Source organism: Pyrus communis, chromosome 12 (genome assembly GCF_963583255.1).
Source record: "Pyrus communis chromosome 12, drPyrComm1.1, whole genome shotgun sequence".
Lineage (NCBI taxonomy): Eukaryota > Viridiplantae > Streptophyta > Magnoliopsida > Rosales > Rosaceae > Pyrus > Pyrus communis.
Genome location: NC_084814.1, coordinates 3,478,081 through 3,536,656, shown reverse-complemented (window position 1 = coordinate 3,536,656; position 58,576 = coordinate 3,478,081). Strand labels below are relative to the sequence as shown.

The window sequence follows — 58,576 nt, the reverse complement described above, 5'->3', positions numbered from 1 at the left end:
TTATATTTCTCCATGATTCAAAGTTCTAAATTCTTTTTTTAACTAATTAATTAGTTTAGCACCCTTGACAAATGTTAAATGTATGACATGTTTACTAACATGTAATGAACATTGAAATTATTTCATTTTTTACTAAATTGATATTAAATGTACAACAAGGGATTTCTAACCTTCAACCGTAGAACGAGAATACTCTATGATATGATTTAAAAAGCTCAAGCCATAGCACGTGAATGTTATTTAGGAAGTACGTTCCAAATCACACTCACAACAATAACGATGAGTGAATCACATGGGATAATAGACATGAATAAAATGAAAAGAAAAAACAATGTGATCAAGAGTATTGAATTAGAAAAATTATCATGTTGCATTGTAATTCCAATTGAATAAGTTTTCCACTGCTTTTGGTTACCTTAGGTCCCATATTGTTAGACGCCAATCACGGGTTTTTCGAAGCCCTAAAGATTAGTAAACACTAATTATCAATAAAAGGAGAATTAAAAGAAGTTTTAATTCAAAATGAATTAGTAAGAGTTCTAATCATCCACTTTCTTGCTAGTTAGAATCTAATGAATCATATGCCGAGTAAGGTAGAGATTGAAGAAACTTAACTGAGATGGTTAACTATAGTTTAAATAATTTAATTGTTTAAGTTTGAGATAATCAATAATTTAATTAATTAAACGAATGAGTTCGAATTACGTTTCAAGGAAGATTTGGGCTTCATTAAGCTCAGTAAACCAAAGTGTATGACAACATGAACCCAAAAGGCCTAAAAACCCAATAACTATGGGGAGGCTGACCATATAGAAAGAATTCTCGTGTTTATTCTTTAAATCACTAAAATAGAAGGGAGTTATATAAGGGGAGTCATAACACTAGCCTTCTTTAAGGCTTTGTTAAGAGAACAGGAAAAACATCACTCTCCTTTTCAAATGACATACGACCGACCATCAAGAGGAAGTTCACTATCATCAACTTCTTTCTAGATCAATCATCTCTCATTCATATCTCAACTTGATATGGAGAAATTAGATGCCTCGTTTCTTTGGGGCTTTCGAGATTTCTACACTAAAGGAGAAAGTAGCAAGGAGTAAAGGCCCTCACTTAAATGAATACTTTGCAAATGCAAGTGCATTTGCAAAGAGTGTTCTTCAAATGTATAACAACATCTTCTTTCCTTTCTACTTCTTTTGTTTGAGTCTTAGTTCACCAAACAATAGGCTTTGAAATGAAAACTATCAAGCTCAACCCATTTTATTTGAATTAAGCCACAACATATGTGGGCTAAAATATTTATAACTATAGGGACATCTACACTTTTACCCCCATTGCAAATGACCCATATATAAACTACTGGTGCGAAGCCACCATCATTACAACACCAACAATAACAAAGCAGTATCTCACTAAGTGGGTCGGTTGTATGAATCCTAATACATCACCCTGCTCGGTTTTGCCCCAAGTCTTCTGTTAGTTTCAAGTAATCCATGTCTTTTCTTAGATTCCTAGGTCTTCCTCACTCCTTTTTCCCTGAGCCTCCATCTCATAATCGCATCTTCTAATCAGAGCATATGTAGGTCTTCGGTTCACATGTCCAAACCACCTTAACTAGTTTTCTTTCATCTTATCTTCAATTACGACCACTCCTACTTTACCTCAGATATCATCGCTTTTAATTTTGTATTTTCTTGTGTGCCCACACATTCGATGAAACATTCACATCCCTATTACACTCATTTTTTGCATGTAGTGATACTTAGCCGCCCAATATTCTGTGTCATAAAGCGTTGATGGCCTTATTGTCATCCTATAATGTCACGCTCCGATCTCCCAAGATACGTCCAAGGTCGACACGTGATGTCGTCACGTACTTGTTCCTGTATTATGTCTCGCCTCTGAGACATGAATAATACACAAATCATTAGTCCAATAGCGTAGTAACTTTTCTTTTATCACATGACTACATCTAACCTTCCTGTTAAACTGCCTATGTACCCCGAAACTGGGTCAATCCATTCTTAGTTCACCCTTCTTTTAAGCTTTAAAATTTTTGAATATATTAATTGGCAAGGACATAAAGTTCCAAAATTACTCAATGAAAACAAACGAGTATGTCTCACTAGATTTTAGTCTACATAATGAGATCACATGAGAACTTGGGTCATCCGCAAGTCGAGAGGGGTTTCAAGTCAACTGTCAAATGGCAGGTATTCTCCTACCTTCTTGGAGCCCTCCACATAAATAAATCCCAATTGATGAAAATGCCCCTGACTTTGTTCGCTAATTCCTCCTTCTGTACAATTCTATTTTGTGAACAATTTCGCCTATGCACTCTTGGGGTCGAGTTCTATTAAAAAAAAAAATGGTGACCTCGAAAGGTCTACGAGGTTTTAATGAATATATACAAAAATTCTAAATTTAATGAAAATAAAATAAATTCCCATAATTGTAAAATACGAAACATTGAATTGTGAAATCCGGGTACGGGGTTTCACATATAAAATTTTTCCCTCGAGCGTTTTGGTGATATATGTCGGTTGCACAATACTCCCAATGCACTTGTCCACTTCATCCATCCAGCTTGTGTTTTATGGTTGAGATCTTCATCCAATTCTTTGCTCTTTTGCAAGATATATCCAAGATAACAAAAACGCTCACTTTTTGGTACTTCATGTCTGCAATCCTCACCCTTATCTCATTTGAACCCACATTCTCACCGAACTTGCACTCCATATACTCTGTCTTTAACCTACTTAGGCAAATATCTTTAGATTCCAACACTTCCCGCCAAAGGTTTAACTTCTCATTTACTCCCCCATGCGTTTATTTATCAACACTATATCATCTGCAAAAAGTATAAAACAAGGGATATCATATTGAATATGTCTAGTTAACTCATCCATTACTAATGCAAAAAGGTAATGACTTTAAGTCATTTTTTTAATAGTGACATAAAAAATAGCAATAACTGTAACTTATGTTTGTTATGTGATTTTATTATTATTTTTACATATATACAGAATAAAATTTCAGAACTTATAAAAAAATTCTTATGTTAACATGTTTTTTGAAAGTAACTGTTAGTGACCTTGAGATCGAAAAAATTTGATCGGTTGGTCGCCAGATAAATTGATCATCTAATCGCTTAAAAACTTGGTTGGTTGGAAAACGTGACAGGATTGAGCAACCATGTAATTATTTTTAAAGGAACTTTAATGAAAAGCTATCGGTACTGTTCACTTTAACGAAAAATCATATTTTTACACTAAAAAGTCAATCCTGGTACTAGGGGTGGTTCGGTATGGGATCCCATACCGAAACCCTTGTCCCGATTCCCAAACCGAAATTTTTGGGAATCCCAAATTCAATACCAATCCCAAACCAAATTTTCGGGAATCCCAATTTTCGGGAATCCCGAAATAATTTCGGGATTTCGGGACAAATCGGGAATCCCGAAATGTTTTTGGGCTTTTGGACTAAAATTTGACATATTATGTTTTTGGGCTAAAATTTGACATATTATGTTTTTGGGCTAAAATTAAGTTTCAATCTACCCACTACCAAACCCAAAACCAAAAATAATAGTTACAAGCCAAGGTTTTAAAATAAATAAAGTAACAAACTCAAAAGCAAAAATAATAGTTACAAGCCAAGGTTTTAAAATAAATAAAGTAACAAACCCAAAAGCTTAAAGTCTATAAATATTGTTGGCCTCTTCGGCCCCTTGATCTTGTTGATGCTTGTGGTTGCTCCCTTCTTGTTGGTACTTGTACTCTTCCCCTTGATGTTGATGGTTGAGCCCTTCCTCTTGCAATGGGTGGTCGTGGAGGTAGTGATTGATTTTGACGTTGTTGAACTTCAACTTGGAGTGGTCGAGGAGGTGGAGGTGGCATTTCATTTTCTTGTGTTGTATTCTCCTCACCTCCCAAATTAGCCGTGCCTAAAACAATAAACCACAAATCATTTACATTGAATTATAGTCTAATAGATAATAAATACTAAGAAAATAAAAGAGGAAATTAAATTGTTTACTTACTTCTTTCTAAGCGTTCAAGCTCCTTGTAGAAATGGAATTCGTCAAGTGTAGGCTCCTTATAGAAACAAAATTCTTTTCCTCTAAGCCAATCACTAGTACACACTAAAGCCTCAACCGTTTTAGGTGTTAAGGAAGTTCTAAAAGGATCAACAACTCTCCCACCAAGACTAAAGGCATTCTCACTAGCAACGGTGCTACTAGGAAGGGCCAAAACATCCTTAGCAACTTTACTAAGAGTTGGATATTGAGCACAATTTCCTTTCCACCACTCCAAAAGATTGAAACCCTCATATGTTAGGCTTTGATGTGGATCATTGAAATACATATCCATTTCATTGGCTATCTCATTTTGTTGTGCCTCCGCTCTCTTTCGTTGGATCTTCTTTGTCATCCTTGAAGCAACATCAATATCTACAATCACACCCCCCACATCATCTAGTACAACACTTGATCTTTGCTCCACATTTGAGGTAGCACTACTACTAGTACTACTAGTACTACTAGTACTAAGGACCACTCCCTCCTTGTATGCATTATACAACTCGGTTACATGGCCTTTAACCCTTACTTTCTCCTCCCTTATTTTGTCCCATCCATAGCCGAGCTCTTCTAAATTTGTCTCCAACATATCAAATTTGTACCTAGGGTCGAGTACTTGGGCTACAAAGAGAATAGGATTCACCTTTTCAATGTGACCCCAATATTTGTCAAACTTGAGCTTCATTGAGGTAGCCACACTTTGCAAAGTGGCATTAGAGGCGTTTAAAATTTGTTCTTGTATCTCCACTTGCAAGGCAATCACTGTGCTAAGTATTAAGTGTGACGTTGGAGTAAGGGTTGCACTCAATGTCAAGGTGGCATCATAAAACTTTTTAAGAAAGTGAGCAAAACTCATCGACCTTTCCCAATCATCCACCTCCGGAGGACCCACCCGCTTGGTCTTTCTTGTCACCCCATCAACCTCTTTCGAGACCTCCTCTTTAAAGTAAGCAATAAAAGAGTCACACTCAAAGGACATCTTAGAGAACACTTCTTTAAACTTGAAAGCACTATTAAGCATCTCATATGTGGCATTCCACCTTGTGACAACATCAAAAGGGATACTTGACATCCTATCAAATCTCAACAAGACACAATATTCCCTAAAAGACTCCAACCTTGCCGGGGATGAGTGTATAAACTTCACACAATTTCTTATGGCATCAATTTCACAACTAAGCTCCGTCATTCCATCCTTAACTATCAAATTGAGGATGTGACAAGCGCACCTCATGTGTAAGTGAGCCCCGTCAAGTAAAAGAGTACCATTTGACTTGAGTCTTCTTTTCATGTATGCAATGGCGGTGTCATTTGCACTAGCATTGTCAACGGTAATGCTAAACACCTTGTCAATGCCCCAATCATTCAAGCAAACCTCTAGACATCTTCCAATATCATCACCCTTATGAGAAGTAACTTGGACAAAGTTTAGGATCCTCTTATGCAACCCCCAATTAGTGTCCAAAAAATGGGCCGTGATGACCATGTAGTTTATCATTTGAATTGAGGTCCAAGTGTCGGTTGTAATGCTCACTCTCAACCCCTCAATCACACTTTTTATTTTAGCCTTCTCTTCAACATACAACTCCAAAACCGCCGCCGCCACCTTATGCCTATTAGGAAGTTTGTATTTTGGATTCAAATCACGAATAAAATCTTGAAAGTCTTCTTGATCAACCACCCTAAAAGGCATATCCGCTATTATAATCCACCTCACACATCTCCTATCAAGTCTTTTTTGATTGAAAGTGTGAGTGACAACCGGACCTCCCATCCTCGCTTGTGTCAATGAAGGTTGCTTCGGATCCACATTCTCAAAGAGACTAGAACCCGGGCATTTCCTCAAATGCTTAAGAATTCCCGTCGTCCCATGAATTATAGGGTGTGCCGGTACTAAGAGTTTGCAATGCTTGCATTCGGCCATGAAAGATTTCTCCCCATTATTATCGGTGATCGTTACCCTCTTAGCATCATTCCACGCCGGACTTGGACCCTTTCTCCTATTGCCCTTTTTCCGAGGAGGACTCTCCCATTGTCTCACTACTTCTTCTTCTTCTTCTACTTCCTCTTCCCCCTCTTCCCCCTCTTCCCCCTCTTCTTCTATTTGTTCTAATGCAATATCCTCCTCCATATCCAGATCATCATCCCAACAATCTTCATAATAATCATTATGCAAATAATCTTTGAGGTGAGGGAGTGCCTAGTTGAAGGGTACCACTAGGTTGGGTTTGTTTTCGTTTTCCTAATACCGAGACCATAGGTGTACTAGATTGGCTACTAGACCCGTCCATCCTAACAAATAAAATAACAATGCACATTAATATATCACAACCACAGTTCAACATATATCCAAATTCCAATCAATAAATAAAATAAATGGTTCAAAAATCAAGAAAATATCCAAACCCCAGAGGAAAAAATACAAATTCTTTCAGAAAAAATCAAAGAAATTCAAGCAGGTAATCAATCAATTAAGTACCTAATTCCTTGGATGCCTTGAATAAATATAACACTCCCAAGATAAATAATTAACCGTCCAATATTATATTTTTCCTGTTTCTTTCTTCTTATTCTCGGGAAAGAAACAAACCCAAAAACAAATAATTGAAGAAAACATACAGAAAATGTTGGGGAGGAGTGACATTCAATCTGCTGAGTTCTTCTTCGCTCAACATTATGTTTTCTTTAACGTTATGGCTTTTATAAGATACAGAAAAAAAAAGAGCAACATTGTGTTTTTGGTTCTTTATTTTAAACAAAGCAAAAAATAGTTGTTAGTCTTGGTACTTTAAAACAGATAACAAAGAGAAAGCATTTGCCACTCTATGCACACCCTTTGCAGAAGAACTGGAACAAAGAGCAAAGAGTTGGACAAAACTTTGTCCAGTTCATACCCTTTGCACACCCTATGCACACCCTTTGCAGAACAACCACAGTTCAGCATTTTACGTTCATTTACTTAAATAATTGGAACATATCACATAAAGAGAGCAATACGAAGTAGTTGAAGGTAGAGTTCTTTTAGCCATGTTTGGACTCAAGCTTTTAGCCATGTTTTCAACCAAAAAAAAGAAAGAGAGGAGTTCCGTGTTAAAAATGATTAATTTGGTAAGGTTTTTGGTGTTGTATAAAAACTCTTGTGATCAAAGTTTGGCCCTCAGAAAGATAATCAGGGATGCATGCCACATTATCAATTTAATGTAAAGATTTAACATAAGGCATTTAACATAAGGCATTTCCACATAAGGCATTTAACATAAGGCATTTCCACATAAGGCATTTCATTTAACATAAGGCATTTCCACATTATCAATTTCAGCAACATAGATGCATGCCACCTCCTAGTGAAAGGTACTTATCTTAAGGTGATTCATAACTCAGGTACCAATTTGATGCACACAAGAGCAATAAGAAGATGTAAAGATTTAATTTTTCTGTGGAGAATAGAAATGATTGGTACAAATTTTACGTCTAACATTTTCAGCTGGACAAAACAGAGTATGTGAAAATTTGAGAAACAAAAAGGTTTGGACTTCGGATTCGAAACTTACCGGTGAAGCTCAACCGTGAGCTTTCGAGTTTCTGGAGATTAATACAAAGCGTCTCCTCGTCAATGGTTCAAAAATCTGAGCATTCAACATAGAAAATATATGGTTGTGAGAAAAATAACTCAAAATATATAACAGACAAAGAAATCATACGTATGAATATGTTGTTGATTATTTAATTACTATTAAGACTGATGTTGACCATTAAGAAATCAAATTAATTAAAAACTTAAGAGATTAAAACAGATTTGTGTAAATTTCTTAATTTGTCCGAGAGAGATCTAGAATCCAGCATAAAACTTGGTCAATTTGGCCGAACCAACACAAAGATAACAAGAATTCACCTAATCCCTACAATTTTAATTTTATCAGTTTCTTGCAATAGAAGTATAACCTGTGTTCACATGCTGATCTGAACATATTGTGATGCTGCATGAAATGGGGGTTTGAGAAACTTGTGTACAGGGATGTGAAGAGAGGAATACATAGGGACTGGAAATACGCGGTGCAGCCGCGCAATGTGTACGCCGCAGGGGTACACAAGTCGCAGAATTTAGCAGGAAAGACGACACACATGACAAGGATCAAGTACTTCCATCACATGAACATGCACTCAGAAGATCAGGCACTTAAACTTTGCTGCTTTTGCATATAGATTGATTTGAAAATAATTTGTGTTTGCTTTTCCTTATAAAAGAACATTTTTTGCATCTAAAACTTGTAAGAAGATTGAATGACTCAGTCGAAAAAAACCAAATCTTACCATTTTCACAACTGAATCATTGAATGACTCAGTCGAAAAAACCAAATCGCTGCAAGAAGATTGAGTTGGAAAAATCGGGTCGATATCAAACTCATCCTTATTGAATTTCCCCCGGCTAAATCTCATATCCCTAGCCCTCTGCCTTGCCAACTCCCCTTCATCATCTTCCTCTTCCTCTTGAACCTCTCTTCAACGCTCGGCAAACCCAGAAGCACATTCAACATCAAAGAATCACCACCACCCAGCGATTCGTGTCGGAGACGATTCGTGAAGGAATCGTGAAGGAATCGTGTCGGAGACGATTCGTGAAGGATGCTTTGGCGTGGCGCCGGTGGCTGGGTGTTGATTTGTGAAGCTGGGTGGTGGTGATTCACTGATTCTGGTGAAGGAAAGCTGGTGGCTCATGGCTGCCTGCGTTTCAACTTCAAGCTACGGAAGTGAAAATTGAAATGGGATCTAACCTAAAAACAAATGAACGGCACATATTAAATCTAAAACAATGAACGGTTGAAATAATTCTCTTATAATTAAAAAATAATATATATATAATATTTATTTCTATTCGGTATGGGAATACCGAAAAAATGGAGATGTAATACCGAATCCCATACCGAAAATTTCGGTTTGGTTCGGGATGACATACCGAAATTTTCGGGAATTTTGGTTTGGGATTTTTTTGGTTTGGGATCGGGATTTTTTCGGTTTGGTTTGGGATTTTTGGGATTTTTTTCCAGCCCTACCTGGTACTATTCACTTTATTCTTTATTTTTTCATTATCATTAAAACTCAAAGTTTTCAAGCCATATTCGTTAGTTTTCCTTATTTTTAATTACAATAGTATTTATACAATTATTTTGGTTGACTTCTTCATTCGTATCTAAACTTTCTTAAAATTGGTATCTAAATTAAAAGAGCCCTTGATTCTATCTATCATGTGAACAAATATGACATTATTATATGCTATTCTCTTTACTCAAAACGTTTATTTTAGCCATCTGCATGCTATCTATGTGTTGTTAAGCTCATTTTTCGATTCATTTTATATGGAAAATTCAACGAATTTCAGTTGATTGTAATTTTAAATAAAGAACATATTTTCTTTTAAAGGAGATAGAATCAAACACGTAAGAAACAACATGACATTGAGCGCTAAATGTTTTTAATCAACTAAGTAGCATGTAAAATAGATGCTTTTGATGGTCAAATCTAAAATTATATAAGCAATAATTGACACACCCCGACCGAGATCAGGGCGTGCTGGCCGTCACACGAAGGTGACGTAGCCATGTGTACGTGCGGAAGCTAGTAAAGTAGTAATATAAAAATACGAATAATTAAAAACTAGCATACAAAGTACTAAGACAAGTGCTAGCATAAGTGAGATACAAATTCAGAGCAAACTATAGCAGTCCAAAAGAAACGTTGCGACATAAGTACACCCGAAGGTGACCCTACGCTGGTGAGTATCTGTCAGAAATGCCGGAAAAGCCCTCTGGGGAAACCACCGAAACTGCTAATCAACTAGAACCTGGAGGGACGCAAAACAAAAGCGTGAGTGGGCAAAAACAAAGCTCTTTGAAAACCATTTAGCAAAATACATTCTAACCCCTCGCCGTAAAACCTGTATACTTCCCAGAAAATAAACATATATACGTATGTATAAATATGCCAAAACATGCTCAAGGGTATACCAATCATGCTCAAGATATGCCATGTCAAAGCCTCATAATGATATGCAAGTGCTCAGGTATGAATCATATCAATAGCATAACATCTGACAGCCGGAGTCACCTAACGTGACCTGTACGGCTGCATATAGAGCTCAAATCTCAAACTCAATAACTGAACATGCCCACGAGTCGGAACCACCTAAAGTGGTCTGTACGATAGGCCTGGGTGTAACATATATATACGCTCTAGTGCTACGATCACGTGAAGGCTGTGCGAATAATCGCGGGTCACCTACGAGTCGGAACCACCTAAAGTGGTCTGTACGACAGGACTGTGCACCTAACTTGGATCCAAGCTGAGCGTGTGGTATGGGAGGTGAACATCACGTAAAGGACTGTGCCCTACTCTAGGCGGGAGCACTAACACCGGGGGTGCAGGTTATGAGCTCTCTAAGCATCTCAAACTACTACTGAATATAAATATGAATATCACTTACCTGGCACTTACCTGTGCGTCCACAACACCCAATATGCATATGTATATGTATGCCACTAGTAATGCATGCAATGATGCATAAACGATAATAATAACATGCATGGCATAAGATAAATAACCCTTTTTACTCAATTTCTGGGAAAATAACTGTATATAGGTATATACGGAAAACAAAAGCCCACTCACTGATAAGTGGAAGGGTCGTAGCCCCCCTGCCTCGAGTGCGAACGCTCGTCCTCGGGGTACGTGTCACCTATATGCGAATTAACTACAAAAACGTTAATTTAAAAGCACATAACCAACTTCTCGTAATAACTTCTCATACATTGCTCAAAATGGACAAATGAATATACCAACGAGCTATACACAACCTCAGGATCACAATCATATTTTTAGAAAAATTTTCCTCCGCCGCACGCGCCCCCACGCGCCGGCCACACGCAGGCACGTGCGGCGCACACGGACGGCGTCAACTGACGCCGTGAGGAATATTCCGTCACCTTCTCCGGCGAGCCTCCGGCGACGTCGCCGGCGCCGGAAAACTGGAAAAATTTCAAACTTAGTTTTCTCACTCGTTTCTCATCCATTTTTCATGATTCAAACGCCAAAATGAAGCTTAGACCTAGGAGAATCACGATAGACTACATTTGAAGGCTAAAAACCACGCGATCATACCTGTCTTCAAACTCGAAAATCGGCCAACTTCGAACCAAGCTATTCCGACGTCCAAATTTGTCCAACGAAGCACTCCGAGGCTCCTTGGGACCTCACTAAGACATCTACGAGCTTCAAAATTCCAAAAACATACTAGATTAAGGTTTGCATGAACAGTACACAAATCGGAGCTCGTGAAATCGACGTGAAAACGTCGGAGTTCTTACCTGAAAATGGTACGATCGTGCTCCTCTCAGCCTCACGAGTTCAATGGTGTAGTTGGTTCCCTTGATTTACTAAGGTTTGGGTGAGTTGTGTGTTGTCCGTACGTTTATGGTGAGTGGGAAGGGAAAGGGAACTCGGGAGAGAGAGACAGGGAAAGACAGAGAAAGGGCAGAGAGAGACAGTGAGTGTGAATGTGTGTGTGTGGCCCAGCACATGCCACAACACACAAAACAACCAATAATGTCAAAGAAACGAACTAGGGGTAAAGTTGACAATTCACACGTGCGTTTCGATATTTCCGGGACGGGATGTCACAATAATGATACCAGAAAAGTTATTGCGCTCCGCCTGTGAGAGTCATTCTCTCTTTTTGTGGGAGCTTTCTCACCGTCATGTGAGTGTTTTTAGTTTTCATCAACCGCGTCGCTGCTAACCCTAGATGTGACCAAGATAGGTGATAGTCATTTCATGTTATTTATCTTATCTTTCTTTTGTCTTTTTGTTTTCTTCTACTTCTTTTTACTTTCGTTTGCCATGCCATCGCGCCCTTGCTATTCAGCGCTAGACCCATTTTCGATTTGCATGTCTCTCATATAAACCCTCAACCCCAATTTTTTCTTTCCTCAAATCCTTGTTGTCCATCCACATCCATGTCTCTCGTCGATCATCCTCAATTTGAATCTTCCATTTTCTCCACTCCCTTTCCGAGTTGGCTCCGACCTTTATCATTTCAACCTCAATTTTGATCTGCAATCATTCTTCTTCACCGTGCTTGGTTGTGACTCTTCCAAAAGGTATGTAGAGGTTCGACACAAGTGTATACACCACCACCTTCTATCTATTTGCATTTATTGACATTGTCACTGAAGGGTTGTCCACTGGCTTCTTTCGATCTGTGGTTGTGTTTGGTGTGGTGTGTAATATAAGATGCTGGAGTCTCCTTTTTCCTCTTCTCTAGGGTTTGGATTCTTGGTAGTGGTCGGGGGCGTTGGATCACACTTGTGGAGATGCTCTGTTTATGCAATGTCGGTGTTTGCAGAACGCTAGGTTTTCGGGCTCCAACTTGTGTGTTTGTGCCCTTTGTTGTGTTGCTTAATTTGGGTTTCATTTCCTTTGATGTGCTTAACTTGTATTTGGACCTCTTGTGTATGGTTGCTTAGTCTGGTAATAAAATTTACCTTTGTCCAAAAGAAAAAAAAAATGTCAAACAAAATTGAAAAATGAGCGGAAATGAGCAAACCAATGTCATCTCATATCTAATAAAATAATGACACGAGTAAGTTTTCATGTGTCCACAATTAATGTGGCATCTTTTTTCAATAAAAAAAATATTTATAAATTTTTAAATACAAAACATTGAATTATTAAATTAAAACGCTTCGTGACGATAAATCCATTTTATATAAATTATTCTGTGTAATCAGCCCAAAAGAAAAGTAAAAATCAGAAAAACCAACTATTTTACATTTTCCTGAAAATCTCCTACAACACAAACGCACGCTCAGGATGTCTTCCGTGGTAAAAGACAAAAAGTTGGAAAAGAAAATAGGAAATGACCGGAAATGGTTAAAAATGGAACAAAAGTAGAGAATCTCGTCCAAGTCTTTCCTCCAGAAATTACAACCCTTAATGTGAAAATTTGGGAAATCTCCTCCTCTTGGGGGCTCTCTGAATCAAATCTATATCTGAATTCTCATTCTTTCTTTCTTCGTTGCCTCATTAATTTCATCGCTCCTATCAATTTCTCTACCACTTTCCCTTTATTTATGCATCAACACTTTCCCATTTTGCTCTGACAATTATCTTTTGGACATTTTGAGGCTGTAGATCCAACTGCAATTCCAACTTGGTAAAGTCTTTCACTTTCCTATTTCTCCTCTTTGTATCTTGCTTTGATCTCTTGTACTTGTTGTTGTTGTTGTAGTAATAGTAGTGGGTACTTGTTATTTTCTGGGGAAGTTTCATAGCTAAAAGCTCTGTAATTTGTGTGTTAGATGTGTTTTTGAAATACCCATTTCCCAATTGTTGTTTTTTTTTTCTTTCGGATTTTCAGAATTTTTTTTATAGAATTTTGGTGAATTCAGCTTGTGGGTATTTTGGTCTTAGGGTTTTTGTAGAGCCGTATTGTTTTGTTTCAAGCATTCTACTTTGTTGTTGAGGAATTGTACTTCCAAATTCCAATGGATTATGGTAGAGAGAGCAATGCGGTCCAGGTAATCACTGGGAATAGTGGTGGTGATATTTGGTCTGGTGACCAAGCAGTTTGGGCTACGGAGGATGAGTACCGAGTTTGGAATAATGGTGACGCGATGGCGGACACCATGTCCAACTCAAGTTATGATCAAAGGCAATCGCAAAGTCGCTCTGGAAGCGAACCTCCAAATAAGAAATCAAGGAACTCCCAAGATGCAACTTCGTCTAACCGGTCGAAAGCCATTGGGAAAATGTTCTTCAAAACCAAACTTTGTTGCAAATTCCGTGCTGGGACGTGCCCCTATGTCACCAATTGTAACTTTGCTCATAGCATTGAGGAGCTTCGGAGACCGCCACCAAATTGGCAAGATATTGTGGCTGCCCATGAGGAAGAAAAGGCTGTATCTTCAGAGCCAAGGGAAGAGTATCAAATTCCAATCGTCTCTACAGGTTTTGGTGTGGAGACTCCAAGATCCTATAAAGGGAGGCATTGCAAGAAGTTTTATACTGAGGAAGGGTGTTCTTATGGGGATAATTGCACTTTTCTTCATGATGAGCAGTCAAAGAATCGAGAGAGTGTGGCAATAAGTTTAGGTCCTGGAGGATATGGCGGTGCTGCTGCTGCTGTGAATGGAGCAAATAACAAGCCATCAAACTGGAAAACAAGGATTTGCAATAAGTGGGAATTGACAGGATATTGCCCATTTGGAAGCAAATGCCATTTTGCTCATGGTGTAGCAGGTATGATTCATTCACTTTTTCCATTTTTGCTTAGACAACGAAAACAATTGATGTTAATTCTTTAGGTAGGCTAGTATTTGTCTTTGTAGCTCCAGTTTTGAAATTCAGCAATTTTCCATGCTCTAATAGGTATCTGTTTTGAGGATGAGAATAATCCAATTTCTATAGTAGTAAATCATTCCTTCTTGTCATTTTTCACTTAAATTTTAATAGAGCTAGTCGTCTTGCTTGGGCTTCCATATATACTGGTTTCAGTTTCTTTACATGGATGCCTGATGTTCTCAATTTCTGCCGTTGTTTTGTTCTTGGTTTTGCGAAGAAACTGCGTATGTTATAGTGATTGAATTATGGCAACTACTATTTAAGTTTATTTTCCAATAGTTTCAAAATTTGTACTCATTTACTTCTTGTTTTGGTGCATCATTGACAAAGAGATAGTTACCTGTGTTCCACCCTCCCCCCACACATCACATCACAAAAACAATCCCCCCCCCCCCCCCCCCCCCCAACACACACACACACACACGCAAAAAGAAACATTGACGCATGAATATTTCTTTTTCGTCATAAAGCTAAGATGCTTGTCAACACCTTTCCGTGTTCTGTCGTCTTTCATAGAGAGCCTGGGAAAGCCCAATTCTGATGTTAGGACAGAAGTTCTGGATTGCAAGATCATGAGGTTTTATTCAAAACCGCTCATCCCATCCTTTATTTGACCCAATCTATAGGGGAATTTAGAGGAAGAGGTTCCTGAGCAGAAATATGCAAGCTAAATTGTTGAATTATTGCTTACTCGTCCACCTATGTTATTGGTTATGACAGGAAAGTGTGAACTTCTCCCCTAATCTCTTCTATTTTTCTTTTTTTCTAAACTATCTATGGCCTTGAACCGTGGTGTTATTGAAGTTGCCTATGCTGATATGGACAACTGAATAGTTTGTCTGTCTCTTAATTATTAATATAATTTTACATGAGTATGATTAGAGAATAGGAAGGAAGAACAGCTGAATAATACCCTCGAACAATCATCAAGTCATCAGGGGTTCTGGAGCTGTTCCCCAACCCACTAAAAAAAAAACCTTAACAGAGAGGCTGGTACAGAACAATCAGTCCAAAAGAGGCTTAAGTCTAACTAAGAAGGCCACTCGTATTATGGGAATTATTAATAAAAGCATCTTTTATTGTAGGCTAGGGAAGTTCCTAGTTGGAAGCTCTATTCCATTTTTTTCATTGCTTGTTTAAAATGTACCACCTGAGCGTCCATAAGTTTAGAAGAAACAAAGCTTCAACATAATTAGCGGTAGAGAATGAGATGGTGTATCGACTCTACACTGCTGACACGGAGATAGTTGTGGAATTCTTATTGTCTGGATCTGCCCCTGAGTATATATATGTGCGCGCTTATAATTTGTTTCTTAGATACTAACAAACTTATGAGAGGAAGACAGATATTCTTAGTAATATTCTTTTTTCTTTTTATTCCTCCTATTTGAGAGGACATTGATGTGGGCTTTATAAACAAACACAAGCTATATAAGTTTCTTACTCCAATCATGTCTTTAACGAGGGAGAAGACAAATCCACTCTCTCTAGTGTCTTCAGTGGAAATTTCTCAGAAGCATGGGGCGTATTCCCACTGTTAATGTTTAAAACAAATATTGGCTTCACATCCTAACAGCTTAAAGTTTTGGGATCTGTTTGTCTAGCAGGTCCTTGGTTCAAAATCTAATCCCCATTCTCAGTTCATTGTAGGATTACAAGGTTCAGAGTGGGGCTGGACCTGTATGCTTCTGTCTCTGAATACCTCTCCCTCCCCATGTGCAGAATGGGCTTGCATGTGAGATGGGTTAGTTTATTGACATTCCTAAGAACTTAAGGTTTTGGGAATAGTGGTAAACCACCAATGTATATCACCTGACCAGGTATACAGATGGGGATAAATTCAAATTAGGGACAAGCTTAAGAGGATGTGGCCAGCCCACACTTTTGAGCTCATCAACTTTTGGTCATTGGTGGTTTGACTTGTGCATCAAAATCTAGGCAAAATCCTGCATCTTCCATGAGAGGAGGCACAGATGGAATTTACCCACAAGATATAAAGCTTAAGCAAGGATCACGTAGATGCATACTATTGTTGTACAACTTGATCTAGTTTGGCTATGCAGTGCTTACTGTTGTATTATGAGTTTGTTTGGTAGTGATAGTAGATAGTGCATTTGTTTGTTTACTTGTTTTCTCTAAATTTTAGTTTATTGGCTACTGACGTATCGGTGCAAGTTCTGGCCAAAAAATGAAAGAAAAGAAAGTGTTCATACAAATTTGCATGGTGATATTTCTGTTAAATTCACGAGTCTTCACGCTTAGTTGACAATAAATGCAAATATGCTCTTATGTGAAAGCACTTGACATCATCTGTTGGACTTAAAACTTTTCTGCCACTGAAGAGTAGCATGCTAATGTATTGTCTGTCTGGAACATGGATGATTTGTCTCCTGCTATCTGAGGATTGTTTTTCTGTTTTGGTTCGAGCGTGTGCAATTTCTCTCATGACTAATCGTATAACGATTTCAGTATCTGACTTTGATATTCTGAAATTCTGACTGCAGAATTACACCGGTATGGTGGTGGGCTTGTGGAGGGAGAAACTAGAGATTCTTCTTCAGTCGCCCCTGACAATAAGCAGGGAGCAATGCCTTCGAAAACTCCAGGAGATGCTGTGGTAGTATCAGTCCCTCTAGTTTCTCATTCTGATGTTTATCACCTTGGAGTCCCGTCACAAAGATCATCCATTGTCATTCAGAGATCAGGGCCGCGAGCCCATCAGAAATGGAAGGGACCAGACAAAATCAGTAGGATATATGGTGACTGGATTGATGACATCGAATAGAATTTGGGATTGCTCGCCTGCAATGCAATGCGGTCGCTTACATTATCCTTCCTGGAATTAGATAGCAAAATAGATACCTAGTCTTTGTAAGAGATTATGGTACCATCATGTAACTGTAACTTTTCTGTAGAAGTTTCTGTATCCTCGCTTCAAGTTCAGGTTGATGCCGGGCGTGTTAATTCACGTCCCATGTGTTTATTTCTTGTGAGAATTTTGTTGTTACAGATGGAACTTGAAGCTTTGTATCACTCTCCTAGTCTTAGTATCGACCGGTTCTTGGTACCATATATAATTATGTGACAGACATTTCGTTGTCCGGAAGAGACGACGGTCCTTAGCTTGTAACACTTTGTTCGAACTATCAGTTAAATAAGTTATTTATCTTGCATTCCCTGTTCTCGAATTAGTCATAATATTTGTATCTGGTCTTCTGCCTTTTGAGGTTCTTTCTTGCTGTTTGAAACTTTATTCTCTCAGATGACTTGCATAATAACATAAGATGACTGAATTTGTCTTATTCAATGAATCGGTAGGGAAGATTCAAATTTGGGACTTTTTGCAAAATTGGAAAGCGAAGTACTGCCACTGCACCAAGAGCCAAAGATGGTGGTGCAACACAGGACAAGGATTGTCTGCCTTTCCATTTCCGGTGCCCTCCTGTTTGTGTGGTCACGGTTAAGCCATGTCAATATTTTATATTACTATTCATTTTTGTCTTATTATTTCTATTAAAAAAACAATATAAAATGTTGACGTGACTTAACCGTGACCACACAAAACAGGAGGGCATGGGAGGGCACCGGAAGTCGGAGGGCGGACAATCCTTGTCCTGCAACATATTGGCGGTTTTTAGTGTATATATAGGGTTACGATTGGGTGGCACAATTTTACTCACATTTTGATACATGATTCTCATTTTGTAACTTTTTTTAAGCATTTGAACTGTTTAAATTTCAATTCATCATTCATAGATCATCTTTGCAAAAATTAGACAAATATCAAATTATTAAGACATTCATTTATAGTGAAGAAAATGGACGAATACGGTTTTACAATTAAACACTAAAATGACGAAATGGGAACTACTAGTCTACAAGAAAGAGTGACAAAATGTGCGTTAGAAAATGTCTCTGAATTCTAGTTCAGACGCGCGTGCGCGTGTGTGTGCATTGGTGGGATTTGGTGATAAATATATTGGTGGTTTGGAATACGAGTGAAGAGAGTAATTAGTTGAGCCCCATCCTTCTCACAAGGACTCGCTCAAATTAAGCTCAGAAGTTTTGGTTCTTCTTATCAGAGACTTCCACATCACCAACATTCCAAATTAAGGCAACAATTTTGTATGCTCACAAAAACATGAGGAGATGCATTGACAACATGCATGCCTCCTTGTTTCTCTCTTGCCAATGACTGACTGGAGGAAGCAATCCAACACACACAAAGTCAGATCCCAACACCAACTCAAACAACATCACATTCTTCTCCTCGTAGCCTCGCCAATATTACTATTACTATTATTGTTGTTTTCCATCGTCTCCGAATATCTATGCACTAGGGCTGGCCGGAAGTGCAAGCCGATCTCCGGCCATAGGGTTAACATCAAGGTATTGCTGCTTAGTCGTAGTTATGCAGGGAATGTCAGCATCGACCACGAATGCGAATTACTCCCCAGTACAACATGTCGTCTCCCCTCCGATTATTGTTGTTCTGACCGTCCTCCTCCTTGTCTTCTTCTTTGTGGGTTTCTTTTCTATTTACTTTTGCAAGTGCTTCATGGATCACATCCTTACCTCCCTTCGGCACACGCCCTCTGGAGACCTTGTGGCCACGGCGGTTGTCCCCAAAGAAGGCCTTGACGTTTCACTCATACAATCATTTCCAACGTTCGAGTACGCAAGTGTCAAAGATTTCCGGATAGAGAAGTACGGCCTAGAATGCGCAATTTGCTTGGTGGAGTTTGAGGACGACAGCATGCTACGCCTCTTGACCGCGTGTTGCCATGTTTTCCACAAAGATTGCATCGACCTTTGGCTCGAGTCTCATAAAACTTGTCCATTTTGCCGTGGAAATCTCGAAGTAGTAGCCCCGAGTTTAGCGGACAAGTCTCCGGTGCTTGCTCATCAGAACGACGCCATGCAAGACATTCATGTTGGGCATGAATCAGTGTTGTTGGATCTGGATGCTGTCCGCATTGACATTAAAGATGAACAAAGCCAAGATCATTGTCATCAAGGAAGTAATGACAGTAGTAATAACATTATGGTTTCACAAGGTGAGCAAAATAGCAGTAGCACTACTCAAGATCGAGATCGATATCAAGATCACGATCAGAATCATGATCCAAATGAAGAGAATGAAACCGAAAGATTTTCACGGTCGCATTCAACGGGGCACTCCATAGTTAGGCCTAGAGCACAAGAGGATAGATATACGCTGAGATTGCCAGAGCATGTGAAGATAAAACTTATAAGAGGACATCATAACTGGACAGGAAGCTGTACTACATTTGGGGAGTTCTCTCACCAAAGAGACAATGCAGGTGCTTCCCGCTTTGGAGAGGCCTCCGGCTCCGCCGGTGGAGGAGATATTAACAAATTAGCTTCTGTGTTTTGACTATTTTTGTTTATTTTATTTAAACTTTTCCATTTTGATTAGTTTTGTTCTTGTATTTCCCAAATATATACATTAGGGTGGGTAGCTAGCCATTTAGATGCTACCGCAAATGCATTTTAGTCTGTTTTTCATAGCTCATTTGCTCTTAATTACCTTAGTTTGCTGCTTAGCATCTTGCTACATCAGGAATTACCAAGATGGTACGAACCCTAAAAACATCTAGTAAATCATCTTTCAAATGGCATCTAATACAAGGGCCACGAAACTCAAGTATGCATCCTACATCAGCAAGGTCTGGCACCATATTACATTCTCTGTCGATATGTTGAATAAGAGATACGCTAAGGAGACTTTCTCAAAAGTAGGACTCTCCATAGGCTCTCTGCCATCTTATGTTTTTGACACAATATTTTATAATGTTAACACAAAAATTAACAGTAAATTGTGAAGTGACAAAGAGTTCATAGAGAGTTCTACTTTGAGAAAGTTTCATTAACATTTCCCGTTGAATAGTGCAGTTCCATACGTGACTAATATAATCTTGACATCCCAATGTGAAAGCTGCTCTTAATTAGATGCACAACTTCCCATACCTTGGCTTCAAGCACTTGTCGAACGTCCAAGTTCAATGGAAAACCAATGACCTAGTCTCAAATATTCTTTTTAAGGACTCAACATGCTGCAATAATCTCATCTTCCGTCTTCTTGCAACCATCAGTAAATTCACGACCAATGTACTAAGCAATTGAGAATAAGTTTTATAGTCTTTAAAAGGAATCATGTCTTTAAAGAGAGATTGCTTACGGGTTTGAAATTACTCACGACACCTTAATTATGTGATTGAGAGTATTGTTAAAAAAAGGTCGTATTTTATTATACGGTTATCTTCACGTTACTACTCTCAAGTATCGTGAAATTCACGCTATCCTTATTTTTTTTCCATCTTAGTTTCATGCCTAAACTTTCATTTTCTGACACTTTAATACTTCCATTTTAGGTTTTCCATCAAATCCTTCGTTAAGTGATAATGTGATATAAGTTTTGCCCATCATATTTGCCAAGAATTAGGACTAGACACGGTGGTTGGGATTTACAAGAGATGGGCCTTTTTGTTGAGTTCGAAAAGAAAATTTAATGGGCCTTTTTCCTAAAAATATAAGGGAACTATTATTTGTACTTTAAAAATTTAATTGTGCTCTTCATAATAATAGTTCTCTTTCTAAATATAAAAAGTTTGGAATGCACAATTAAATTCATTTTTACTTTTTACATTTCTATTAATTTTTGACCGTCGAGTCGGATGAATTGAAGAAGATCGATCACTGTTTGAAAGGTAAAAATAAGGCGGGTAGCGCCATCCTTTTCAAAAATAATATTAATAATAATGAGCCAAAAATGAGCCCAATGGCTATGCATGTAAATTGAAGAATAGCAGTAGGATAATTTGGGACAAAGAAGAATCGTAAAACCAGTTAGTGAGATTCAAACCTCTGCCGCCGGCCACCACAAAATCCTCCGGCGAAGTTCACCTCTATTCTCTTTCATCCATGGATTCTCTTCCCAACACCTTCAATCCAAACAAACGTCTGAAAGAAGAGTTAATATTCTCTCTCTCTCTCTCTCTCTCTCTCTCTCTCTCTCTCTAACATCCTCTGCTTCACTAAACTGTGTTGATTTAATTGCACTTTGTTTTTGGGGAATTTGATGACTTTTCAGGTTTGTGAGCAATTTGAGTGGATCGTCGATGATGGAGATTGCCGCGCTTACCATGATAATCCCTGTAAATATAACCTAATTTCAGACTTCCATTTTTCTCTCCGCCTAGCATTTCTTAAATTTAGAAAAAAATGCTCATGTGTTTATACGTTGTTGTTAGATTCTGATACTTCTCCGGCACTCAGTTGGCTCTCATCGTGCCGTCGGTAAGCCACAAGGACTTTTGCTTTACCAATCTAACTTTCTTTCTTTTTTTTTTCTTTCCTAATTTATTCTCAACTTACCAAAATATGGTCTTGTAATTGTTTGGTTATTGAACTAAACATTGCTTCTGTAAACTTGTTGTTGCTGCATTCCTGTGTGTGCGCGCGTGTTAGCGGACACAGTTTGGCACCAAATGGAGTCATTTAATTTAGCATTTGTACCGGATCCCTTCACTTTACCATAAGCTTCTCATCTCCAAGCTTGTTTGATGTGCATTGCAGCTAATATGTTTGTGTTTCTGATATTAATCATTTTCATGTGATTTTTTGTCTGATGTTAATCTTTTTCATGTGATTGTTTCACCAATAGATGTCGTATCGAAGAAAAATGATGATGCAGTAGTTGGTTCTAAGGGATGGGCAGCTTACATGGCTTCAATGTCTCTTGATTTTCTTCTCATTATAGTTCCAATCGTCTTAGTTTACACTGTAAGTGTTCTTTACTTGACTAATTATAAAAACTTGGAAGGATCCAAATAGTAAACTTTGGAGTGGAGATTGCAATCCTTTTTTCCCCACTACTTTTTAAGCTTCTGAAAGCAGGGCTGTCGCTCATGAATCGTCAAAGTGTCTTAACCTTTATAGTTTCTATCTGTATATTCTGTAGATGGGTCTCCTGTTGTGGTCACATGATTTCTTATATAGGGATACATGTCCTATAATATTCACTATGATCATAACTCATGTCAGGTTTTGGCAGAGTGGATGTATATCTGGGCAACTTTGTTGATATTGTTACTGCTTTTCAGTATTGCAGCCAAAAGGTAGTATGATACCGCTTTTAGTATTCCCCTCGTCACGAGGAGTCATTCATGCCATGTTCACAATGCTAGAAGATGTTTGAATGAGTAGCAGAGCATTTTTATGCTTGGATGTAGTATACTGATTCACAGTTGCATGTTCTTAAATGTAGGTTTGGTTCGTATTCTACTTTGAAGGAAGATCCCTATTCTATAAGGCAAATTATTTCATCTTACAGAGTTGCTACGGTATGCAGTTTCACTTAGGTCTGCGTAGTTTAATTTTTTACTATAGAAACTTTCCTGTAACTTTTACAAATTTTTTCGTGTGAACAAAAGTAATTGCTGCAGATGATCATAACATGCGTCTGTATCTTGGCTGTTGACTTCACAATATTCCCTAGAAGATATGCCAAGACCGAGACTTATGGTACTGGCTGGGTAAGAATTTGCAAGCAATATGGAACACAATTGTAGTCTTCTTAAGCCTATTGTTGTAGTGTTTGAGTTTGACTAGATTTTGTTGATTTTCATTACGGTATATATCTTGTACCACCTTACTCTTCAAATTGAGAAGTCAAATAACATATGTTTAACATCTGTTCCATTACCATCATTTTCTTCTGGGTTGCCATCAACTGATGAGTAGTTTCCAATTTGCAGCGAACTTTTAATTCTGTCTGAATTTTGTTTGATAGCAATACCCTCTTGAATAATTCTTTCAGTATTTATCAATAGCCAATATAGGACAAGACTTAGGGACGCAATCATAAGTTACTTACACTCACTGGTTCTCTGGTGCTAGTTCCAAGTTTTGTGTGAAATGAAGAATAGTGGAATTACTTTGGATCATATTCTTTCTATCACTTCTTTTTCTTCTTTATTCCTGTGCCTTTATATTACTTTCTCTTAATTTATATTTGGTGATTTAGATATTCTGTTTTCTTTGAGACCTACTCAAATGTACCGAACATAAACATCTCTACTTAACGAATATTTGTTGAGGAAATTAAATTGAGAAATGACCTCTATTAATTTTTTTCCATACATGAATATGTCAGATGGATCTTGGGGTTGGCTCATTTGTCATAGCAAATTCATTAGTTTCACGGCAAGCACGAAATATATCATCAAGGTTAGTCATTTATAATTTTGTTGTTTTGGGTGTAACCACTGTTCTAAAAATCCCCACCTAGCGCCGCCTAGGTGCTAGGCAGCCGATCACCGCACCGATTAATGCCTAGGTGTTTGAAAATTAAGAAAGGGTGCCTAGACCTGCTGAGGCGCCTACCTAGGCCCGCCCAGACCCGCCTAGGTTGTGACTCACTTAGACAAAAACTAGATAACTTTCATTTTGCATTTTATTTTTTTTCAATAAATTGTAAGAGACTTGTTGAATACTTAAATGAATACACATTATATGTTTGTTCCCCATGTTTTCATTATGTTCCAATACTTCTAATGTATATGTTATTCTATTTTGTTGTTATTGATGAAATTATATATATTTTAAGTATAAACCCACAATTATTTACACAAAATATAATAAATTTAATTAAATTCGCCTAGGCGCCCACCTAGGTGCTTAGGTGCTAGGCCCCAACCCAACGCCCAACTAGGGCCTAGCGTCTTTTAGAACCTTGGGTGTAACCTCTTAACTCTCTCTCTCTCTCTCTCTCACACACACATGTAGGGGTGTGGGTGTGTATGTGCATGTACCATACATCTATAAAAAAAAGTTTAGACAATCACCAATAAAAAGAGTTCAGAGAATAACGTGATTTTGAATAATGGAAAATATATGGAAGTTCAAGTGTTCCTCCAAGAAATCCTGTGATTATGTATAAATATTTTCATCATTCTTGTTTACTCTTTAATGTTTTTTTTTTTTCCTTTAGTTTTTATATATTTTTGTTTGCATGATAGGATCTTGAATGGTATGAACAGACTGCAGTGTTCTCCTGTTGTTGTGTGAAAATATGATGTTGATGGCATGTTGTTTGTTTATGCTTGTTAAGGTCATGGAAGACTGCTATTCAATCTGCTAGTCCACTAATTATCCTTGGGTTTGCCCGTCTTCTGTCTACCACAGGCGTGGACTATCAGGTAAGTTTATGATGTTATCAGTTCAATTTGGTATGTTCACTGGTGTCATGTCTTGTTTTCAGTTTAAGTCAATTTCACAATGAAGGGTGACCACTCCTTTCAGCTTCTATTGTAACAAGTCAGTCCATCTAAACACTGATGTTTATTGTGGTCATGTCAATACTTTAATGTGTTCAATAGGCTGTTCAATGCTGCATTAATCTCTTTTTGATCCATTAACTGAACACACACACACACACACACACACACACACACACATATATTATATAGTCTTATGCTTTTCCGATTTCCTTATCAGCTCTTATGTTTCTGCTTTGTCATGTTATGTTTACACATTGTAGCTTCATGTGGCGGAATATGGAGTGCACTGGAATTTCTTTTTCACACTTGCTGCGATATCAATTCTTACATCCATAATTAATATTCCCGCGCAGTATTCTGGCATTCTTGGCTCACTAATTCTAGTAGGTATAATCGTACTGTACAATGTTATTTTTGGTGTATGCGTTATATTACTTTTATCCTTCGAGTATATGTAAGTTATAGTCTAATTGGTTTTTTATCCTCCAGGTTACCAAGTTTGCTTGATGCATGGTTTAAACTCGTATCTGCTTTCTAATGAAAGGGGAACTGATTTAATCAGCCAAAATAAGGAGGGGTTTTTTAGCATATTTGGTAAGTGCTTGAGCTTGAATACTTTTCATGCTTATTTGATCTTCTGAATAGTTTGGACTCTCCGTCAAGTTCAAAGGACAGGTTTTCTTGGTACATCAATAAAAAAAAAAAAAAAATATGGGATTCATTTATTTAATCAAGTTGTTAAATGTTCTCTTGACTGAGTTTCTTAACGAAGTATACATTCTTTGGTTTGGTCATAAACTGACATAGGTAGGATGCTGTAAGAGATATGTGCTTCCCTTTTCATAATGCTATATCATAGCAAGTAATTTCACAAAAGAAAAACATCAAATGCGTTCCATTTTAATACATTCTTTGGCCCATGTGAAGTTGCAGTATGAAAACCAAATTGAATGCTGCACCCAGATTACTTTTTAGGAAGAGCCAACACTAAATCGTAATCTCTGCACACACACATATATATATATATAATATAATCAGGGGTGAATCTTATTAAGGGCCAGAGGGGGCATGTGCCCCCCTCAAGTTTTTGGCTTGGGAAAAAAGGTGGTTTGAGCAGGAGCCAGGGCACTGCTTAAATCTCAGCCGCTTTCTGTTGCTCGATATGACGTAGATCCAACGACAAATAATAATCAACTCACCACCACCAACTCTATCACTCGGTCCTTATCCAAAACCACCAAGAGGCGGATATAACACAAAAAGTTTTAGTTGTGTGGTTGATTCTGGCAGTCACAAAGAAGAATTCCCTCCTCCCATATGTCTAATAAATTTGACCTCCCAGCTATGTAACATATATAAGTTATCTACCTATTCACTATAACAATATTGACTCTAAAGATACAATTAAAATGGCACAAAGGGTGGGAATGTACGCTAAGCACACAATGGTTATGGGTTGGCCAATTGCTCAACAAAATGCCTTACTTAAAATTGAGAAACATTTTGGCGCTTCATGCGCTCTTTTTGGAATTCCACGAGGACCTAATCCACTATTGCTTAGTTGTGCCCCCCATAAACGTTTTTCTAGCTCCTCCCCTGAATTAATCATGATGTTTCTCCAAGCTCATACATATATTGAGAGATAAAAGTGTCAGTATCTGAAGATTGATAATTGTCCGAACCAAGATTGAGGTCCCTAGAACACATTCAGTTTATAGTATACTGTAAGTAACCAGGAGAAAGTACTCTAGATTGAGAGTATAGCAGTTCATGGTTAAGTCGGGTTTGTAATTAATGGTATATGGTTCTTGGATCTAAGACTAGTATCTTGCAACTGAGTTGCTGCTTTTAGATTTTCTCATTATTATGAAAATGTAGAGGATATGAAATCTGAATAGAAAAGGAGACGAAAATGAATTAAATCAAAATACTAAATGAAAGTATGTAAATTGCCTCTTTTTAATACAATACACAAATTATATCTTTTATAATGGTATCCCTTTCAAATATCGAAGTTGAAAGTTAATCATCGTTATTATCATCACCATTTCTGCTAAGCTCATTTCATCCCACCTTCCTAGTGTTATCTGTAACTCAAACAACAAAGTCATATGATGTAATTCATTGAATAACCTAATCGTGGGTATTTGGGGGGTGTAAACATCTGTAATATAGCTGGAAAGATTGCCATCTTTCTGCTGTGCATTGGTAGAACAACTATGTTCAAAGTTCTACTATACCTGTCTTTTTATGAGTGCTATTGAATTTGGTTAGCACCGAGAGAAAGCTGAGTTATAATCTTTCAAGCGTGTTGTTTTTGGGTTTTCTTCGTATTGCTTAAAGTAGTTTATTGCTTTCATTCCCAGGATATTGGGGTATGTACCTTGTTGGTGTCCAATTGGGAAACTTTCTTCTATTCAATAACCATTCCTCTGCTACAATGGGAAGCAATAAATGGGCAACAATTAGAGTTTGGATACTTTCACTTCTCCTTTGGTATTTCTCTACTCCAAGTCTTATTGTCAAATTTATTCACTCTCTGGGAGCTATAAGGTGGTTGCCGAAGGTGTTAAATTCTTTTCTGTTTCAGGTTATTAACTGTGATTATAGACCGCCACGTAGAGAGAGTTTCCCGTAGGATGGTATGTGTACTTCTGCTTTTACTCAAATTTTGTACGTGTTTGAATAGTATTTTTAAGGAAACTAATGTATGTTTACATTTTTGCAGTGCAACCTGGCCTATGTTACACTGGTTTTGGCTGTAAATTTACAGGTTAAGCCCATTTCCTCTTTTGACTTGAATTTAATTGGCATGTTCCCTTCTGAAATTATTGATTTGGATGTATAAAATTTAACTGGCATGACCCCTTCGGAAATTGTCGTTGTAATTGAAAATATCCTCACTCGTCTTTAGAAGCATTAATTTTCTGTTTATAAGATTATTAAAATAGAAAATTATTTAGAATATGTTTACGTATCCGTAGAAAGAATCAGTTCAAACAACTTCCCACTTTTTTGTTTAACTCCAACTCAAGTTGTCACTCATTTTTCAGGTGTTGGCAATATTTCTTCTCTCTGATTTTCTCCCCGGAAGCAAAACTTCAGTGCTGGAAGAAGCATATAACCGCAATTTGCTGGGGACATTTCTTCTGGTATACTACAACGAACTTTTTAAAGTTTCTTGTGGTGACCAACAAATGTTTGTCTGGTTTAATCAACATCTGCAAGCTTCAATTCTCTCATGCTGCATGCATAACATAATCTGATTCTTCTTCCCTTGCAGGCGAATTTGCTCACGGGTTTGGTGAACTTGATGGTGGAAACCCTGTTTGCATCGGCAGCCAAAGCCCTTTTTATTTTAATTGCCTATGCATTTTCGACGACCTTCATCATTGGACTGCTAGATTTCTGCGGCATCCGGTTGAAATTTTGGTAGGTTGACCATCAAATTGGAAATCTAATTAGTTAAGGACATGAATTAAATGAAATCACCAGAAATCCTATGAAGTTGTTACTGTTGATGACAATGGTTTTTATGTTCCTTCTCCGAGCCGCCTATGTTTACAACTGAGCCACCCAACCCAACACACATACGCACAAGCGCGCGCACACGCAGAGACAAGAAGGTCCTTTTGCACTTCTGGAATGAGATTGAAAACATTAACGCTTCGTATCCTGAACTACTGTAACGCTTTGTAACATACTAATTGATTAGCGTTGTTGTGGGTTTTAAAAATTAGTCAGTTGGTGTTCATTGTAAGGGGTAAAGAATTTGTAGTTAACGCCACAGTTTAATCTTGCTTTCTCTTCTAGTGCAGTATGATGTATTCGGCATTAAAATCATGTTGTTAGTCACTCAGTGAACGAAGATTTCACGGTCGTTTACCTATGATGTCAAGGCTGGAGAATAAATAGCCGTGTTTTTAATGTCTTAAAATTTAATTTCAACCAATGACGTAAACAAATCTAATGGTAAGTGGTATTGTGCATTCTTCAATCACCTGGTGGCCAAGAGAACGTTTCGATGGTTAGGCAGAATTAGAAAATGGTATGGTAATTTGGGTATATGCATGTTGCATCGGTTGTCGAGTACAATGACAAGTCAAGATTTGGTTTGTGCAATGGAGACGAAGATGTAGCCTTCCAAGCTTCAATTGTACAAAAACAGTACCCTAGAAATCTACAAGAGAAATCAGAAAAGCAAGTTTGACACAATAGCCAAAATGACGTGTTGTTTTTGTGACAAAATATACAGGACATAGATCCTCTCCGGATCCATGGATCCTAATTCTAGGGATCCGCCAATTCGGGTCATTGAAATTTGATTTAACGGCTACAAACAGGGGTCCACTTTAAAAATTATAATAACTTTAGCCGTTGAATCAAATTTTAATGCTCCATATTGGTGGATTCATAGGATTAAGATGCATGGATCCGGAGAGGATCCATGTCCAAGTGAAAGTTAAAAAAATAGAGCAGAAAAGGTTTGAGTAGATCCTTTGAGTGGTGACTTTGGATTATGGGACATGGTAGGAAATATGTAGTTTATCGAGAGGAGCAGAAGCAGATGGTCACATGGATTAAGTTGCAGAGAGGCAACAGTCTGGATCGTGGTCCCAACTCCTAAGGCCACCGTCTTCCTTCTTTCCATATGTCCTCGTTCTGTCACTGGGATAAGGCAACACTTTCCTGTAAGAAAGATTTGCAGACAGTCAAACCACATCGTCTATGCTGATATGCTTCACTCAAATTAAGATTATGTATTGAAATTGAAATGAAGTCTTTCAATATCCATAGTTCTCGTTCATTGTTAGATTTCAGAAAACACTAAGCGTTAGTTGGCGGTAAGTTGGGACCTAGCGCCTGAGTGTCTATATAGGGCCTAAACAGACTAGGCGGTATTAAGTAATAAATCTTATAAATTAAATTAAGTTTACTATATAATATAAATGAACATTCAATAATATGGTATTTTTTAAAATAAATTATATACATGTAAGTATATATGTAAAATTTTAGACTCTATATTGGTTTTGTATCATTTTCATTTTCTAGGCCCATATTGTTGGGTGTTTATTCTTATTAATAAAAAGGAAAACTAATGAAAAAAAGTTTAAATATTTACATTTTAATAAAAAAAACTATCTACTAATTTTATTTAATAATAAGGACAAAAGGATTAAAAAAAAAAAAAAAAAAAAGCACATGCGCCCTGCGCGCATACCCCCAACCCCACCCCTCCCTTTCCACTCTTTTTTCTTCCCGTTGTCTTAAGAGTTTGTTTGTTTGTTTTTTTTTTTTTTGTTGTTTTTGTTTTGTTTTTGTTTTTGTTTTTTTTCTTAGAATAAGAGAAAGACTTCAAATCGAATACATTTTTTAATTTTATTTTTGTGGTGTTGTTTCCCAATAGTACTTAAGACGACGAGAGAATTAATAACATAAAAAATTAAATTTCTCACCACTTATATAATAACACGTGTTGTACCACTTGTGTTACGGGCATAAGGAAAAATTTCTCCAAGATGACACCCAAGCTAAAGAAATTGGATGGAGAGCTACATTTAATTATTGTAGGTATGTAAAAAATGTTAGGGAATTTTAATTTGGTAATTGAAAACAACTTTTTAAATATAATAACTGATGACATAATCTTCTCAAGGTTTTGATACAAAGAATCACTTTTGGGTTCATTGTTTTCGGCGCAATGATGCTTTTACAAGACAAAAAAGGGTCTAAGTTTCAAACCTATGAAACTGAACCAAGAATTAGACACTATTTATAAAACTTGACCAATAAGTAGACACTATTTATGAAACTAGACCAATAAGTAGACACTATTTATTAAACAAAACCAAAGAATTAGGCATTATTTCTAAAACTAAACCAATATATGGAAACTATTTTTGAAACTGGATCAAGAACTAGATACTATTTATGAAATTGGACCAAGAACTAGGGACTATTTATGAAAGTAGACCAGTAACTAGACACTATTTATGAAGCCAGACAAAGAAAGAGACACTATTTATGAAATGTACCAATTACTATACACTATTTATAAAATTGGACCCAATAACTAGACACTATTTATGAAACATGACCAAGAACTACCCACTATTTATGAAACTGGACCAATAAATAGTGTAGTGCCATTCAATTTCGTAAATAGTGTTCAGTTTCATTAATAGTGTTTTAGTTTCATAAACACTGTTCAGTTTCATAAACAGTGTCTGTGATAGATGCATAGGTCCTGCATGTCAGGTCTTTTTTTTATTTTTCATTTTTCATTTTTTTTAACTTTTTAATATTAAAATTGTATCATTTTCATTAAAATTTAAGTTCATTTGTCATTTTTATTAAAATTTAAGGGTTTTTCATGAATATTTAATTAATTTTCATTAAACAAAGTTATAGCATGGTTTTTTGTCAAAATAAATTTAGCCCAAGCCATTTTCATGAAAGTAGAAGGTTGGCCTTGCATTCTTGTTTTAGTAAAATTTTCACCGACTCGCTTAAAGAAAAAAAACCTAACTAAAGCTAGCTAATTGCTTAAAACCCTAACTAAAATTGTCGCACCCATTTATGCAATTGCACACTTACCTTCTACAACGTGCCACTGTTACCCGTCTCTGTAATTGCAGACTTATCTTCTACAATTTTCTCTCTCTCTTCTCGTAGACCATCGTCAACTCCTCTTCTAGCAAACCGAGAGGGAAATAGTAAGAGTCTTGGAGATAAGGCGGTTATCAGTCTTGCGACACATGTTTTTTCTAGGCTGCCAGGAACACCCAGCATCTGTCGAGCCCGGCTAGCCCACCCAGGCCGCCTTACGTCGCCTAATATCCTTGCCGATTTGATAAATGATTTTGGGGTAATTGCGGCAAAGCACCCCTGCCTAACGCCTAGGTAGTTACCTAGACCGCCTTTAAGAACAATAGTTAAACTCAACAATCTAACTTATCCAAGATTTATCCTTAAGTTTGACGAGGGTTTTACAAGACCCAAGGAACTATTGATGTCAAACTATGAAGAAATGGACATAAAATGTAACATGGAGGGAATTAAAGACCTCCATAAGCATAACAAGCATGTGGCACAAACAAACATCATAATCCAACAGAATTACATTCAGACAAAATTAAATTTGAAATGAAGTCGGGGGCTCTTCAAACCAAGAATAGGAAATATTAAAGAAGTTAAAATCACATGTGGGTGATGCTTAAAAAAGAGAGCAAAATTTATTTTTGTAATTACAAAATTGCCTATAATTTTTATTTATGTTGAGTTTTAATTAGAAGATTAGAATAGTAATTTCATAAAACTTCAGTTGATAATTAGAGTTCCATTAATATGTAGTTAAGACTTTGGGTACACACACTCCACGTATGGATTATGGTTTACTTGGATGAGGGATTTGGAAGCAGTGTATATAGGCTAACTTATAGTTCAAAAAGCACTGGAAAACATTAGAACGAGGAATTGAAAATGCACCATGATTAAAAAAAAAGGGAACTTTAACGAAAAGCTCCCGATATTGTTTACTTTAACAAAAAATCACAATTTTATATTTAAAAGTCAATCCTGGTATTATTCACTTTACCCTTTATTTTGTCTTTATCGTTAAAACTCGAAGTTTTCAAGCTATTTTCATTAGTTTTCCTTAAAAAAAAAAAAACATTAAACACACACAAGTTTTTAATGACTCATTTTGAAGTAGTTGTATGCAAAAAACTCTTTTAGTGCATTGCATCTAGTCCTTGCAAAATTCTTTATTTAAGGGCTTGTTTGATAAGTGTTTTTAAATGACTAAAAGTGCTTTTAGATAAAATATTTTTGGAACCAAACTTTAGTTAAAATGCAAATTAATTCTGAAAAAGTACTTAAAGTGCTTATAGCAAGAAGCACATAACTGGTGGTTTTAGCTGAAAACACTTCAATTGTTTTTAGAATCCAAAAATATTTTCTCGGAAAGCTTTCATTCATTTAAAAGCATTTGTCAAATGATCCCTAAGAGTTAGAGTGCATTTCTAACTAGTTTAGTTTAAAATCCTTTTTACATGAAAGCCCCTTAACACCGCATGACACTTTGATCAACTTAGCTCGTGAACTCCTCCCTAAACCCATGAGATTCCCTACCGTACGAGAACGATAAAGGCGCTGGAAATCGCAAGGCTAATGGTGACGGTGGTGCTCGCTACCGTATTCGGCAGAAAGCAACCAAATGTTTTGAGGATTTTCAGTTGTTCCCTATTGAACAGTAACCCAAATTTCGGTGCATGACTACCGATTTCTGAGACTCACGATGATCTCACAAGTTTTTTTAGGTATGTAGAAGACAAAACCAAAATCCCTAACGGACAAGGTGCAAAATTAAGCTGCACAGGCAGATGGACAAGTCTTTTTCTCACCTTTTCTATATATAATTCATAATTGAACAGATGGAGACGGTGGTTTTACTTGATGAATACATCTTTTCTCCTTTTCAAATAAAGTTGCACACTTTCTAATTGTAATTAGCGAATAATAAATCATCTTATTACAATTATTGATGATTGTACTAGCAAGGATAATACAGCCTTTTTCTTTCTGGATGTATAGGGTGATAATTATTCTATAATTCAATTTCAAAGTGACATAAGTAAGGACTAGTGGAAGTTAGGCAAATATCAATTACTAACCACTGAAGCATTAACAATATATAGTAGCCAAGAGGTCTATTCTAGGAGAATAACGTAAATGACAAGAGTACCACCATATGGTGTTTTGTCTCAATGAAACAACGGTACATGGATAAAAATTTATACATGCCATTATTTATTTGTACAAAACATCACTATTATGGTGTACTCGTGTTGTGTAAATCCTATACTCTTTTAAGAGATGGAATTGGCTTTGGATAAGCGTGTAAGGAGGCTGGCCGTGCAATCTGAGTCTGCTTTCTTGGTTTCCCACTTCAAAGGTGTTATGCAGGATTTACATCCTTTGGTGGTATATATGGTTGCCATCACTTGATGTCTCAGCTTGATCAAAGTGAATTTAGTCATATTTGTACTGAATGGAAAATGGTAGCTGATGGGTTGGTAAATTGAGTGTTTCATTCAACCGTGGCATTGTCGTGATTGATCAACCTCGATCTTCCATCGATTGTTCATTTGAAACATTATTTGATGATATTTGTAGGGTGGTTATGGCTGGGGCTATGTTGTTTAAGCCCTTAAATTGAAATTTTCTTGTTTAGAATTTTTCTCACACGTTGGACCCCCGGCCCTTTGTAACAAAAAATAAAATAATAGTAAGAGTGGAAGTGGTTATTCAGAGTATTTCTCGCCTATCCCTAGGTGATACGATTTTGTTACTCTTTAATTACATGACTTTATTACGGGATGAAATAGATAAACGAATAATCATATAAACAGAGGTAGCTCCATTTATATATGTACTTTGTCAAGAAATTTTATGTGTACTTGGAACACTCATCAAGATTTTATTTATTTATTTATTTTGATGTTTCCCACTCCTATTGGATATATTAACAATTTGAATTGATTTGTAATATCATGTGACGGTATTCTAAGTACATTGAAAACCTCTTGTGCTGTCAACTCAAGGGTGATAACGAGGTTGATTTTAGGATTAATCAATGACGTTTTGCCTTTGGTGAGTGATGTTTCATTTTTATTATGAGTGTTCACATATCTTGAATAATATGTCAATTTCACCAACAGGGTTGACAATTGACATTGCAATGACCACCTGGTGTAGTTGCTGCTGGTGTTTGACATGTGAGTGCCAAAGTGATCACCAGTATACATTTTTGTTTTATTACGCACTAAATATGTACACAAAGTAATCAATTAAACAAAATGAATATCTACCAATAGATCGAGGGACCTAATGACAAATGGTCCCAGATGGCAAGACATTGCAATACCAAGCACTTGCATGTTTAGTTTACATATGAAGAGTTTATTAATTAATATACAGAATACCAGTTTCGAAATTTCATGCTCCAAGAGAATTTACTCATCGTTTGATCTTAAATCAACCAAGTGTCATTCAATTTTTGTTGTACCTTTTTCTCTACCATCGGATTAAGATACCGAACAATGGATAACCACAGTTTTCTTAGACCAAGAGGTCTAAAAGAACGGGACTCTATATATATATATATATGTATGTATGTATGTATGTATGTATGTATATATATATGTATATGTATATAAGAAAAGAGAATCTAGCTAGGTTAAGAGTACGTACGCGAGTCAGTCCCTTGCTGCAAAAACACATCACAGATTTGAATGTGATGAGTAGCTTTTGCACAGCTTGTTATGTTGTTTGTATGCATATTTCTATATAGATTTGGGTCCCCCACTACTCTTCCCTTCTCTCTCTCATCTCTTGCAGAAACTGGCATGGCCCAGCTTTTTTTTTAACACCGTCTCTCAAATTGGACAGAAAACCAAACCAAGGATGAGAGAGAGAGAGAGAGAGAAAGAGAGGGGGAGAGAGAGAGGAGAGTCCCTCTCTCTTTTCTTCACTTTCCGAAGCTGAAAAGCACTTCACCTTTTCTGCCTCTCTCACGTGCACCATCTCTCTCTCTCTCTCGCTCTGATATGTGCATGTTAATCTGAAGAGAGGATGAGTTGAGTTTCGTATATAAAATGATTGTGGTATTTGAATAGAAAAAAGAGCTAAAGAATCAAAGTCCGGAGGTAATGCTAAACAAGTGAGGAGAGGAGAAGAGAAGCGAGAAACACACACAAATACATAAGATAATAATGCCATTATTAGAAGATCCTCCTTTCAACTTCATCGTCTATGATACCATCTCTGCCACCCCCTACACCAGCCAAGCTCAACACTACTCTTCAGAAACCGCCAATAATTTCATACCTCCTAAAAAATTCTACTACTGCAATAACGCTGCCGCCAAAAGTAGTAATACTAGTATGATATTGGAAGCAGCAGGTGGTGGTGGCGGTAAGAAGACGAAGCAGATGAGCAGCCATCAGCAGCCGCAAGGGCAAGGGGAAGGGCAAGGGAGGAAGAAGAGAAGGAGAAAGGCAAGGGTTTGCAAGAACAAGGAAGAAGCTGAGACGCAGAGAATGACTCACATTGCTGTCGAAAGAAACCGCAGAAAACAAATGAACGACCATCTTGCAATTCTCCGCTCTCTCATGCCCGACTCTTACGCCCAAAGGGTAAGCCAAGCCTAGCCTACTACTACTTCACTACTGCATGTTCATCCATCAATTTCTTCTCTTCCATTAGCTTAAACTCTAGCTAGGAAGTGTAGTCGAGATGCATAATTTTAATTTATATATTAATTTCCCAATTAGCTTTACAGGGGAAACACAATTTTTTTTCTTTGTTAAAGAACTTCTAATCTATCTTAATATTATATATATATATATGTATGCATGCATGTACATATCTGTTTACCTGTCCACCTTTCAGCATCACATATGCATAATAGTACTTTTAACCTCACTTTTTTCCTTCATTTTTGTATGTTTTGTTTTCTTCTCATTGTTTTTGGTTGTGCAACTGCATCTGCATACAGGGTGACCAGGCCTCTATAGTAGGTGGTGCCATAGAATTCGTGAAGGAACTTGAGCATCTCCTACAGTCCCTTGAAGCTCAAAAGCTCCAACTTTTCCAACATCAACAACAACATAATCCAGAAGATATTGTCACCACCCCCTCCAAAATCGTGCCATCATCCTCTTTTACACAATTACTGGAATACCCTCAGAAGCACTCGTGGTCTCACAGTCATTGCCCTAACAATAAGTACACTTCAAAAACCAAGGGGGCTACCGCTGACATTGAGGTCACGTTAATTGAGACCCATGCAAACCTTAAAATTCTCTCACGCAGAAATATTGCAGCAAGATCACAGCTTCCCAAGTTGGTCGCTGGAATTCATTCACTTCACCTCACAATCCTTCATCTCACTGTTTCAACCATGGATCCATTTGTTCTCTACTGTATTAGTCTCAAGGTACGTATACTACTTATTTACGAAATAATTAACATTAACTTGAACCAAAGTTTAGTTAGTTATTCACATTCTGTAATTGTACTATCTAGAGTCTGAACACATAAAATTGTCACGCTTGCTGTGACACTTTCTAATAGAAAAGGCCTCAAGACTACATAATTTGCAAACATTTGTTGTGGGGGGGGGCAGTTTTGTCATTTGCTTGGAATGGTCTCGTCACCAATAATTGGCTTTACATTTTTGTGTATATGGGTGGTGTTTACCATATTTGCAAATATTTGTTTGCTTATAATTGTAAGAATTCAATGAGTTAAATAAATTGGTCTAAAATATGAACATTCTATATATATGTGTGTGTGTGCAGATTGAAGAAGGGTGCTTACTAAGTTCGGCAGATGACATAGCAGCATCACTTCACCACATGCTTAGAGTAATAGAGGAAGCAGCTGCCAGGTTATTGTGTTAATTATCTGACTAGAATCACCACAACTGCTGTGAATTAAGCTTCTCAATTTCTTTATTGTTGGTTTGTAGTTGTAAGCTAGTAGCTACTGACTTAATACTTGGTTTTCCTTTTCGATTGTTTAGTGCACGGTTTCCACATGTAACCAGAAAAAAAAACCTCAATTACAAAAGCAACTTGCATGAAACGGGGATAATGCCATGGTGGCATACGTACTAATGATACAAAGGCACATGCAAAGAAGTTAAAACATGTCTTTATATCATTAGCACAGAAGGCCACCGTAAGGTTTATAAGAAAAAAAATAATACGACAGTTTAAGAACAACATATTATGTTACTTGAATACTAAGTTAAGCCTAGCTCCAAAATAAAAATAAAACTGAGAATTATAAAAATTGGCCTAGTAAACGTCATTAAAACTTCAAAGGAACCAAAACGGCATAGTAATGAAGTGAGTGTTTAATTACCATCTCGCCGGCCGTTCTCTTAGAAATCATGATGTCTTGTCTGGATGAGGCCTTTATATTTTGCCTCTCGACTTGCATGGCATGTTCGGGTAGCTTTTGTGGGTCAATTTCCTTTCAGTTGCTACACCCGTTTGTTTTCCCATGTCTTTTAACAAATAGAAGGGAGTCCTGCCTGAGAGTATGCCATACATGTGCCTGGAGTAGGGGTGCGCATCGAGTAGTTCAGCTTATGTTGGATTTCAAATTATTGGTCGATCGTATAGGCTTGAATTGGTATTGTTAATCTAAACTACCTATTAACAAAATTTTCTTTGTCAATTAGAAGATGGTGAAAAGTTCAAATTAAACATGTTAACAAAACTAAGAACAATAACCAAAATAAAAGTTATGGTCAATATAGTGAATTAAACACAAAATAGTTTTAATGTTTTTCAAAGCTTCACAGCCAGGTAACCATATGAGTTGCCACCATTTTCTCCTTCATGTTTTTCTCTCAAATAAAATAAACTTTTAGTGATGAAATAGTTATCAAGGAACAACCGCTAAAGATATGAACCCTCTTCAGGGACGAAAAATTATTTGAAGGTCGTTACTCAAAAGCTTTAGCGACCATTTTATATTTTCTCTCTTTGTAAATTTTATTTTCAAAATTTTAATAAGCACATACATATCATGTGTACAATTACTATTATCCATTATCAATCATGTAAATATCTCTCACGTCAAGGGAAACACATTCCTTTAAACTCGATACCTATCCAGATCACATGGATCCAAAAGGTGGTTTCACAAGCTTGCCAGGCAGGTTGAGTGTGAAAGGGTACAAAGGTCCGTAAGACCTGAGAAAATTCTTTGATAATGTATATACTTTAATTTACTTAGGAACATTAAACTCCAAGCCCGTCACTTAGAGCCCGTGAAACTTAATTAAATTTACTAGAAAACAGTAGAATTTACTCCAAAAGCAACAATATACTAATCAGAGAAATATTTGCATACCAGGAGTGTATATCAATCCGTCTAAAAAATCATCACACTTTGTGTAGTAGTTTTATACCCTAAAAATGATGTTCTATACACTCATCATATGCAACAATTTATGGATATAAAAGCTCACGAAGTCTAACAATGGATTGTAAACAGATAATTATAATACCTATTTCAGAGCAAAATCAAAATTTTGCACTTTAATCCAAATACCTAGTTTAACAGAATCTTCCGCTTGAAAATGATCTCTTCATTGCAACTGGACTTATAACACAATGCAGGAGTACTCCTTTTGTATGGCTAGATTTTCCAGCTCCTCCAGTTGACTGTTTCGAAGAACCGGCAACGTCATCTGAGCCTCCCACATGATCAATATCATTGTCCTCCCCATCGTCTTCATCATTCATGCGAAGAATATCTGCAACTAAAACACGGTACCCACTTGAACCATCCATGGAAACCGACCTTCTAACTGCTTGATGATATACCTCATGATCTCCTGCAATCTCAATGATGGTACTATCTCTCCCCTCTGCATTTCCCAAATCACTAAAAGCAAGTCCCGATGATGTCTTCGGAATAGCATGATCTCCATGTATTGCTTCCACGTTTTGAGAAGAATCCCTCTCTGAATCTTGTGCCGTTACCACATTTTCATATGCTCCTTGGCTTTCAGCAAATGATGATGTATCGCGATCGGTTAATGGAGGACTTTCAGACACTGCATTAGGAGGCAACTGCGAAGCATTTGCAGAAACTACGGTAGCGCGACACAAAGGGCAATTGGAGTGAGATTTGAGCCATGTATCAATGCAAGGGAGATGGAAAGCATGATTGCACTTTGGCAACAGCCTCAGGCTCTCATCTTCTTCAAACTCACTCAAACAAACCGAACAATCTGTTCCTTCGACCAATCCATCTCCTTTCTTGTACTTACAAACTGTTAATGACTTAATCAAAGCCTCATCTAAGCCAGCCGTTGTGATATGCCATGGCATATGGATCGACTGGGTGTGATCGTCATCGAACTCCTCATTCTGGCCATGATTTTCTCTTCTTGCTCTCCTCCGGTCCTCGTTACCGCAGTACTTGGAAATTACGGTGTAGTAGCTCACAAGAAGAAAAGCACTTACCAAAATGCCGATAATTGCAATAACAAGAGGAGAGAAAATGGGAGACGACGAATCTTCTTGAGGAAACTCAAAGGCAGGTGGGGGTGGTACTGCCATGTAACACCACTGTGGGCAATTCAAACTACAAAAGCCTTGGGAACAATCTTTGGTGTTCATATATGGTATCCAAGTCTTACGGCTGCCTTGAGACCCCATCACTAATCTAAATTCTAAAACCCGCCCAAGTTTCCGGTCACACTCTGAATCATTTGTTTCATTCGTCAATACAATTTGCCCTAGAGATCAACACAAAGATTAAAAGACAACGATGTTAACAGAAAGAAAAATAATTGAGGTTAAAACAGTTGTTTGACAATTAATATAGCGGAGGTGCTAAGTTTTAAGACTGCAAAGTCGAGGAAAGGGCTGTCGAAATGACCAAAATTTTACCTGAAGATTGCTTCCTGTTTTGATTGGATTTGTTGGGGATTTGTTGGGGATTTTTTTTGCTAGCAATGAGCACACTCGAAGACAGACACCGAGTTTGTAGAGATTCTGCAGAGTTGTCAAGGCAGGAACAGCAAGTACACAATAGGAGAGTTTCTGCTAGTTGAGTTTATTTGAAGGGAGACAAGATTGGTTGGGACTTGTGGGAGAAAAAAGCAGCTTACATGGAGAGCAAAAGCAGATCAAAATTCATAGACTAGAAGATGAGAGTTGTGTTGTTTTCTGCTTTTTCTTTTCATTTCTTTTTCTTCGTTCATTCTCTTCTTTTTTTTTTTTTTTCTTTTTTTTTTTCTTTTTTTTTTTTTTCAATTTGTTTGGGAGATAATATAGTTGTGGACCAACGTGCTGGTGTTGGTTGGGAGTTTCATTAAATTAAAGTAGTAATGCATTTGCAAGTGAGCATATCGCATTCCATTAAATTGGTGAAAGAGGCATTGTACCAAAAACTAAAACTAGAGCCGCCATGATGGGTGTACCAAACTTTCAAGTGCCTTCTTGCAAGAAATCTACACTACTAATTTTCACTATTAAAGTCTACATTAACAAAGCTTAAATTTGGAGAAAAAACTTTCCTATCGCGGTTGCATATCACCATTTTGCTACTTTCTCTGTCCTTCCGTGAATCGGGTGAGGATAGAGTGTTGTGAGAAGAGAGAGAGAGAGAGTGACACAATGGGGGTATGCAGGGAAGGTTTTCTTCATGGTTTGTGACAAACATGGATTAGTCTCTACTTTAGACCAAAGAGAACGTATGAGTCAATGATGACACAGCCTTTCTAGGTTGGATAAATAAAGAAAAGAAAAAGGAAGAACATAATGTTAGAAACAATATCGCAAAGATGACCTTCTCATTTAAACATTCATGTTCCACCTTCTCGGTTCTTCTTTCTCATCTTTTTATGTTGCATGATGATCTGAACCATCTATGTTTCTAGGTCATCCATTAAAAATCAACTCTGCCAAAAATCAACCAAATTCGGTATCTTTTGGTTATTTAACGATTATCCAATAAAGACAATAACCGTATGTTTCAGTCAACACTAGAAAGTCTACGATTTTGATCATGATGCAACATTGTAGAAGAAAAAAAGGAGTTGAGAAGGTAGAACAAACTGAGAAGCATGATTTCTGATTTGATTAATTTTTTGCAGAGTTTATCTTTAAAGAGTGAACTAGAAAGTAACGATTCTCATCATGGTTGAACTTTACAAAATGAGAAGGAAAGCCGAGAATGTAGAATGAGAAATTTCGACTGAGAAGATTAGTCATCATCCCCCAATGGGATATGTAGTGCTGCTCCATTTTCTCTTCAAAATCCACAAACGTGAAAATGTGGGTTTCAAAAAAGGGGGCTTAAAGAGTGTTGTAGGGACCAACGTTTTTTCCCAACAAATTGTTGAACAAATCCCAGTCCCCTAAAAAAAAGAGAAGAAAGCATGACTTTAAAATTGGGTAAAACCCAGCATATTATTGGTCAAGCAAGTCAAAAACTAAAGGAAATGTGATATTGTATTAAAAAATAAGCTGTCTTCTGTCAGGAGCCTTAAGACTTAAGGAAGACTTGTCTCTCTACCAAACTTCTTCCAACCTTCGCCAGACTTTTGCTTTCTCTAAACTGAAGAGTTTCCATGTGAAGGTGGAGTAAAAACCTTAAAAAGAGGTTATACATTAAATTAAGGTATCATGGGACGATTATGAAGCTATTTTTCGTCACGAAGAACGACTTAATTCTCTCTCTGCTAAACAACTTCCTTTAAACTTTGGACAGCCTCTTTTCCAAAGTCACGCCAACCTTAGATTCATCTTAGCCTATAAACAATTTGTACCCTCTTTTACATGGAATCTAAATTTAGTGAACCTAGACAGAGCATGCTTTGAGCACAAAGCGAACTATTGTTTCGCCTTTTACTAAATTTAGAGTACCTAGCAAAATGCAGCGGTACAACAAGCAACATAATGTCAGTCCACCCTAGCTTCCTTTCATGTGGTCCAGTTTCCCAACCCAACACAGATCTGTTTAACTGCTATTAGGCGATTTCCATCATTGTCAACCTCTTCAAACACCACACTTTGTGAGAGGAGGAAGGAGGGGGGATGTGAGAAAGAGTGTTTGGTTCCAATCAACTAATAGAAAGAAATGCTGCTATGAAAAAAAGTTGCAAAAGAAAAAACACCGAATAAAATTTGACATGCTTTTGATCGAATTTTAACGATTCTAAAATGTAAAACAACAAACTAATTGATTGATTTGTGGAACTTTTCAAAATGAACAACATTAAAATGCAATTTAACAAGTAACCTAAAAGTTCGAAAGGCATCCCTTCAGTATATCAATTGTGACTTGAAAAGAAAACATCAACTATTATCCTAAGCTATGCTCCTGCCTTCATACAGCTACGATTGGATTACGCTAGCCCATTTCAGTGCTCATCAACCCTGCAGCCTCCGACTATGTTTTTCATCAATTAAACCCTCAAGAGGGAAACACAACGAACAAAACACTTTCTATTTGTAAAATCTAAAGGTCTACCTCCTGTCCAAACAAAAATAACACAGCATACGGACACCCGTGAGTGCACACTCAAATATTCTAGTATCCAAAGGCATTGAACATACCTATTTTTTAGACGATCCACAAAACTTAGTTACTAATCAAAACCCTGGCTTAGACTCTAAAGAAGCTGTCTCAAGAAAGGGTCAACTTTGTTATGCATACAATTAGCATCCAAAACAATAGTTTTGTCCAGAAAACGTCTGAAAATATATGTTGGAAATTTATCGCTAAACCCTAAAACGTAATATTAAATTGTACTCTGTAAAGAGGCTTTCATTGAGTAATCACAAAGGTTAAATAATTACTCTCTCTATGTGGTACAATCTAGTAGCAAGTATGCCAACATTTTAGAAAGACAGAGAACACAACCATTGTTCCAAGAACTAACGCTAAGATGAAGGGAAATGACAATGAAAAATGTACAGACAACAGGAGGACACTTTCCATCTCTACATGGGGGGTTGAGGTCAAAATTTCTGCTTTCCCAAGATTCCAATTATAATCTGCAATAAAAACGGATTAATTTGGTCAAAGACTGTCTGTCGACTTACGATTCTTCAGGTTGACCCTCAAAACTATCTCCCTCTTCCTTTTGGCTTCCAGAGTCACCAACATTTTGGCTTCCAGAGTCACCAACATTTTGGCTTCCAGAATCACCAACATTCTTCTCACTAAATTTTAGATTAATTGGTCGGCCCATCAATTCCTGCCAAAGATAAACTGTTATGTGCCATTTTGAATGTCAAACATTAAATCTAGGAATTTCACTTAATATTTTTATAGTTAACTGTAAAGTTAATGACATATAAAATATTCCGGTTAGTAATTCCTTCTGTAACATATTTGATGTATACCGCCAAATTATTCACTGTATCTAGCCTATCCTTATATCTTGTATATTGATGACTCTTTCTGCCGATGTAGACTACCGCTGAAATCAGAATCTGTTTATTTAAAGCCTCGCATCCAAATGCACTGTCGTTCTTTCTTCTTGGTCTAAAATGTTTTTGATTAACAGAATCCAAAGTAAAACAAGCGACAATATTGAACGACATATTAATATGGTGCTCTGTGGATAATTAATAAGATTCCAATTCCATATATCATGCCTTCAAGTATTTACCGAGCAGATACTACCAACCCCTTTTTATGTACCAAAAGTAAACTTCTGGCTTACATAAGTGGTACGATTTTCTCTACAATAACTGCAGACACCCAGAGTCCTATAGATGTATGTGTGCAACATAAAAGGAATCCATATTACGGTCTTCTTTTGAAAGTCAAGATACCAAACCAACTTATATCACCTAGGGAAGCAAAATGACACATCCATATGAACTGCTATTATAAAGCTTGAGCAGAGAAATAAAAAAGAATGACAATGACCGACAAAGTAGATATGCATTTCTTACCTTCCCTTGCAAAGAAGAAATTGCAGCCTCTGCTTCCTCCTTTGTAGTAAAAGAAAGAAATCCATAACCACCAGATTTCCCAGAAGGGCCACTAAAGACAACCCTGGCTGAAACTGGAACTTTGAAATTTTGAGAGACAAAATCTCTGAGATGGCTTGATCTTACTTTCCATCCCAAATTAGACACGTAAAGCTTATAGCGTGTCTCTCCAATTTGGGGATTGGAGGGCGGTGGAGAAGGTTTCTTAAATTGCTTTGCAAACTCAATTCTGATAGTCCTACCCAACACCTCCTGTATCAAATAATTCGGAAGTGAAAAATATGCTTACAGATATATGATACCTTGTTTTGATACAATTCTTGTGGACAAGGTATCCACTAAATACTAACAGCCAATGCAGGAAAGCTCTAGCTAACATACAACATAAACGATAAACTCTTTCTAAATAAGAACAGCCAATGCAGAAAGCCTAGTGCATGTCAGTGCAACAAAATAGCTGCTAAATTACCCAACATAGTACCGCCTCTGTAAATAAAACAACCAGTGATTATATTCTTTCAATCTTAATGATCATTTTCATCTCTATAAAGCAAAACATTTGCAATGAAAATATCATACAAGGATACATTGGTACAGTTCGAACCATTACCAGACTCATTTATTTAGACCACTTCAGTGTATCAAAGAAAACTCGAAAAGAACAAAACTTTTAAGTTCTTAAGAAACAATTAATTTCATTGTGTTGGCCATTTGAACAGAAGGAGATAAACTTGTATCTATCGCACGCCACTCCAATGTCGTAAATTACCTTCACTTTCCTTATCAAACCCAAAAGCACAAGCTCTGTAACCCATAATACAATTGATATTGCTTGAGTACATGCTTAACATTCGAAATAATGAAACCCCATTTGAGATTGTGAGTAGAATACCAACAACGAAGGCAATCATAGAATACCTAAATAACTTACATGAGAGTGAAATTTATCAATGACGGCCTGAGCTTCTTCCCCGGAATCCATTGTCACAAACGCAAAGCCTCTGCTCTTCCCATTTTGTTGCTTTATAATCTGAAAAATCCAACATTTACTAATATTATTACCCAACATTTCAGTTTTTCAAATACAAAGTGACCGAAAGTAATTATGCCTATACACTCTGATGCAGTTCGATCCCACCCCCTCACAACCAACTATTTTTAAGCTATTAACTTTATCGTTCTGCTAAAAGAAAATTACAAATCTTAAGGAACAAAACAGGGAGAGAAATGTAAGCACCTCGACGTCTTTGACAGTCCCACATTCGCCAAAGAGGTTCTTGATATCCACCACAGTCAGAGACCATGGCAAATTCACTACGTACAGCTTTCTCTTCTGGTTTTGCTGCTGGCTTTCTTCTACTGCTGCTTTTTCTTCTTCTGCTGTAATCTCCTCCACCGCAGAGCACAGCAGCTCAAAACGGAGCTTTCTTGTGGGGATGCGTCGGGGACCGGAAAGAAGAAAATCGAGGGAATTGAGAGGCGTAGAATTGGGAATATGAAGCTTGAGGGGAGCCAATTGTCTGGGGGACGAGTTGCGTTTGGAGGAATAACAAGGAAAAGAAGAGGAGTAAAGGAAGGAGACAGAGAGTGCAGCCTCATATGCCGCCATTGTTTTGAATGTTGTGCGCAGAAGAGTAGGGAGGGAGTGGATAAGGGGCGGTCCGGGTAGAAACTCGAAGTCGCCACTATTTCATATTCGGATAATACTTGCCTTGCCAAATGACCTCATTCCCTTCAACAAAGTAATAATTGAAATTGTGTAATTTCTTAATTTTTATTTGAAGATTATTTATACAAAAAAAATCTTTTTAATTGAATATTAGTTATTCATTTGAAATGTATAATACAAATCGAGGTGTAGGTACCGAGTAACACATTCATGATGAGCGTTCATTTATTTGTTGATATATATGGATGATTAAATGATCGCTAATTCAAATGTTTTTTTAAGAGTGATCTTCAAATGAAAGTTAATAGATTGAATGATTTCGATCATTGAATTTATTCGATTAAGATACAAACAATGATATGTACTTCTCCACGTATAATTACTTCTTCTCATAGGTGGAAGTAGACCTGGCAAACGGGTCGTGTCTGTCGTGTTCGTGTTGTTTTCGTGTAACACCTGTTATCTTAACGGGTCGTGTCGTGTCACACCCGTTATCTTAACGGGTCCTTAACAGGTCGTGTCACTTTACCCAACGGATAAAGTGACCCGACCCGTTATGACCCGTTAAGAAAAAAAAATATTTTTTTTAAAATTTGCACATACCACACATTGCGACATAAATATTACTTGAAAACATTAAAACATTTCTCGTTCAAGTACTATATCTACACTCGAAAATGAAAGCCTAATAAAAAAAATAATACATACACTACTAATCTATTACAAATATTAAATGTGCAAGGATAAAGAGTTTTTGTTTTTAAGATTGACTAACACTTAGAGTTTATTTATACTTTTATTAAGTATAACATAAGATTTTGTGGTATCCACTTGTGTAAATATTTTAAATTGAAGATCGAATTCATTCATTGTATTCATATAGGGTCAAGGAGTGTAGTTATAAAAAATCATCAAAATCGGAGTTAAAATAACCGTTAAATCGTGATTTTTCGTTTATAACCGTTGAAAAGCTTTGTCCCGTTACTTGATCTCTGAATGTTTTTTTTTTTTTGTGATTTTTTGCTGATGTGATCTCCAAGCATATACAAACAATTTTGACGGTTTGGATCGTTGAAATTAGTTTTGGAGAATTCGTAAAACGATAGATTGACTAACACTTAGAGTTTATTTATACTTTTATTAAGTATAACATAAGATTTTGTGGTATCCACTTGTGTAAATATTTTAAATTGAAGATCGAATTCATTCATTGTATTCATATAGGGTCAAGGAGTGTAATTATAAAAAATCATCAAAATCGGAGTTAAAATAACCGTTAAATCGTGATTTTTCGTTTATAACCGTTGAAAAGCTTTGTCCCGTTACTTGATCTCTGAATGTTTTTTTTTTGTGATTTTTTGCTGATGTGATCTCCAAGCATATACAAACAATTTTGACGGTTTGGATCGTTGAAATTAGTTTTGGAGAATTCGTAAAACGATAGATTGACTAACCCTTAGAGTTTATTTATACTTTTATTAAGTATAACATAAGATTTTGTGGTATCCACTTGTGTAAATATTTTAAATTGAAGATCGAATTCATTCATTGTATTCATATAGGGTCAAGGAGTGTAGTTATAAAAAATCATCAAAATCGGAGTTAAAATAACCGTTAAATCGTGATTTTTCGTTTATAACCGTTGAAAAGCTTTGTCCCGTTACTTGATCTCTGAATGTTTTTTTTTTGTGATTTTTTGTTGATGTGATCTCCAAGCATATACAAACAATTTTGACGGTTTGGATCGTTGAAATTAGTTTTGGAGAATTCGTAAAACGATAGATTGACTAACACTTAGAGTTTATTTATACTTTTATTAAGTATAACATAAGATTTTGTGGTATCCACTTGTGTAAATATTTTAAATTGAAGATCGAATTCATTCATTGTATTTATATAGGGTCAAGGAGTGTAGTTATAAAAAATCATCAAAATCGGAGTTAAAATAACCGTTAAATCGTGATTTTTCATTTATAACCGTTGAAAAGCTTTGTCCCGTTACTTGATCTCTGAATGTTTTTTTTTTGTGATTTTTTGCTGATGTGATCTCCAAGCATATACAAACAATTTTGACGGTTTGGATCGTTGAAATTAGTTTTGGAGAATTCGTAAAACGATAGATTGACTAACGCTTAGAGTTTATTTATACTTTTATTAAGTATAACATAAGATTTTGTGGTATCCACTTGTGTAAATATTTTAAATTGAAGATCGAATTCATTCATTGTATTCATATAGGGTCAAGGAGTGTAGTTATAAAAAATCATCAAAATCGGAGTTAAAATAACCGTTAAATCGTGATTTTTCATTTATAACCGTTGAAAAGTTTTGTCCCATTACTTGATCTCTGAATGTTTTTTTTTTGTGATTTTTTGCTGATGTGATCTCCAAGCATATACAAACAATTTTGACGGTTTGGATCGTTGAAATTAGTTTTGGAGAATTCGTAAAACGATAGATTGACTAACGCTTAGAGTTTATTTATACTTTTATTAAGTATAACATAAGATTTTGTGGTATCCACTTGTGTAAATATTTTAAATTGAAGATCGAATTCATTCATTGTATTCATATAGGGTCAAGGAGTGTAGTTATAAAAAATCATCAAAATCGGAGTTAAAATAACCGTTAAATCGTGATTGTTCGTTTATAACCGTTGAAAAGCTTTGTCCCGTTACTTGATCTCTGAATGTTTTTTTTTTGTGATTTTTTGCTGATGTGATCTCCAAGCATATACAAACAATTTTGACGGTTTGGATCGTTGAAATTAGTTTTGGAGAATTCGTAAAACGATAGATTGACTAACACTTAGAGTTTATTTATACTTTTATTAAGTATAACATAAGATTTTGTGGTATCCACTTGTGTAAATATTTTAAATTGAAGATCGAATTCATTTATTGTATTCATATAGGGTCAAGGAGTGTAGTTATAAAAAATCATCAAAATTGGAGTTAAAATAACCGTTAAATCGTGATTTTTCGTTTATAACCGTTGAAAAGCTTTGTCCCGTTACTTGATCTTTGAATGTTTTTTTTTTGTGATTTTTTGCTGATGTGATCTCCAAGCATATACAAACAATTTTGACGGTTTGGATCGTTGAAATTAGTTTTGGAGAATTCGTAAAACGATAGATTGACTAACACTTAGAGTTTATTTATACTTTTATTAAGAATAACATAAGATTTTGTGGTATCCACTTGTGTAAATATTTTAAATTGAATATCGAATTCATTCATTGTATTCATATAGGGTCAAGGAGTGTAGTTATAAAAAATCATCAAAATCGGAGTTAAAATAACCGTTAAATCGTGATTTTTCATTTATAACCGTTGAAAAGCTTTGTCACGTTTACTTGATCTCTGAATGTTTTTTTTTTGTGATTTTTTACTGATGTGATCTCCAAGCATATACAAACAATTTTGACGGTTTGGATCGTTGAAATTAGTTTTGGAGAATTCGTAAAACGATAGATTGACTAACACTTAGAGTTTATTTATACTTAGATTCACCACTTCTATTAATTTTCATTTTTCCCTCTCTTTTTTGTTTCCTTTTCAACTTTTTCTTATCATTTTCACTTTTCCCTCCAACATCTTTCCCTAATTGAATTCCCTCACTTTTTTGTTTTATTTTCAACTTTTCTTAACATTTTCATTTTCCCTCCATTTTTTTTTTCAAAAAGGGCGGCAAGTTGGCAAATGGCAATGGCAAGAAATTGATTATTGAAATTTGAGAATGGAAACAAATCACATATGAGTCCTGACGCATCAAATTTCAATGGATGCAAAATCATGCAAATATGCAATGCATGATCATGCATATTAAATTATTAATTAATAATTATTATAGTTTTTATAAAATTTAATATATATATATATATATATATATATATAATTAGTATAGATAGACTTAATATTTTGGGGGTATAATTATTATAGTATATATAATTATTATAATTATTATAAATTTTATAGTTAATTTAATATATATATATATATTTATTATAATTTTTAGGGGTATAAAATTGTAAAATTAATGTATATAATTATTACAGTATTTTTTTAGGGTTATAAAATTATAAAAATAATATTCTGCTTATCGTGTATCGTGTTTACCCACGTGTATACCCGACCCAACCCGTTATCTTAACAGGTGCTTATCGGGTTACCCGATAAGACCCGATTCGTTATCGTGTCGACCCAAACACCTGTTAATTTCGTATCGTGTCGTGTTGGGTTATCGGGTCGTGTCATGTTGGGTTATCGGGTCGTGTCAGAAATTGCCAGGTCTAGGTGGAAGCTCAAAGTCGACATTGTAATTACATTTAGGAAAAAAAAAAAAAATTCCATGACTTCTTATGTTGTGAAACTAATTATAAAATTGGGTGAGACAGAGGGGATGACTAAGAGAGAAGAGTTTAAATGTATGAGAATTGTGTCTTCACCTCTTGATCTTGTACCATTATTTATAATAAGAATAATGCTAGGGAAATCAAATTTTAAAACCAAATAATGTGTCATCAATAAGAAATAAGTACTTTAATCAATAATTGAGTAATAATCTAATCATCAACACCCACATTATTTGGTTCACAAAATTTGGTTTAAAACTTTGGTCTCTCTAGCATTACACTCACAATAATCATGATGAGTTTTCTTGCCTTACAAGTACAAACCTATGAGGATTTGATCTCCAAATAATATTGGGATTCTACTTTAAGTTACACATTCACATTCCTAATTAATACTCTCTCTTGAGTGTGTACAACTTAAGAATTAGTCGCATCAGGTCTTCATATGATTAGGAGGTAGCAGTTGTTGTCGTCAGTTCTCTCTAGGTATAGTAACTGCTAACACGTGTCTCATGGTAGGGGCACATATCAAAAGAAAAATCTCACAAAAAGCTTGTTATAGTAATCCAGTAGTCTTAAGGAGAAAAAGTGAGTTAATATAGGATGTCAATGTATCACAACTTTAGGATGATCATTGATGCACACAAAGGTATGACCATCAAAACCTCGTCAGGTTAGTAAAAATGCAATGGGAAAAAGTGCTCCCGTAGGGAAAATAATACATTAAGATCATGCGAGTATACTTTAGAATACTCTTTCTGAGTTCAACAAGACTCCCCATGAGAACTACTAGTGATACAAATCTGAATGTTTACACAATCCAATTTCGTGAACAACCTTATGAAAAGAGATTTTGGTAGTGACTTCATGAATATGTCAGCAAGATTGTTTTGGGATCAAATCTGCTTAACTTCGACCTTGTGATGCCTTTGTTGCTGATGAGTGAAGAAATACTTTAAAGCAATGTGCTTGGTATTTTCGCCTTCAATGCATCTTTTCTTTAATTGGTCGATACATGTAACGTTGTCTTCATAAATCGTTGCTAAAACAACAATGATGGAAGAAAAACCACATGGGTTCTTATGCGATCAATCACACCCCTCAACCAAAAGCATTTACATGATGCTTTATGTAGGGCAAGAATCTCAGCGTGATTTGAAGACATAGCAACAAACTCGTTTTTGGTTGATTTTCAAGATATTGTTATATCTCTAACAGTAAAGACATAACCTATTTGAGAACGTGTCTTGTCGGGTTAGATAAATAACTAGTGCTAGCATAACCAATAAAACGAACATCACTAGGTGGCTCAGGGGTTGGATCCACTCGGTAATGTGTAGGGATAAAATAAGTTCATACCCATTGTACTCTTAAGGTAATGTAGGATGTCTTTAGCACATATCCAGTGTTTGCATGTGAGTGCATTGATGTATCATGCTAAAAGATTCACAGCGAAGAAGATGTATGGTGTATTGCATTGAACCAAGTATAATACAAAGCTAATTGCACTTAGGTAAGGAACTTCAAGTTCCAAGACCTCTCACTAGCAGAAAAAGTTATTTGCACGTCAAAACTGTAGGTGACAAGGCAGTTTCATTGCACAAGTGCTTTTTGTGTGACAAAATCTGAGATTTGTTGCACCAACTGATCTCATCAAAAAAAAAAAAATTGAAAAATTTTGGCGACGAAGAAGTTTGTTGCACAAGAGGACTTCGCACGACGAACTGAATAATTTGTCACACAATCTCTAGAAAAAATGCGAAAATAATGATTTGGTGCCAATTTATTACGCGACAAACTTTTTCTTGTGCAAGAAAACCTTTGTCCCCATTTTATTCTAGCATGACGAACAACAGCCTTTGTTGCAAAGTGTTTGAACTGGTCGGTGAGATAATTATGGTGAAAAATAAATGCAAACCTTAGATGACGAATGTTTCGTCGCCTAAGGTTTGCATTTATCTATTCCATATCCACTATCTTCTTCTCATTCATCTATTCCTCATCATTTTCCCCAAGCCACTCATTTTCTTCTCCTTCAAACTCCAAAATTTTCTATCCTCGAGACTCCAAACTTTCTCTCCCCCCATATCCCAGTTCTCGTTTCCTTTTTCCTATGCTTTCATCGTTGACGATCTTCGATTTCTCAGGTAAGTCTCTATACATCCAAATAAAGAACAAATTTGTTTTAGTAATTAATTTTGTTTTTAAATGGTCTGTCATAAGTTGTGCATTTTCGAATATACGGAAATTATGATGTTGCAGATACTCAATTCTGCTGCTGGTCCAATGGAACATGCATTAGACAGTAAACCAATCATGACATACGAAGGAGAAGGATCTTGGATAGGAAATACTCAATTTTGTATAAATTTTATGGTTGTCTTTTGTTGGAAAAATTTATTGCATTATTATAATAAAAGTTGATGAATGTATCTACAATAGAAGCATCATGCTGACCAAGATGCACAAACACCACAACAACAGTAGCTGTTTTATTTAGCTGTTATGGACAAATAAAATATTTTCTTAGTATGTAACTGTAACATTTGTGGATGCTTTAACCTCGCGAAAGCTATTTACAGTAGTAGTGTCTTCATCCTCATCTTTAGGACGGAATTAATCTCATTTTGCATCTAAAGTTCGAACAACCATAGGAGTACTCAAAGCCTTCATTATATCTTCATTAAAGTGGCACAACACCTTCTGGATGTAGTTTGAGTGGTCGATAGTATACCATCCAAACAATGCTATATCTTCAGGCCATGATAAGTTAATTGTAATTGGTTCATTGTAATTTGGTTTATTGAATCTATGATCCTAATGTCTTATTGTTGTGGTTTTATAATATATCTTAAAGTCAGGATTTTCCACCGGCACGATTGTTATTTACAATGAGTGATTTCACGTGTACGAGAAGAAACATCCGTTGTATGTTTTTTTCAGTAAACACTTCTAACTTTATTTAAAAAAAAAATTAATATGCTTACAGTAGAAAACACTTTTAGTAAGTAAAAGTGCTTTTAAAAATATATTTCCAATATTGTTTAAAAATTTATCATTACTAAGGCACTTTTATTTGAGTAAACGGCTATGTACCCCCTTGAATTAGCACTCGTTTGCCAATTTACCCTGAACTAGCAAGAATTAGCCAGTTTGCCCCCTATTGTCAGTTTTCAACCAAAAAAATCTATTGGGTATTGAAATTAATTCCTTACATTGCAAACGTACATCTTTAGTTGCATGTCAAACAACAAACTTTTTTCTGCTGTTGTTAAAAGTTTTATAGCTATTACAAAGTGTTTATGAATTATGTATGGCGGCTTTACCTTTAGAATAAGAAACAATGAGTGTAAAATGCATACTGAGTTCGTTAGAATCATACAAAGAGTCTATCATGCCATAGACAGAATGTTTAATAGATAGTTTTTATGGTAAAACAAAGAATGTGATCCCTCATATCTAAAGGAATTTGAAAAATTAATCTCTAGTTCTATACCTGGGCCAACTCCAAAGACTTCAAATTTCAAAACCCTGACTTATTTTAGTTGGGGTCTTGTGCAAAAGATGACTTAAATAAAACGAGTTCATTGTTACGTAACGTCTTGTTCTAATAATACAATGTATTTTTTAAGGCCCTACTCATATCATTATTTTATTGGAATGCATGGAAGGCCACGATGACAGTGAACCCATACAAGTTGTTTTCCTTGTGCAATGCAAAATTTCTAGGGCAAAGCCCGATTCATGTGGATGCAGCTGCCAAAAGCATTATTGTACAGAGATAATTGCTTCCTTCTAAATCTTTCCACGATTATGCATAAGTTGGTTGCAACTGGTCTTTTTTCTTTAATTCCTTCATCCTGTTCAAGGTATTCTTTTTCAAAAATGTGATACTCAAAGTATGTGATAAAACCTAATGGGTAGTGCTATCCACATATCAATTGTTACTTTTTACATACATTTATCTTAATTTTAGTAGTCGTATTGAAGAATATCAACAACAAAATTTTACAAGAGTATGTGAGAAATAAAAATAGGTGTATGAATAACAATATTGTCCAACCTAAAGATCAAAACGCGCCTTAAAATAAATCATTCCCACTTGCTTTACTATCTTTGCATGGATCCAAGGGAAGGAACAAAAAGTGTTGGTTTTGATGCCAAAAGGGTTTAAAGGTTAAATCTGAACTCGAGGTTCTGCGCTTGATTTTCCTCTCCCATACTCCCTTGTATAATAAAAGAATCTGGCCCTTCTGGCTTTTGCTACTCCTACCTTAATTTCTTTTCCCTACCCTTTGATATATGGTCTGAGATATATCTTTCCTGCCTTACTAAATTTTGTTTTTAAACAGGAGAGGAACATATCGATCTAGAGACCGAAATGGCACTTAGCAACAATGTCATCGGAGCCATCAACTTCGTTGCGATGCTCCTCTCAATCCCAATCATTGGTACAGGAATTTGGCTCGCAACAGAGCCAGACAATTCTTGTGTAAAACTTTTACAATGGCCTGTCATAATTTTAGGCATCTTGTTCCTGGTTGTGGCCATCGCCGGCTTTGTGGGAGCGTTTTGGAGGATCCCATGGCTCCTTATCTGTTACCTCATTGCCATGCTGGTTCTTATAATCTTGCTTGCTTCTTTGGTGGTTTTCATCTACATGGTCACTATTAGAGGCTCCGGCCACCTCGAACCGAGCCGGTCTTACCTAGAATATCATCTTGATGATTACTCCGGTTGGCTTCGCCGTAGAGTTCGAAGCCCTTTTAAGTGGGAACGCATAAGAACTTGTCTTAGTTCTACAAATATGTGCGCTGAGTTGAATCAGAGTTACAGCATGGCTCAGGATTTTTTTAACGCTCACATTACCCCCTTACAGGTAAACAATTTTGTATCATTTTCTTCCAACATCAATTAATTTAAATTTTTATTCTTTTTCAAGTTTTATTCAATCAATTAATTTAAAGTCAACTTGAATATAATTTCTAATGAAACAATTACGTGTTTGGAGTGCTTAAGGAATTGGGCTTTTTATTTATAAAAAAAGAGATTTTAGAAAAATAGTTTTAATCTTGTAGGTGTGTATATATAAGATCCGGTTAAATGAGAGATAATATAAGATCTTGAACATACTTTCTTTGTTAGCTATTTTTTGTAATTTATTGTACAATTTCTTGAGGCAAGCTAGAAAACTAATTGCGCTAATTTTCTTTTTCTTTCGAGTCCTATTCACGGTTGATAGGGCCAATATTGGATTTCTGTAAATCTAACAGTTGAAAATTCTTTTTCTTTTCCAAATCCCACTATAATTTCCAGGTCTTCAAATTAATTAATTAACGATAATTATTTTCATTTCTGTTTGGTCCAAAAACTCAACTGTTAAGTACTTCAGTTCAGTATGTTTTGGAGATGGCTTTTTATTACAATGGCGGAAAATAATAATATTTATATACTCTAGTGCAAATTCGATCTCCACTGATCATTCTCTTCCTAATACTCAACAACTTAACCCACTAATGCTATCATTTAAAAAAATATATATTAATATGTTTTAAACTGTAAATTTATCAAGATTGTTAGAGATGTTCTAACCTCATACATCTTTATGCTTTATTCCTTGTGTTAGTGCAAGTCCTAATACATCTTTATGCTTTATTCCTTGTGGCGATGATTCTTCTTTTGTCTAATTTAATTTGTTATGTTTATAGTCAGGATGCTGTAAGCCACCCACACAATGTGGTTACACGTTCGTGAATCCAACGTACTGGATAAGTCCCATCAACAACGCAGCCGACATGGATTGCCTGAATTGGAACAACGACCAGACCCAACTTTGCTTCAACTGCGATTCCTGCAAAGCTGGATTACTTGCTAATCTCAAGAAAGAATGGAGAAGAGCCAACATTATATTGATCATCACTCTCATTGCTCTCGTTGCCGTTTATTTGATAGGCTGCTGTGCCTTTCGGAATGCCAAAACCGAAGACCTTTTCCGCAAATACAAGCAAGGCTATACCTAATTATCATATAATCTATATTAATTAGGATGAATAATTCAGTCCTTTTCTTTCTCTAGCTTGTTTAATTAATTTTATTTATCTCGTGACATGAACATTACTAGGTGGTGTTGTCTTATCATATTGGTTAATTTTAAGGTTACTTTTGGTTACGCTTCATGGAATTCGATTTTGATCAAATTTTGTTTATTCTAGTTTAAAAGTCGCAACTTTTTGTTTGAAATTCAAAATTCTTTTTACTTTGATTTGTGGATTTTTTCTTGTTCCAAAACAAAAAGGTCACCCCTAAAACACATATGAGATCCACCTCCCAATAAGACTATGTCGCATGTGCCAATGAATTGGATTATAAATCTCTACTATCCATTAACATTCATCAATAAGAAAATATTAAGTTTAAAAGAAGAAATTAAGAATTGAATTTTTTTTCGAGTTATTGTGCTTGAGTTGCAAAGATAAAATTAAAAAGACATTGATTAGCTTGGTGTACTCAAATCAAGCCAACATAACAGAATTAAAGTAATGTGGAGCGAATTTTAAATTTTATAATGTAAAATGACGATTTTTGAGTTTTAAAAGATAAAATGAGATCAAAATCTAGTTCCATGGGTATAATGCAATAAATTTTAAATTTCAGATAGTAAATTTACGATTTTTTAGTTACATAATAAAATGAATTTCTTTTTAAGAAAATCAAGTTTTAAAGATGGAACTAAAAATAAGCCGAATTTTAATTTTTATGAGATGCCCAACTTCGATTTTTGTGTAAAGTTGACAAAGGTGTACGTGCATGATTTGCGGAGGGAACCGAAAGCTGGTTCTTACTTTTGAAATTGGGATGCTTTTTATGTAAAAATCAACTATGCATGTAATAATTTGTGCAACTGTAGGCCATAGCTGCCAAAAAGACATTTACGTATGAACAGAGAGTCATGATTGTGCTATGTTGTGCACCACATCTTCAGCAGAGCCTTAATTAGTGGGCTCTACGTATGAGAAAGCCAGTACATAATGTTGTAAAATAATGTGGACATAATGTTGTAAAATAATGTGGGGGGTTCTTATCACAAATTTCCATCATGTTTTGTAAATTCATTTGTCGTCCCTTGTCTATTGCGCTACAGATCAAAATTGTTTTTCGTATCTAACTCCGTTAGAGATGATGTGATATAAAATAACATACAAATTAAACTTTTTATTTTGATAGTTGTAATATGTAAAAGTAGGGATCATTCTAGGTCGAAGATTATGAGAGACTGCTAATCTACTCAAATTAGACTCAACTACACTTAACTAAACTCTTATGACTCAAACTACTCAAAACTACACAAAACAAATAAATTGACTCAAAACAATGTGTATGGACGAATTCTAACTTATGTTGACTCAAAACACTAGAAAGAAACCAGTTTGAACAGATTCTAACTAAAAGACACGAAATATAAAGGGGAAGTGGGTTTTGACGAATTTAAAGTAAAAACAAGCAGATTTAAAGACTCTAAACAACTTTGGACGAAATTAGGTGTTTTAATGGGGTGAATGGCTAGCTAGAGTGTTCATCTCCACACATGACACATATGCATACAAATCGATTTCCAATTATTATTCCAATAAATCATGAATGATAATGCCCCAAATCAATTGTGAACTGCACAAATTAACTCTTAGATTTTCTTAATTTTATTAAATTGAACTCAGCGACGCAACCAAATTATTCTTATCAAGTTCCCTACATGAACTGCATAATAGAGATACATATCAAAGATCATTAAGTTATGTGAAAATCATAAGCATGGACATGACATTCGTAACTATGAATTGCATGATACTCCTGCTAGGAATTTACTTAACGCGATCGTGACTAGCAACCTCCACTACTTGTAAATATAAGTTCATAACTATTAGGTGAAATTCCCTTATATTTTAGCATCAAATTCATGCATGCAAACTAAGTATGCATCCTTAATCAACATACAAGAATAAGTTATCAATCAAACAGATAAGTAAATTGCATTCATGATTTATGAAACAATAACTGGATGTAATCAATTCATATCACACATATGTTCATGGTTTTGAATTCACCTCTAGCTAAAACGAAATTAGTTCCACATGTTCATCATAATTGAAAACCAAATTAAAACAAACATTGGACTAAAACTAAGGATAGAATACACCTAGAAATGCTCCAGCAATCCCAAAGGCTTTGGAT

General features: G+C 36.1%; 6 protein-coding genes and 1 pseudogene across 8 annotated transcripts; 5 read left to right on the top strand and 2 right to left on the bottom strand.

Annotated features, from left to right (window-relative positions):
- Window positions 1-13,030: 13,030 nt before the first annotated feature.
- On the top strand, window positions 13,031-17,646 carry LOC137710458 (zinc finger CCCH domain-containing protein 56-like). Of its 2 annotated transcripts, XM_068449479.1 has the most exons (3): window positions 13,031-13,286; window positions 13,544-14,371; window positions 16,978-17,646. In XM_068449479.1, the coding sequence occupies exons 2-3, from the start codon at window positions 13,618-13,620 to the stop codon at window positions 17,256-17,258; spliced, it is 1,035 nt and encodes a 344-aa protein (XP_068305580.1). In that variant the 5' UTR covers window positions 13,031-13,286; window positions 13,544-13,617; the 3' UTR covers window positions 17,259-17,646. The 2 variants fall into 2 exon arrangements, with proteins under 2 accessions (XP_068305580.1, XP_068305579.1); XM_068449478.1 differs by having other exon boundaries at window positions 13,031-14,371.
- Window positions 17,647-18,664: 1,018 nt separating this feature from the next.
- Window positions 18,665-19,871, top strand: LOC137710457 (RING-H2 finger protein ATL29-like; annotated as a pseudogene).
- A 1,430-nt stretch (window positions 19,872-21,301) lies between these two features.
- LOC137710587 (uncharacterized protein At4g17910) lies at window positions 21,302-28,669 on the top strand. Its single transcript, XM_068449654.1, has 16 exons — window positions 21,302-21,468; window positions 21,588-21,651; window positions 21,748-21,793; window positions 22,161-22,279; window positions 22,541-22,614; window positions 22,764-22,839; window positions 22,942-23,031; window positions 23,652-23,725; window positions 24,609-24,696; window positions 25,038-25,164; window positions 25,267-25,371; window positions 27,144-27,273; window positions 27,368-27,419; window positions 27,506-27,550; window positions 27,831-27,929; window positions 28,061-28,669. Exons 1-16 carry the CDS (start codon window positions 21,419-21,421, stop codon window positions 28,211-28,213), a joined length of 1,392 nt encoding a protein of 463 aa, XP_068305755.1. The 5' UTR covers window positions 21,302-21,418; the 3' UTR covers window positions 28,214-28,669.
- A 6,450-nt stretch (window positions 28,670-35,119) lies between these two features.
- On the top strand, window positions 35,120-37,925 carry LOC137710588 (transcription factor bHLH71-like). Its single transcript, XM_068449655.1, has 3 exons — window positions 35,120-35,978; window positions 36,341-36,781; window positions 37,146-37,925. The coding sequence occupies exons 1-3, from the start codon at window positions 35,556-35,558 to the stop codon at window positions 37,245-37,247; spliced, it is 966 nt and encodes a 321-aa protein (XP_068305756.1). The 5' UTR covers window positions 35,120-35,555; the 3' UTR covers window positions 37,248-37,925.
- A 576-nt stretch (window positions 37,926-38,501) lies between these two features.
- Window positions 38,502-40,593, bottom strand: LOC137710586 (RING-H2 finger protein ATL52-like). The gene is made up of 2 exons (XM_068449652.1): window positions 40,263-40,593; window positions 38,502-40,108 (listed from the first exon to the last, which is right to left on the bottom strand). The coding sequence occupies exon 2, from the start codon at window positions 40,026-40,028 to the stop codon at window positions 38,919-38,921; it is 1,110 nt and encodes a 369-aa protein (XP_068305753.1). The 5' UTR covers window positions 40,029-40,108; window positions 40,263-40,593; the 3' UTR covers window positions 38,502-38,918.
- A 2,282-nt stretch (window positions 40,594-42,875) lies between these two features.
- LOC137711220 (28 kDa ribonucleoprotein, chloroplastic) lies at window positions 42,876-46,018 on the bottom strand. Its single transcript, XM_068450446.1, has 4 exons — window positions 45,562-46,018; window positions 45,256-45,354; window positions 44,286-44,576; window positions 42,876-43,579 (listed from the first exon to the last, which is right to left on the bottom strand). Exons 1-4 carry the CDS (start codon window positions 45,931-45,933, stop codon window positions 43,421-43,423), a joined length of 921 nt encoding a protein of 306 aa, XP_068306547.1. The 5' UTR covers window positions 45,934-46,018; the 3' UTR covers window positions 42,876-43,420.
- Window positions 46,019-54,467: 8,449 nt separating this feature from the next.
- Window positions 54,468-56,523, top strand: LOC137710962 (protein TORNADO 2-like). 2 transcript variants are annotated; one of them, XM_068450135.1, is made up of 3 exons: window positions 54,468-54,523; window positions 54,700-55,226; window positions 56,056-56,523. In XM_068450135.1, the coding sequence occupies exons 1-3, from the start codon at window positions 54,505-54,507 to the stop codon at window positions 56,365-56,367; spliced, it is 858 nt and encodes a 285-aa protein (XP_068306236.1). In that variant the 5' UTR covers window positions 54,468-54,504; the 3' UTR covers window positions 56,368-56,523. The 2 variants fall into 2 exon arrangements, with proteins under 2 accessions (XP_068306236.1, XP_068306237.1); XM_068450136.1 differs by lacking the exon at window positions 54,468-54,523 and adding an exon at window positions 54,524-54,541.
- Window positions 56,524-58,576: the final 2,053 nt, after the last annotated feature.

Excerpts from the sequence above, each read along its gene's own strand:
- LOC137710458 (XM_068449479.1), top strand. The coding sequence starts at position 13,618 with ATGGATTATGGTAGAGAGAGCAATGCGGTCCAGGTAATCACTGGGAAT. Across the intron at positions 14,372-16,977 it reads TTTTGCTCATGGTGTAGCAG|AATTACACCGGTATGGTGGT; the intron begins GTATGATTCATT and ends TTCTGACTGCAG.
- LOC137710587 (XM_068449654.1), top strand. The coding sequence starts at position 21,419 with ATGGATTCTCTTCCCAACACCTTCAATCCAAACAAACGTCTGAAAGAA. Across the intron at positions 22,280-22,540 it reads CAATCGTCTTAGTTTACACT|GTTTTGGCAGAGTGGATGTA; the intron begins GTAAGTGTTCTT and ends AACTCATGTCAG. Across the intron at positions 23,726-24,608 it reads GCACGAAATATATCATCAAG|GTCATGGAAGACTGCTATTC; the intron begins GTTAGTCATTTA and ends ATGCTTGTTAAG.
- LOC137710588 (XM_068449655.1), top strand. The coding sequence starts at position 35,556 with ATGCCATTATTAGAAGATCCTCCTTTCAACTTCATCGTCTATGATACC. Across the intron at positions 35,979-36,340 it reads CCGACTCTTACGCCCAAAGG|GGTGACCAGGCCTCTATAGT; the intron begins GTAAGCCAAGCC and ends ATCTGCATACAG. Across the intron at positions 36,782-37,145 it reads TCTACTGTATTAGTCTCAAG|ATTGAAGAAGGGTGCTTACT; the intron begins GTACGTATACTA and ends GTGTGTGTGCAG.
- LOC137710586 (XM_068449652.1), bottom strand. The coding sequence starts at position 40,028 with ATGGGGTCTCAAGGCAGCCGTAAGACTTGGATACCATATATGAACACC.
- LOC137711220 (XM_068450446.1), bottom strand. The coding sequence starts at position 45,933 with ATGGCGGCATATGAGGCTGCACTCTCTGTCTCCTTCCTTTACTCCTCT. Across the intron at positions 45,355-45,561 it reads GGACTGTCAAAGACGTCGAG|ATTATAAAGCAACAAAATGG; the intron begins GTGCTTACATTT and ends TGGATTTTTCAG. Across the intron at positions 43,580-44,285 it reads TTTCTTCTTTGCAAGGGAAG|GAATTGATGGGCCGACCAAT; the intron begins GTAAGAAATGCA and ends TATCTTTGGCAG.
- LOC137710962 (XM_068450135.1), top strand. Across the intron at positions 55,227-56,055 it reads CTCACATTACCCCCTTACAG|TCAGGATGCTGTAAGCCACC; the intron begins GTAAACAATTTT and ends TTATGTTTATAG.